The sequence below is a fragment of the Akebia trifoliata genome, chromosome 15 (genome assembly GCF_017979445.1).
Source record: "Akebia trifoliata isolate Shusen 1 chromosome 15, ASM1797944v1, whole genome shotgun sequence".
NCBI lineage: Eukaryota > Viridiplantae > Streptophyta > Magnoliopsida > Ranunculales > Lardizabalaceae > Akebia > Akebia trifoliata.
Window position 1 is genome coordinate 11,503,836 of NC_141389.1, and position 72,089 is coordinate 11,575,924.

At 35.3% G+C, this 72,089-nt stretch overlaps 1 long non-coding RNA gene and 2 pseudogenes across 1 annotated transcript; all 3 read left to right on the top strand.

Annotated features, from left to right (window-relative positions):
- Window positions 1-24,337: 24,337 nt before the first annotated feature.
- On the top strand, window positions 24,338-25,615 carry LOC147384345 (cytosolic sulfotransferase 15 pseudogene; annotated as a pseudogene).
- Window positions 25,616-34,979: 9,364 nt separating this feature from the next.
- On the top strand, window positions 34,980-36,199 carry LOC147384346 (cytosolic sulfotransferase 15 pseudogene; annotated as a pseudogene).
- Window positions 36,200-44,708: 8,509 nt separating this feature from the next.
- LOC147384347 (uncharacterized) lies at window positions 44,709-48,115 on the top strand. The gene is made up of 3 exons (XR_015172891.1): window positions 44,709-45,160; window positions 45,487-45,552; window positions 47,695-48,115. It is a non-coding gene; the product is annotated as an uncharacterized LOC147384347 (long non-coding RNA).
- The last annotated feature ends 23,974 nt before the right edge of the window (window positions 48,116-72,089 follow it).

Consider the following 72,089-nt stretch of genomic DNA (forward strand, 5'->3'; position numbering starts at 1 on the left):
AAGATTTGAAGGAACATCTACAATTCTGAGATGATAACATAGCCACATATAGAGTAAGTGGGGACTTCCTTTGAAGTTTTCCCTCTTACCATTCTTTATGGTATTTAGACCTGAGAAAGTTTTAACTAGGATAAGAGGTACTGGGTTGGCTTTCTTTGAAAGTTGAGAGGCTATATCTATGAAGGACTCAGGGATAATTTGACCATCACTTTTGGAGGTTAGCATGTATTGGGCTAGGATTCTTAGGCACAATTGATAGTCTCTAGTGACTCGTCAGACTTCGGGTTTTGCATTGACGGGATGACCGCGGGAGCGATACGGGCCTAGTAAAGATACTAAGTCCAATCTCCCGTTATGGATTAGAGCTTTGGCTTATTCTTTTGAAATGTTCAGCCCTGTGGCGAGATCACCAGAATATCCTGTCTTCAATGAGGGCCTGACTAGAGGTCCTGAAGTAGATATTCCCATAATGCCACAATAATCCTTGTGAGTGGGGCATAAGTGCATATGCCCAATATGGATTATGTGCAGGTAGGGGTTCCAACGCTTAGCCATAGCGCGTAAGATGTCCAGTCTATTTCAAACTCGTGGAAGTAAAGAGCACTCCTCAACATGAATCTCCCAAAATTGATCTTCTCTACAGGGTGCATCCCTATGACAGTTGTTTTGACTAACTGGTCGATCGGGTTATTGTCTGTGGCTAGCATCTTGATTTGACACGAAAAAGTATTTTAGTACACTTCCAAGGTCCATGTAAAATATCAATTTCTTTTTCTTTTGAAAAATCATTTTTTGGAAAATACTTTATTTGAAAAATATTTTTTTTAGAGAATACTTCTTTTGAAAAATACTTTTTTCGAAAATACTTTTCTATTGTAAATCATTTTTCCTATTTGAAAATGGGTTGAAACCCGAATTTAAAAAAGAATTTGATTTCCATTTTGATTTAAATGGCTCGGCCCATCATGATTGTTGGGTCGAGATGGACTGGGTCATTATGAATTATTGTAACAAATGGATTCTTTATTGAGTCGGTGCACCCATTTTAATCAGGTAAAACAAAACTTTAATCCTTGAGGAAAATCATACATTCTGATCTCATCATTCACATACATTCATCAATCATAAGGTCTGTGACGCCCCGCCAAACGCTAACACGAATCCCCATATCAGATCTCAAGGTAATAGATGGCACCTCAAAATTTCGGTATAGTCTCCTTTGTTTATGTTAGCATTCCAAGGCGATTCAACCTGCACCTAATAAACGATATACAATCCTGTATATATATATATATATATATATACAAAATATAACAATAGCGGAAGTTTACATACATCTAATAACGAACAATAGATCAGAGTACGGAAGGATAACCAAACACATAATTATACAAACATCCTCACTCTAACAGAAGTCCTAACTCTCAAGACAAAATTCATAATAGTCCTGGACAAATTGACACCACTAGGGGCTATAACCCCAATACTCATCAAGTGATGAACTCTGACTATCTATCTGACCCACCAGATGATTCTCACTCGTGCTCTATACCTGTCTCGCCAAGCTTCAGATCTGAAACTAAAAAGTAGAGAAGGAAAGTGTGAGTAACAATGGTTACCCAATAGGGAAGTAAGCAATTTCTGTCAATAACCTCTCCTAACATGAACGAATAACATACGGAATCATTTTAAAATATACAAAATTTTATAGAAAAAATTACGATGAACTAGTACATATAGTCAAAGATGAGCAACTAAATATTTTAAAACTGATATTACATCAATTAACCGTACTTAGTATACAAATCTAACTAATCAAATGAGAACATTAAACTTGCATTTCATTTTATATATTAAAATAAGGTAACATATACATAATACACATGGTGGAGTAGTGAAATTAGAGAGTTGGGATTCACGACTGAATCGTTCCCAGTCGGGATATAATGTTACAATTCTTTACTGCCTTTTAGTTTCTGATTTTGTGGTCGGTCACTGCATTTACCACGTTTGGTTGACCATTTATCTAGCTCAGGCTGGCCGTTTGACGTGACCGTAAGCAATGGGTCTCTTTTCGATGTGTCAGAACGTTCGATTACTATAGATTGTTAGTGATCACTAACTAGTCATCTTCGTTTATGCCTATCAGGCATACATGTGATTCCCAAATATACAAATCATTCGTATACGACCACCTTTACATTACAAGTTCACTGGTAAAGATAGAGAGGAATATCCTAGATTCCAGTTGTAACTCCACTCTTATACACGTCCCATACCACGTATGAGCTTGGTGGTCCCTACCGTACATCCTAGGATAGTACACTATTCTGGATGATATGATGTACTATCCCTTCAAGCATTCACAGACTCTTTAACAACTCACAAAATAGTAACATATATATATATATATATATATATATATATATATATATATATATATATATATATATATATATATATATATATATATATATATATATTACTTTCTTTTGAAAATAAACGAGAAATTAACAATACAAGGTTGAGAATGGATATCCAGTTTCCTACCATACAAGTGTGGCCAATCTGTCGAAAATAAATAACAGAACGGAAAAATAAACAATACCTCGCGCTAACAGAAAGTAAATAAACATGCAACCAGTGACATTATCCCTGGATATCCGTTCACCAACTTACACACAACACAACAATATAAAATGTAGACATCACCCCTCGGGTGTGACTCTGACATTTTACCGTTTCCATACCATTTTTTTCCTTTTTTTTTTTTATTTTAAATTTTACAATTTTCAAATTTTCAAATAAAATATTCACTTTCTGATATTTATCAACTCAATATGAGTTAATTGAATAATAAATCATTTTTCTAACAATGAAGCTCATTTTTATCAAAATTTTTGAAAAAGTACAAAACTTATATTAAAACGGGGTCCGAGCGGTGCATAGGACCCAACTGACAGAAATAACCCGATAAAACATCCTACCCACATGTAATTTGTTATAAAATACAATTAAACATATCAAATATGCAAGTTCTGACGTGAATTTGAAATAACTAATTGAATTCTATATTTTTGGAAACTCATCACAAATTTTTAATAAAATTCTAAATGCAATTTTCACAATCTACGATTACTAATAGAAATTGAGAGATCCTTACTATCTCTATGCGAAAGAATTGAAACACGTGCGCGAAAATCAAGGTAACTCGTACTTCCAGATGGTTGATTTTCGAAACTGGCCCAGTGGTTTCGAAGATCTCGATGTCGTCGTCCTTTCTCCTTTCTGCGAACGGTTTGACCCCGAAATGGATAAAATCCGAGGTCAGAGTTTCGAAATTCTCGTATATACGTACGACTGATTTTTGACGATACGGGATGAAAAAGATGAGAAAATGGAAGGAATTTGGGTGGGTTTTGTAGATGTCAAGGCTGCGGACGTTTCTCATTTCTTCATCGATCGTTAATGACGAGCCTTTTACGAGGAATTTGAGGTGAAGATCGAAGAAAAAAAAATCTTTAAAAAAAAATGGGTTGATGTTGGACGGGTTGGAGAAGATAAAGTGAAAAGAAAAAAAAATTAAAATTTTATTTATATAAAATTTGGGATGAAATCGGTATTTCGCCTATTGTTTTGATCGACGATAATTTGACCATCCGGACTTCAAAATTAACAAATGAATACTCTATTTAATCTAATTTTTTATTCCGAATCTAATGGTACAGTCAATTTGTACAAATTATGTCTTTATCAAAATTTTATATTTTTGGCCTGAGGTGACCCCTAAAATTGACGTCATTTTCGTTTTTGACGATAATTCGACTTTCTGTACTCCAAAATGATAATTAAATAGTCCATGTTCAATAATTTTTCGTTACGAATCCAATAGTGTAATCGAATCTTAATAATTATTACTCTAGCAAAAAGTCACTATTTTAGCCTGATCCGACTCGGTAATCGAGGATTTTATAATTTTTATATTCGGACTCGCATTTGAGCGTGCTTATAGGTTAAAGTATGTTTTTCGATCATTTTGAATTCAATGGTGATGTCAGATTCTATTAAAAATGATCAGAAACATCTTAAAGTTTTACCCCTAAGTCCTACTTTCAAGATTTTCTTAAAATTTCACTATTTATTTTTTTCTCGAGATACGAATTGAAAATTCGGGGTTTTACATTCTCCCCCCCTTAATAAAAATTTTATCCTCGAAATTGAAATCATACCTTATTGAAATTTGTCGTGATTCCACTAACACGACATATATAGTAAATAACACCTATTTTCGATTATCATCTATTCTTAGTCCCAAGTCAATCTCATTTATAACTCGTAAACTTATGTCTCCAATATTCCGTCAACCCAACACATTCATTAATTAATCACTATAATTCAAACTCATACTTCAACCAATCTATTATTTGTATAACCCTAAAATAACAATCAATTCACCTTGTATTACTTCCTTGCTAATATCTATCAACAACAATTCCTTCAAATCTTCTTTATTCTTTATATTTACTTCTCTCACCAATTACACCGACTATTATGTTTTACTCATACTTACCCTGATTATTACTCCTTATTGCATAGATTTACTGCAAAGATATCATTACTAATTACACACCATTTAATACTCTTTAATAAAATAATATACAACCTTCACACTTATTATATCCCTACTATAATACAAATATCTACTAATACTAAATTCGCAAACTGCATTAAAATCTCTATTCCCAATACACCAATATATTTATATTCAATTCAGTATTCCATTTCTACTTACCGTGACATCTCCTCATAATTTTTATGATTTAAAACCTTAATCAAGAGGGTAAATCTTACATCAAATAAATTGTTTCGCAACTAACCACGTGTGAAGGGCCTGGAAAATACTTCTTCAATATGGACACGTAGAATATCCGGCAAACTTACTCAAAATCTGTTCAACTACTTTAAACGATCCCATAAGCTGCAAGTCACACGCTTTCTTTCTCTACTCCCAAAATTACAGTATTGACTAGTTATTATTTAAATATCATTGTAATATCAATTAATCCTTATTCATGTAACTTTATATTTTGTTTAAATCATACATATTTTCACTTATCATCTAATATTGACAGTACCACAATTAACCTTTACAAATCTCACAACTATCTCTCCTGACTTTCAATTCATAAGCGATATTGCTAACTTACCTTCTTCATTTATTTCTCACAATTCCATTAAGTCACCATTAATGCAACCTTATCACAAAATCATTCATTCTCGCATTTTATATTGACCTACCTTGCTTTCAAAATTACATTTTTCTATCTAACTCTTCCCTACTATAATTCTAATCCTTTTAACGCTACTTTTAACTTATTCAATTGCCAAATCCAACATTTTTCACTATTCATAAATCTACCCCTTACCTTTTCTAATGAAATTCATCATTCACACGTCGAGTTTACCTCCAAATACTCATTCATTTTGATCGCCTACCAAATTTCAGTTTTAGATTGCACACCTATACTCTGTAGGTTCTTATCTAATCTTTCTAAAAAATCTCCTTTTTTCACAAGGTATCATCCTAAAAATCACTTACCAACAAATATTTTTAGCTTTTACGCACACAAACCCAACACCATATTATTACCATGTTATAAATGTACTCATCCCCACAAAACATATTTCACCGTATAATGTTCTTTTCTACCCTACTCTACTGTGCATATCTCGTCAGCATTCTTTGTCTCCTAGTACTGAACAACCTTTTGTCAATCATAGTCTTCTGGTGGCGTAGACAGTTTTATTACTTGGCTTATCTCGATAATTTCTAACTTTAATAAGTGTGCATAATCTTATTAAAAACATATGATCTAAAGGAAACATCATTGAATAGAAGTCCAAATTTCTAACATCATAATTAGAAATCGTACTTTCCAAAATTTTGTTAGAGAGAAGTACTTTCTCCTGGGTCACAACCTTGCTCGCGACTGTGATAGAGGGTACTCTCTCCTAATATGTCCCACCTGGCCACATGCGTAGCATGTCAATGATCTTGTCTTCGTAGATCTCTGTAAAGCGGGCAGTTGGTGGATTGAGATCTGTAGGCTCTGAACCTACCTTGTTGGTTCCTTTGGCCCTATTGGCATCATTGGAGTCTCAATTGTTATATGACTCGGTGATAAAGAAACCCTGTAACTCGATAGTAGAGTAGGAGCTCGGTATTGCAGATATGCGGGTTCAGAGGCACTCGATCTTGAATACACCGGTCTCTTGGCTGGATCTGATCTGGAAGGAAGAGACGTCTGGGATTGACTAATATGTCCCTGGGATATCTGTAATTCCATTCCTTCTCGCTTTCGACTGCTAGTTCGGTTTGATTGCGATGGCATAAGTTTTTCATCAATCTTGTTAAAATCTAGTGGCCTTATTGTTCCTTGAGTTAGCCCATCTAACATTTTTCTTAGCCACTAATCTTTAATCGGTTGACATCGACCGAAACATTGCTCCCCTTTATGTCCTAACTTACCACATTCATAACATACCACTACTCTTTCTTTTGATTAATTTAATATTATATGTTATTTCTTGTAAAACTCTTCCATCTTTTAAGCAGATATTTTTATAGTCTCGCGTCTTATGCATGGTTGTTTTTCCCGTGACTTTTTTAGTTTCATAATTATTTGCCTCTTATTAGATTATAACTGTCTTTCTTCAAATAGGCTCTGAGGTGATGATTGTAATATCCTTACTTCTTCTTGTAGTCCTCCTAGTGTTGGGATGTTTACCCTCGAATCCTTTTGGGATTTATTGTTAAGATGATGGTCGAGCTTTTCTTTTATTCTCTTTGATCTCTTTGTCAGTTGACCCACCATAATCATTTGAGCCTCAAACATCTCCGATTGTCTCATTTCCATACGAGCTTGCCTTTGGGATAACTCCGAGACTGCTTCTATCAACTGTTCTAACTTGGTGAGTTTACTCGACCCAGGTAGGTTTTCCCCACCAGTTTGACTCCTTGTCACGGGTCCAGTTGCACCAATATTTCTTTGCATCTTTCCTAACCTGTAAGTTCAGAAATCTTTACTTTATCAGAAGTAAGGCACTTCTCCGAACCACACCAACATCATTTTCATAGAAGCATTAACTACTAGTACAATAAGGAATCTAGTAATGAATACAATTTTCATTTCTAACAGAATGAACCTATAGTCTTATCCTACGCTTGTTAAGCTCTAAGGATTTCCAGACACAGAAGAGCTCACAATCCCAATACAGAACTACTAATGAGCTTGAATATCAGACTCCGAATGACACTCTATGATTATCGCTAATGTTTGTGGTATCAGTTAACTTCTCAAAACACAATAGATCAGTATCCCACATGGATCTAATACTATGTTCTGATACCATTTGTGACACCCCGCCAAACGTTAACACAAATCCCCATGTCAGATCTCGAGGTACTAGGTGGCACCTCAAAATTTCAACATGGACTCCTTTGTTTATGTTAGCATTACAAGGCGATTCAACCTGCACCTAATAAACGACATATAATCCTGCATATATATATATATATATATATATATATACAAAATATAACGATAGTGGAAGCCTACATACATCTAATAACGAACAATAGATCAGAGTCTGGAAGGATAACAAAACACATAATTATACAAACATCCTCACTCTAACAGAAGTCCTAACACTCAAGACAAAATTCTTAATAATCCTGGACAAATTGACACTAGTAGGGGCTATAACCCCAATACTCACCAAGTGATGAACTCTGGCTGTCTATCTGACCCACCAAATAATTCTTACTCGTGCTCTATACCTGCTTCACCAAGCTTTGGATCTGAAACTAAAAAATAGAGAAGGAAATAATGAGTAACAATGGTTACCCAATAGGGAAGCAAGCAATTTTTGTCAATAACCTCTCCTAACATGAACAAATATACAAAATTTTACAAAAGAAATTACGATGAACTGGTACATATAGTCAAAGATGAGCAATTAAATATTTTAAAACTGATATTATATCAACCAACAGTACTCAGTATAACATTTTCTTTTTATACACATCTAATTAATCAAATGGGAACATTAAACTTGCATTTCATTTTATATATTAAAATAAGGCAACATATACATAATACACATGGTGGAGTAGTGGAATTAGAAAGTTGGGATTCATGACTAGATCACTCCCAGTCGGGACACGATGTTACAATTCTTTACTGACTTTTAGTTCCTGATTTTGTAGTCGGTTGCTGCATTTACCACGTTTGGTTGACCATTTATCTGGCTCAGGCTGGCCGTTTGACTTGACCGTAAGCAATGAGTCTCTTTTCGATGTGTCAGAATGTACTATAGATTGTTAGTGATCACTGACTAATCATCTTCGTCTATGCTTATCAGGCGTACATGTGATTCCTAAATATACAAACCATTCGTATACGACCACCTTTACATTACAAATTCACTGGTAAAGATAGAGAGGAATATCCCGGATTCCAGTTGTAACTTAACTCTTATACGCGTCCCATACCAAGTATGAGCTTGGTGGTCCCTACCGTACATCCCAGGATAATACACCACTCTGGATGATATGACACACTATCCCTTCAAGCATTCACAAACTCTTTAACAGCTCACAAAATAGCAACATATATATATATATATATATATATATATATATATATATATATATATATATATATATATATATATATATATATATATATATATATATATTTGAAAATAAAAGAGAAATTAACAATACAAGGTTGACAATGGATATCCAATTTCCTACCATGCAAATGTGGCTAATCGGCCTAAAATAAATAACAAAACGGAAAAATAAACAGTGCCTCGCACTAACATAAAGTAAATAAACATGCAATCAGTAACATTATTTCTGGATATCCGTTTACCAACTTACACACAACACAACAATGTAAAATGTAGACATCACCCCCCGGGTGTGACTCTGATATTTTACCCTTTTCATACCCTTTTTTCCTTTTTTTTTGTTTTGAATTTTACAGTTTTCAATTTCTCAAATAAAATATCCACTTTCTGATATTCATCAACTCAATATGAGTTAATTAAATAATAAATCATTTTTCTAACTATAAAGTTTATTTTTATCAAAAACCTTAAAAAATACAAAACTTATATTAAAACGGGGTCTGAGCGGTGCACAAGACTTAACTGACAGAAATAACTCGATGAAACATCTTACCAACGTGTAATTTGTTATAAAATATAATTAAACATATCAAATATGCAAGTTCTGACGTAAATTTGAAATAACTATTTGAATTCTACATTGGAAACTCACCACAAATTTTTAATAAAATTCTAAATGCAATTATCACAATCTACGATTACTAATAGAAATTGAGAGTTCCTTACTATCTCTATGCGAAGGAATTGAAACACGTACACGAAAATCGAGGCGAACGATGGATAAATCGAGGTAACTTATACTTTGAGATGGTTGATTTTCCAAATCGGCCCAGTGATTTCGAAGATCTCGATGTCGTCGTCTTTTCTCCCTTCTACGACGGAGGACGATTTGACTCCGAAACGGATGAAATTCGAGGTTTAAGTTTTGAAATCGCCGTATATATGTACGGCTGATTTTTGATGATACGAGGTGAAAAAAAATGAGAAAACGAAAGGAATTTGGGTGGATTTTGTAGATGTCGAGGCTGCAGACGTTTCTTCCTTCTACGTCGGTCGTCAACGGCGAGCCGTTTGGGAGAAATCTAAGGTGGAAGATCGAAGAAAAAAATAAATTAAAAAAAATGGGTTGCTGTTGGACGGATTGGAAAAGACAAAGTGAAAAGAAAAAAAAATTAAAATTTTATTTATATAAAATTTGGGATGAAATCGGTATTTCGCCTATTGTTTTAATTGATGATAATTTGACCATCCGGACTCCAAAACTAACAAATGAATACTCTATTTCATCTAATTTTTCATTCCGAATCTAATGGTGTAGTCAATTTCTACAAATTATGTTTTTATCAAAAGTTTATATTTTTGGCCTGAGGTGATCATAAAATTGACGTCATTTTCATTTTTGACGATAATTCGACTTTTTGTGGACCAAAAATGACAATTAAATAGTCCATGTTCAATAATTTTTCATTACAAATCCAATTTCATAATCGAATCTTAATAATTCTTGCTCTAACAAAAAGTCACTACTTTAGCTTGGTCCGACTCGATAATAGAGGATTTTGCAACTTTTACATTCGGACTCGCATTTGAGCGTGCTTACAGGCTAAAGTATGTTTTTTGATCATTTTGAATCCAATGGTGAGGTCAGATTTCATTAAAAATGATCAGAAATATCCTAAAATTTTATCCCTAAGTACCACTTTTAAGATTTTCTTAAAATTTCACTATTTATTTTTTTCTCGAGATATGAATTGAAAATTCGAGATTTTACAAGGTCTCATTCAATAAACAACCCGGGAACACCCACGATAAGTTCGAGTCATGACCTACAAGGGAGGTTTCTTAACTTTAAGCTTACTACGTGCAATGCATTTTTATCTGGCCACCCTTGTCCAAGTACACCTATATACCTCTCGAGTGTACTCAATCAGATGGTACGTGGTGACTTTTTTTGATATACCGTAGAGGGGATAATCTAAAACTTCAACTCACTTCTCTAAAGCCAAAAACAACCAATTTAATCCCTAGATCAGAGGTGGCGTGCGATGCTTGAGCAAAGGCACTCTTAAATCACCTCTTTTCTGGAATAGACGTAGTCTATCCTCCTAGTATCGTAGTACATCGGAACATGATCTTGCGTAGGCATTGGTTTTGACCAAGAAGTGCAACTGATGTACTTGGATCATCTTTGATATACCTATGAGTACGAGTCAAGAGTTGTAGCTTTCATAAATGGTTTGGCATCCCACGAGGGGATCGACCACGTACTAGTACTACGTTGGTAAATGGGACATGTGACTGTGCGGATTATCATAGGTCAAAGGCTCAGGTCGCTGCAGCCTGGGTGTATAGATATACCTTTCAGAGTCACCTGATCAAACAGTACTGATGCCCCAATTTTATATACCTTAAGGTACGTGATTGGAGTTTTGATTTTCATGAATGACGTCGCATCTCCGAAGAGACCAGGCCACGCACTAGTGCTACGTTGACTATATTGGGACATGTAAGCGTGCAAAACAGTAAATGTGCATGTGGTGTGTGCAACACAGGGTGGGGTGTGCCTGGGGCCTTTTGCAAATACATAGGCCCATGGGCTTGATCATATCATCATATATTGGATTTCACATAAATATTAGCCAAAAATAAATACCAGTTCAATTAAAATCATAAATAAACACATCAACTATATATCTAATCAAGATCAATGGCAAATTAACGAACATGGCATAAAATAATTGACCAAACCCAAACATTATAATAGACATAATTTTTATAATTTTTTAAGGTCCAATCGAAGGTTATTTTGAGTGGTCCTAACCAAATTGAGATTCCCAAGAATATTGAACTAAGTATGGAATGATAATTGTTGGAGTGATGATCTTTTTTTGTTTTGAATTTATTTAGAAAAACAAACTAGTTTTTATTTTGCCAAGCAATGAACAAAGAAAAAAAAATCTCTTTTATTTAAAGAAATTGATTTTAAAGGAAAAGAAATCCCTTTAAAAAAAAAAAAATAAAATCCTAACAAAAATTTAGCCGACAAGTGGATTGTTATTAACATACCATCTTTTACTAGTGTCACCTCAATTTCTATGTAAGTCATTAAATAATCACTATAATTAAGGTGACATTAGAACCATTGGTGTGCCAATAACAACTAACAAAGAATTCAAAATTGTTCTCTATTTAGTCATAGAGAGGGCTGTGCTTGCCAAACATCCATGTTTTCGTATTATAGAAAAAAAAAATCGGTTGCCCCATAATTATCAATCTCATCGAGATGGATTAAATCAATTGGATCAAAACTCAACTCCAAGCAGGTTCCCCTTAGGAGCGCGGACTGTACCATCACAATTAAACAAAGATTTAAAGAACTGATCTAAGAGATTCAATTCTATCATAATTCCTAATTTTATCCCAATCTTTCACATCAAACCGTCTGAAATCTTGAAAGACTGCTTAGATAAACAGATTAAAACTCAAGCTCGTGTTTTACCAAATCAAACGGCCCTTAAAACTGAAGAACTACAACCGAACCTTGCCAAAACCCAAAGTGCAGCGGTGAATTTCGGCTGCAACTTGCGATTTCAAGAAAAATTTAACTATTGGAAGAGGGAAAATGAGAGAAAACTCAATTGCATCTGCTGGGGTATCCTTCTCTCATGATTTCAAAAATGGATTAAACCGCTGCCATTAACGATCTGTTAAAGCTCGAGATTGAAGTGGAAACAGTCTCCACAAATTCTACGAGCCACCACTTCATCCATAGTTGATTTAATGATCATGAGGTCTCCTATGTTAGAGGTTCGATTAAAAATGAAACAGAATAGCTCTTGATTCAAGTTCGAAACAAAAAAAAAAAAACAAATTTTGCTTGTTACCGAAACGAGTTTCTAAAGAAAACTTTTCTTTGATCAAAATCTTGATATTTTGCTCCAAATCTTAAATCGATCAGATTTATGGATCGAGACTAATCAGATTGAGTTGTCTCTCTAGCTTGTTGAAGACGATAAACTCGAGTATAAATAGTTTGGGGAAGATGGTGTGGAAATAAAAGAATTTTTTTTTTATTCATCACACACCATTCACATGTTGCTGTTAAGATGGTGTGAAAACTGAAAAGTATGATATTATTTATGGCACACCGACCCAACCAGCATGTTGTTGCTGCTAACAGGATGTTAAAATCTCTTCTTTTTTTCTCTGCCGTCAAAGGACAACACCCTTTGCTTAAAAAAATGAACACATAAGAAAGACAAGATTAAATAAATAAATAAATAAATAAGCAATAAAAATAAAATAAATGAATAAAAAATTTATATATATATATATATATATATAAAACCACGTCAAACGATAGATCTAACACATACCTAAAAAATATATATATACATACATCTATATACGTAACAATTATAATTCATCAATCATTATCTCATCCTCAATAAAACCATCCCCTTGATCTCGCATTATTTAGAGTCACCCTAAGCGACTCTCGATTGAGCCATAGGAAAAAAAATATGCTAAAGTAGAATATCCATAGTCCAAACACATGATCAATAATTGAACTACAAAAATAAATAAATAAATAAATAAATAAACAAATAAAATAAATCGAACTAAAAATAATAAAAAAACTAGGTCATCCTGGCAATGCTCCCATACTTGGGATTTTTCAAGTATGATCCTCAAAGGTCCCCAGTGGAGTCGTTACTGAAAGCGCCCTCGATCCGCGGAGTGCGCGGATCCGCTTTTGACCTTTGAAGTTTGGGAGTCTCCACCTAGTTATTGCGGTCTAGGAATCGAAAATCGACTCGAAACGGATATAAAAAAAACTAATCTACTACAAAAAAAATACTGAGTTTGGGGATCACATTACGGGGGCAAGGTGTTAGACACCAACCTTGCCCGACAAACGCCGATCTCTACTAATTCTCAAATAAGACTACATTACTAAAATGATCTAACCGTTAAAAAAATAAATAAGAAATATATACCTTTATGAAGAGAACGGTCTTGTTCCCTCAAATCTAGTAGAATAGTTTTTCATACAACACTCCTTGTTTCATTCTATCACAGGATTTGCTTCAGATCTCCAAGACAAGGTACTTTCTTCTTAGATCTGAATCTTCTAACTTTTTTTTTAGATTTTTTGATATTTTTGAAGAGTTTTTAGGTATTTTTTGAGCTAAAGTTGGGGTATGGATGTTAGGTAAGGAGTTGGAACTTCAAAATTAGGATTTATGGGAGGCTAGGGAAGCTTTTTGACCTATTTTTTTTAGGGTTTATTTTTTGATACGAAAATAGGTTGTAGGGACCATTATTTATAGATTTTTTAAAGTACTTTTTAGATAGAATTAGTATTTAATTAGAATTATTTTAAATAGAGTTGGTGTTTAATTAGAATTATTTTAAATAGAGTTATAATTTAATTAGAATTATTTTAGGTATAGTTATAGTTTAATTAGAATTGTTTTAAGTAGAGTTATAGTTTAATTAGAATTCTATTAGGATTTTAACTTCTGATCTCACTTAATTGACTTTAAGATTTTGACTTGAGTCTTACTTGATTTACTTTAATTAGAATTTCACTTTACATCAATTAATGTTTTAATTATTAATTTCAGAATTTTTAATTATTAAACTTATAAAATTACCGTTTTGCCTTCGAAGATGATTTTTTAAGTTTTAAGTCATTTTTCAATGTTCCAGGATGTTTTGGAATCGATTTTTCGTAAGGAATTATATTGGTTTGTGTCATTTATGAAATTTTTTGCATGAAATAGTCGTGAACTTTATGAGGGGCATTTTTGTAATTTGTCAAATTTTGTGAAAATTGGCGAAATGATTTATTTGATTTCAATTTGTTGTTTTATGTATTTAAAAGGATTTTTTTAAGTGTAATGTGGGCTCTAGGGATGTTTTGAGGTTAGGGGTATTTTGATAATTTGATCATTTTTTAGTGATTTTTATCGTGAAGCTTCTTTTTGTCTAAAAAATGATGATTTCTATGTTTTTGGAGTTATATTTTCTTAACGTAGCGTGGTTTCTAATGTTTTGTTACTTGAGATACCTCATTCGAATTTCTGAAACACATCTGATAACAAATAAAGCATTGAAATAATCATTCATCATTGGGAACCGTCGCAATCAGGTTGACGAGCTGATTAATTTGACAAATGCAAAAATGGGGTGTCTATAGTTATAACTACCTCTGGGTCTGCTGAGACAAGAAGGGCAATTTCTCCCATTAGAGAGGTTAGAATTTTATTGAATCTGAAGACGGTGGTCTATGATGATTCAAGGTTTGATGATACTCCCATTTTTTCTTGTCTTGAGGAACAAGAAGTCCATTACACTTCTCGCATTAGTTAGAATCATTATTAAATCTACATTTTCAATCGAGAACGTTACAACTAAAGTGTTGTAATGAGTTGTGGCTACTCCTCGAAGATATTCCTATGTAAACATTGTGGCATTGTCTCTCAAGATTGACTCTGAAACCTTAGCAACATTCACTTCCATTGAGACATCATATACTCTAATCTCATGTCTTATTTTTTTTTTACTTTCATCTAAGTATCGTTTCCTATTTGTTTCTCGGCATTGTGCTCTTCATAGATTATATGCACTACCCTGCGTCTCTCTTTTCCCCGTTGTCGGTATTTTAAACGCGGAGGGTGAGGTGTATGTTCATCTTGCCGTCTTCGTCGCTCCCTTCCTTTAGTGGTAGTTGTGACGTATCTTCTGAGTTTCCCATCCTCAATCATATCTTGGATGATGTTTTTGAGTTTATAGCAATCATCCATTGGGTGGTCCTTGGCTTTATGGTATTCCCAGTAAGGCTTTCCTGGCTTTTCTCGGTGGTAGGATAAAATTCGAATAATCCCAAATGTACCTCAAAATCTCTTATATTTTGGTGTTCAATGTGGTGTAATTTTGGCTTGTCTTTTATGTTGATCCTCCTCTTTCATCTCGACTCCTCGTCCTTCCTACCTTTGGTCCCATAGGTTTTTCAGCTTTTTTAATAGGTTCTACTGAATTCATCGTTTTTACTGTCGAGGTATGCCCTCTATTCTTCATCGTCTCTTCCACCATGATGTACTTTTCCACCTTTAGGTATAAGTCTTCCAACTGTGTAGGGTTGACTTTGATCAATGACTCATGTAATGGAGTGCTTCGTGTAACTGTCATCGTATAAGTCGCGCAAATGGTTGCTTCATCTGGATTATCCATTGTCAATAACTTTGTTCTAAACCTAGAAATGAAAGCTCAGATTGTCTCGCTTGTTTCTTGTCATAAGTGACATAAGGCATTCACCCTGACTTTCTTTTTCCAATTATGGATGAACTACGTCACGATGGTTTCTTTAAGCTTGGAGAAATTGTTGATCAACCTTGGAGGTAAACCTTGAAACCAAGCTACCCTTTGCCTGAGTGTTGATGGAAAAAGTTTGCAAAATAGCGCATCGTTTCCTTAATAAAGAATCATTTGGTTTTGATAATGCATAATATGATTCAAGGGGTCTTTTGTCCCATCAAATTCCTCGAACTTCGGAGGATGGAAGTTTATCGATGGTTTGGATGCCAAAATCACCAGAGAAAACGGTGTTCCTTGAAGCTCCCTAATAATGCCCCGTTCTAGCTAATTTGCATCTCTTCCCCGATTATTCTCGTCATCCCTCCTTTGGAGCAATTTCTTGACTTCTTCCCTTGTGATTGAATTTCGAGCTTCTAAATTCCCTTGTGATTGGATTTCGTTCAGATTGAATTGATAGTTTACTCGAGTTCTGTGCACTCAGTTCTATGATTCCGAGGTTCACTTTACTGTTTTTCTCTGTTCTCTAGCTCCTCACTCATTTTGGATCTTTTGGACAACATCTGTCTCAACTGCTCATTCTCCCTTCTGATTACTTGAATCTCATCTCTTTGTTCCTTTCTTATTTATAGAGGTTTTCTTCATAATCTTTTTGGATTTTCTATAATGTTATCTTCCCTAAAATTAGGTGTATTAGTTAGAATGTATTTCCTCTTTTTTTAGGTCTAGATTCATGGAACTATATTTAGTAACAACTTCCTTAAATCTAGGAAAATCCTTAGTTTTCTGTCCTATGTATATTCGGGGTTCGATTTTATGTTCCACTTCTTGAATTCTATGTTCCAATCCAAGACTCGTCTTTTAACTCTCTCCAACTCGTTGTATAATATTCTTTGGACTCGGATGCTCATGATGTCTTTCCTGTGTTCTTGGGACTTGATTCGTATTCATGCCACGTGTCATGATCTCGAGTTATTGCTAGAATTATTATCCACATGTCTCAAAGTTATTGGATAGAGGCCTTCAATATTTTTCTTATTTATTAATCGTATAGCCCATTAATGCTTAATAAAGGAGGCTAAAAGTCTGACAACAAACAACTCACCAACCCATTGGGGGTTAGTTGAGATGGTAATGAGCGATTGGATTTTTTCCCCAGGTCATGTCTTCAAATATCTACAAGCCCCTCCACAGAAATGTGCAACTTAAATACCGTAACACATGACATGATGTTGGATGGTGCTTGCGGCCCCAGGTAATTCACTAGTGTGCATGCACATTAACAACATTTTAGTTTGGTTTAAAAAATGTGGGATAAACGTTGATGGCTCAGTTACCCAATTCCCCAAACATTGGAAAAATTCACCAGAGTACAAACTCTCTTGTCAGTGTACACCAACCACAACTAGTATCAATAGTTGGTGTTGACATAACATATCTAGAGAAAAACATTATGACATTGGTAGTACTAGTGGAAGATACGTGAGTGTTTAATAGCATAAGAACAACATCCAACGGTTGGGATTTTATGTGTATCCTGATAATATATATCTTGATGATAATTATCTCATGAATATATATTCGAGAAATTCTCCAAAACACGATCAACTTTTGATGAAATTCCCTTTTTGGCTAAATTTTTATTTTAGAAAAAATTATTAATATAGTAATTATTAAAAAAATACTACTTTTCTCAAATTTATCAAAAATAATAATAAACTGATAGTTGAATCGCTGATTTTCAACTTGATGAAAATACCCTCATGAAAGCCGGCGATCCAACCGTCGATTTTCATAGATTATTGTTCTACAAATTATAAATTAAGATTTTTTTTATAAAATAACTTTTTGATAAATTCTTGTAATTATTTTTTAATAATATTAATATTATTCCTAAAAATTATTATTATCAATTTTTTGATAAATTCAATGTATTATTCCAAATGATTTACTATATTAATTTTTTTTAATAATTTTGCAAAAATTATTTATTTTATAGTCATGATTAATAAGGAAAAATATATTATTTTCTAACAGTATTACAAAATAAAAATTTGAAAAATTATTTGTTAGATTTTATAATTACATTTTTATAATTTCGAATAATTATAAATTAATATATTATTTTTTAAATAATTTTCTCTACTTATAAATATGTACTTATTTATTTTTTATTATATTTATTTATAATGTAATCCTAAAATTATTTTTATTTGTAATCATAGAAATTATTATTTTTTAATAATTATAACTATTATATTAAAATAAATTGTAATTAATAATTACGAATAATATTGAAAAAAATAATATTGATAATTACATATATTATCAATATTTTTTGTTACATTAGTAATTGTTATTTTTAGTATTATACTTACAAATAATATTGATAATTATATTTATTGTTTTTTATATTTTATTATTTGTAACTATTATTATATTAATAATTATAAATATTATATTAAAACAATTGTAATCAATACTTACAAATAATATTGAGAATTACATTTGTTATTGACACTTTTCCCTATTTTTAATAATTATAACTATTATATTATTTTTTATTTATTTTTATAATTTTCCTTAAAAATAAAGAAAAGCTTATGACAAAAATAATAATGTATTTTATAATTATTAAATAATTAATAATTTAATTGAATTTTTAACAGTATAACAAAATTAAAAAAATTAAAAACATATTTCTTACCAGATGTTGTCGAAATAAGAGTGAGAATAGGGATTTTTTGACAAAATGAGAGTGAGTGAATGGCGGGACCACGGGGTATAGAATGAAAACCAACCTTCCAACCTCCAGTTTTCATTAAAATTATATAGCTGGGATCGAGTTGGGGAGCATGTTAGTATGAAAACCGATAGTCAAACCGTTGGTCTATTGATTTTCTTAGTCAAACGAGTATTTTCAATTTAAACATTTAACATTGAAAACCGGCAATCGGATCACTGATTTATTAATTTTTTGCTATTTTTGAAATAGCAGTTATTTTTTAAATAATTATTAGTTAATATATTATTCATTTTAATAGTTTTCCCTTTATTTTAATTCTTGAAACATAAAGATCGAGATCGCAAAATTTGCAAAGTGGCAATCTTGTTGATATAAAATAGCAAGATCGTTGATATTTATTTGAAAATTGACAATCTTGTTGTCTTGCAAGTTCTCTACTTTTTAGGGAGATCATCACTTTATAAAGGAGCCAACTTGTCACTTTTGAAATAAATATTTGAGATCTCGCTAGCTTATATAAGCAAGATCATGTAATTATATGTGGGGCATGCCCCCATTTTGCTCCCAAAATCTTTGTATCATATTTTTCTTTTTTTTTTTTATGATACTCCACTTGCTTAGTAAAAAAAAACATAGACTAATGAATTTTGAACTCAGCCTGACAGCTGGACTCAAAACTCACCGATATGTCATGTGCAAAGAATCATAGGTTTTTTAGCTCGGGATACACAACTATAGATGGTAGGTCAGTTAGTTCGGTTGTGTATCCCAAGATGGAGAATCTACAATTCTTTGCCCATGCCACGTCAACGAGTTTTTGAATTTACCTGTCAAATTGAGTTCAAAAATCAGCACTCGAAAACGAATGTTATGGGAATTAAAATGAATAGTGAGCAAAAATTGGAATTTTGTCAAATTCAACCAATGAAATGGTGATTTACCTTAAGTAATTTCTAATTGTTGTGTTTTGCGCCTACCGAGGCAAGATGTGCATTATCATCGTAAACAAATGAACAAATTAAAATTGTTTGTTTTGTTTTGCTAATTTTTATTATTATTATAAATTATCCTAATTTTATTTCTTTTTTCCTTTTTAGATCCATAATCGATAAAGAGATCAACAAGCCTTTGAAGTTTAAAAAATGGAGGAAAATAAAATTTTCACTTGGGTCCCATGTAAACTTTCTCCTACCTAAGAAATTAAGAATCGATTCATTGGTTTTCATCAGTAATTACTGTTGACAGCAACAAGAACCTAACACATTTATTAATGAAAACCACATTCCTTCCTATGATTTGAAATCTTACAATGGGTAGTTAGTCCATAGTTTATTTTAAATCTTGTCGGTGATCTCGAGTTATTGCTAAAATTATTATTCGCATGTCCCAAAGTTACTGGCTAGAAGCCTTCAAAATTTTTCTTATTTATTAATGGTACACCCATTAATGCTTCATAATGGAGGCTAAAAGTTTAACAACAAACAACTCACCAATCCATTGGGGGTCAGTTGAGATGATAACAAGCGGCTGGACTTGTTCCCCAGCTTGTGTCTTCAAATATCTACATGCCCCTCCACAGAAATGTGACTACTTAAATACCGTAACACAATTGACAGGGTGTTGGATGGTACTTGCGGCCCTAGGTAATTCACTAGTGTGCATGCACGTTAACAACGTTTTAGTTTAATTTAAAAAACATGAGATAAATGTTAATGCCTTAGTTACTCAACTACCCAAATATTGAAAAAATTCACCACAGTAGGAACTCTCTTGTCAATGTACACCAACCACAATTAGTATCAATAGTTGATGCTGATAGGGCATAACATATCTAGATAAAAACATTATGACATTGGTAGTACTGGTGGAAGATACGTGAGTGTTTAATAGCATAAGAACAACATCCAACAGTTGGGATTTTATGTGTATCTTGATAATATATATCTTTTTGATAATTATCTCATGAATATATAATTGAGAAATTCTCCAAAACGTGATCAACTTTTGATAAAAATCCCTTTTCGTCTTATTGTTTATTTTAGGAAAAATTATTAATATAATAATATATTAATTAATAATTATTAAAAATAATAATTTTTTCAAATTTATCAAAAAAGATAATAAACCGCTAGTTGAATCGTCGATTTTCAACTTGACGAAAATACCCTCATGAAAACTGGAAATCCAACTGTTGATTTTCATATATTACTTTTTTACTAATTATAAATTAATGTTTATTTTTAAATAAATTTGATAAATTATTATAATTATTTTTTTAATAATATAATAATTATTCCTAAAATTATTATTATTTATTGTTTGATAAATTCAATATATTATTCTGAATAATTTACTATATTATTTTTTTTAAATAATTTTTCGAAATTATTTATTTATAATTATTAAAATAAGAAAAATGTATTCTTTTCTAACAATATTAAAAAAATAAAAATTGAAAACTATTTGTTAGATTTTATAATTATATTTTTATAATTTCTACTAATTATAAATTAATATATAATTTTTTAATAATTTTCCCTACTTCAAAATATTTAATTATTATTTTTATTATATTTATTTATAATGTAATCCTAAAATTATTTTTATTTGTAATCATAGAAATTATTATTTTTAATAATTATAACTATTATATTAAAATAAATTGTAATTAATAATTACAAATAATATTGAAAAAAAATATTGATAATTACATATATTATTAATATTTTTGTTACATTAGTAATTATTATTTTAAGTATTCTACTTAAAGTAATATTGTAATTATATTGCTTGTTTTTTATATCTTTATTAGTGTAACTTTATTATACTAATAATTATAAATATTATATTAGAAAAAATGGTAATCAATACTTACAAATAATATTGAGAATTACATATGTTATTGATACTTTTCCCTATTTTTATAATAACAACTATACATATATAATTTTCCTTAAAATAAAGAAAACTTATAACAAAATAATAATGTTTTTTATATGTATTAAATAATTAATAATTTTAATCAAAATTTTTACACTATAACAAAATAAAAAAATATAAAACATATTTCTTACCTGATGTGTCAAAATAAGAGTGAGAGTGGGTGAATGGGGGGACCATGGCTCACTTTGTATAGAATGAAAACTGACATTCTAACCGCCAATTATCATTAAAAATATGTGGTTGGGATCGAGTTAGGGAGCATGTTAGTATGAAAACCGATGGTCAAACTGTTAGTCTATTGATATTCGTAGTCAAACAGGTATTTTCAATATAAACATTTAACATTGAAAACTGACGATCGGACCACTGATTTATTACTTTTTTTTTTTTTTGCTATATTTGAAAAAGTTGTTATATTTTTAATAATTATTAATTGATATATCATTCATTTAATAGTTTTCCCTTTATTGTAATTTCTGAACATGAAGATCAAGATCGCAAATATTTCAAAGTGGCGATCTCGCTGATATGAAGTTGTAAGATCACTGGATATTTATTGAAAATTGACAATCTGATTGTCTTGCAGGTTCTCTACATTTTAGGGAGATCGTCACTTTATAAAGGAGCCAACTTGTCACTTTTCAAATAAATATTAGAGATCTCGCCCATTTTGCTCAAAAAATCTTTGTATCATATTTTTTTTATATATAATACTTCACTTACTTAGTAAAAAAAAGACTAATGATTTTTTTATCTCAACCTGACAGCTGGATTCAAAATTCACCGACGTGTCATGCACAAAGAATTGTAGATTCTTTCACTCGAGATACACAATTTTACCCTCAGGATACACAATTGCAGATAGTCGGTTGTGTATCCTGAGAGAAAGAGAATATATGATTCTATGCCCATGTGACGTCAATGAGTTTTTTAGTTTACCTGTGAGATTGAATTAAAAAATCAGCACTAAAAAAAATGTTTTGGGAATTAAAATGAATAGTGAGCCAAAATCGGAATTTTGTCAAATTCAACCAATGAAATGGAGATTTACCTTATGTAACTTCGAATTGTTATATTTTGCTTCTACCCAGGCAAGATTGTGTATTATTTCGTTAATCATATTTTACATGACATGTGGCTATATATTAAGACTGAATGCATGCTCCTCTACATTTTTCTGAATATTTGGGATGGCTTTATATTTTTTTTTTCTAAATTGATGATAAGCCACCTTTGACCTTAGTCTTCTCTTATGATCTAATGAAAATATGCTCTCATCATCATCATCATCATAAACAAATGAACTAATTCAAATTTCGTTTGTTTTGTTTAACTTTTTTTTATTTTTATTTTCAATTATCCAAATTTTATTTCTTTTTTCCTTTTTAGATCCATAATTGATAAAGAGATCAACAAGCCTTTGCAGTCAAAAAAAAAAATGGAGGAAAATCAAATTTTCACGTGGGTCCCTTGTAAATTTTCTCCTACCTAAGAAATCAAGAATCCAGTCATTGCTTTTCATCAGTAATTACTATTGACAGCAACAGGTACCTAACTCATTTATTAATGAAAACCACATTCCTTACTAAGAATTGAAATCTTACAAGGGGTAGTTAGTGCATGGTTAATTTTAAATCTCGTCGGCGACGGAGATGAATCGCTCGACTCATTTTGATAATAGTCAGGAACTATATGGAATTCCAACATGAATCATTCCACAGGTTTCTCGTGTGAACTGGTTTGATTCGAATGATATTTTTAATATCTCAATCAAATTGGTAAAATTCTACTAAGTCAACTTGAATTTTTTAATTTTATAATTAAATAATTTTTAAAAAAATTTAATCTAAAAAATATATGATCTCTTTATTAAACATTTATAATCTGTCTTATTTTATAAAAAAATTATAATAATTTGTATATAAATATAGAGCTGTGATGAATGCAAACGGTTTTGGTATGCGACTGAAGTGGCAAGAGCACAGAACCATAGATCTTTTTCATCGGGATACATAGGAAAAAAGATGTGAGGTTCTGTGCCCTTGCCACATTGGCCGCATACCAAAATGGTGTGGATTCATATTATTCATAACTGACTCATTATAATATGACTCGCTAGGTGACATACTCAAATGACTCCATGACATGACAAGTTCGACTATCCTAGATTTGTACACCTTGAAATACTGGATTGCACTTTCCTATAAAAAAATGTATCCTGAGGGAATCATGTTTCCCGAGATATACGATTCACCGAATTAGTCCACATCATGAAATCATTTGAATATGTCACTTGGCGAGTCATATTGTCTAGGACTCTTCTTAAATATATATTATTAAAGAGTCACGGTGAATGCAGGCAGTCTTGGTACATGCCTGATAGAGCAATGGTACAAAACCGTATATCATTTTCATTAGGATAAACAAGGAAAAGTTGTGCAGTTATGTGCCCTTCCCATGTCAAAGGCGTACCCAACCTACCAAGACCACGTGCATACATCATAATTCATTATTAAATAAATAATTGTTAGCTGAGTTAATGGTTTATCTCATCTGTTGACATGATGAGTCGTTGTCTCGTGTGTGTGTGTGACAAGTCACAACACGCTAGCCTCACTATTTATTAATAGATCTAACGTTCATCTAAGATCTAAGAAAATCCCTTGGTTTTGAAAGAAACTAAAATTCTCACTAGCTCATTCATGGCTTCCTTCCAAGGAGAAGAAGAACTAAACCATGAATTCAAGGAACTACTTGTAACCCTTCCTAGAGAGAGAGGATGGAGAACTGAATATATCTACCAGTACCAAGGCTTTTGGTATCCAGCTGATGTACTAAAATCTTTAAAGGCATTTCAACAACACTTCCAAGCATGCGATACCGATATACTACTAGTCACCATACCTAAATCTGGTACAACTTGGTTGAAATCCCTTGTGTTCACTGTCATGAACCGTTCTCGTTACACAGTTACTTCTAAGAACCACCCCCTACTTACTTCCAATCCTCATGATCTCATCCCTCACTTGGAAGTTAATGTCTATCCTAGTAACCAATGTCCTACTAATCTCTCCAAGATTCCTTCTCCAAGGTTATTAGCCACACACATTCCTTACATTTCATTACCAGGATCCATCAAGAACTCGAATTGTCGAATTGTCTATCTATGTCGGAATCCCAAAGACACTTTGATCTCCCTTTGGTACTTCATGAATAAGATGAGACCACAATGTCTCGGGAAACTTTCATTGGAAGAAGCTTTGGAATTGTTTTGTATGGGAGCTTCAGGGAATGGACCATTTTGGGATCATGTGTTAGGATATTGGGAAGAAAGCTTAGAGAGGCCTCAGAAAGTGTTGTTTTTGAAGTATGAAGAATTGAAGAAAGACATCACCTCTCAGTTGAAGAAGTTGGCAGAGTACTTGGGCTGCCCTTTCTCTATGGAAGAAGAAAGGGGAGGAGTGATAGACCAAATAGCAAGGCTTTGTAGTTTTGAGAATTTGTCGAATTTGGAGGTGAACAAGAATGGAAAAACTTTTCCTATGATTGGAAATAATGCTTTTTTTAGGAGAGGAGAGGTGGGAGACTGGGTGAATCATTTGACGCCTTCCATGGTTGAACGGTTAGACCAGGTCATGGAACAAAAGCTATGTGGTTCTGGTTTGACATTCAAAGATATCGATGATGGAGTGGGTTTGTAATGTTACATTACTAAGTGATGGTGTACTGTAATAAGGTGTATTTTGATACACCATGCCATTCCTTTTCATAAAAGATTGGTTGGAAAGATAAGATTAGATTTCTTTAAGTAGAGTTTAATCCATGTAGGATTATTCTTTGTTTTCTATATATATTAAATGTATTTGGGATCATAGTATTGTATTCCAATTATAAATAAAAGCTCCTCCTCTTTCTGTATCAAAGCTTTTTTTTTGTTGTTGTTATTCTTTTAGCATGCATTGCAAATTATCAAAATCCTATAATATATTAATTAAATTGAATTTCAACTTACTCAATCTGTATAATTATGTATGAATTTCATTAAATATAAAGCACACAACAATCTAAGATTTTGATCAAATCTCAACCCAACATGAATCCTTCATATAAAAATCCTTTGAAAGTCGTATGAATTGAGTATGATTCATGATTGGAATTAGCTGATTTGTCAAATATGAAATTTTAATAAACGTCTTGAGGTGCAATTTCCAGTGAAATAATGACAACTATATTTTCTTTATCCAATCGGATCAAAAAGAATTTCTTGGGATTGTTGAATCACAAAGAAGAGAAATACATAAAGCACTAGGATCATCATAGTATTTTTTTACTTCCTCAAAAGGAAGGGTGGTAAATGGATCACTTAACGATTCTTGTTTATAAATACAATATAACAATACAAAATAATAAAAAAATCAATGTGTGTTTACTAATATATATATACATTAATAGATTTATTCTTAGACATATGACAAGAAGTACATATCCATCTATGCAATTTGAAAGATTGAGGATTGGGACCAATGATGATAAATAGGGAGTTACTTAATTTAATGATGAAATAAGTTATCAATATAAAACAATGAAATAAACTAAAACAAGAATCACACCAGATGAGTTTTCTTTTTTCCTTGCTAGATTGCTTAATTGATGAGACATCGTTGACTTTTGTTTTTTGAACTTTTCTTTATATAATTATGATTTTAGAACAATATCTCATAAAGTATTTCAAGATTGTTAAATAGATTATTTCATCATTAGTTTTAAGTGTTCGTATTAAAGGAAAGCGTCCTTAGTATTGAGTAGTGTGTCAATACGTACCCATTTACCCGAAACCAAATCAGAATCGAAACCAAAATCGAAATAAAAAACTCCGGTTTTGGTTTGCTTTTTATTGAAACCGATTATAGCCCAGTTTAATATGGAACTGGTGGCTCTCCCAAGTTCTTCTTCAAATTTTGGAAAGCTTGCTCGCATTCCTCTGTCCATTCAAACTTCTTAACTTTCTTTAGCAATCTGAATAGCGGTCTGCATTTGTTTGAGACTTGGGAGATGAATCTATTTAAGGCAGCAATTCTTCCCGTCAAAATTTGCACTTGCTTGACTATTTTCAGGCTCGGCATATTTGTTAAACCTTTGATTTGTTTAGAATTCACCTTTACCGCCTTTCTTGTGATCATATATCCGAGGAATTTCCCTAATGAGATCCGAAAGGCACACTTCTTTGGATTAAACCTCATTTCATATTCTTTGAGCCTCATGAACGCTCTTTTGAGATAACCTAGATAATTTCCTATGCTTTTGCTTTTGACAAGCTTATTCTCAATGTAAACTTCCATCGCTTCTTTTAACATTTTTGTGACTAATCCCTGATACGTAGCTCTTGCATTCTTCAATCCAAAAGGCATAACTCGGTAGTAGAATAATCTTTGCTTTGTCGCAAAAGAAGTTTTCTCCTAGTCTTCAACAGCCAGTAGTATCTGATTGTATATCAAGTATCAATCCATGAAGGACAGTCTCTCGTGCCCCAATGTCCCGTCTACTAGCCTGTCGATTCTCGACAATTGGAAGCTATCCTTCAAATAAGATTTATTGAGATTTGTAAAATCGATACATACCCTGACTCTTTCATCTTTCTTTAGAACTGCTACTATATTTGCGATCCACTCCCTATATTCCACCTCACTAATGAATTCCCTTCAACAACTTATTGATATTATCGTTTACCTCTTTTCTAAGATGGGTGGATAATCTTCTCGGTCTTTGTTTATATGATTTGGAAGTCGGGTCCATATTTAATCTATGGCAGACGACATTTGGATCTATCCAAAACATATCCTTTAACGACCATGCAAATATGTCTTTATTATCTCTTAAGAACCGAATTAATTCTTCCCATTCCTCTTTTGTCAACACCATCCCAATGCTAGTAGTCTGCTTCTGCTTTCTCCTGAGATTGACCTCTTCTACTTCCTTTATTGCAGCCACCTGCAAAGGGGGTAGCATTTCCTATAATTGCTATTAGTCAGTTTCAAGCGTGAGGCACTTTTTATTCTTCCTCTCGCCATCTTCCTTCCCACTTTTTATTATTGTGATGAAGCACCTGTAGGCCATCTCCTGATCTTCTTGAATTTCCATAGGACATCATTTACTTGAAAACCTTAGTATTTGGTGATAGGTTGATGGTACCACCCTCATTGAGTGTATCCACCTCTTTCCTAAAAATGCATTATAAGTCGAGTCGGAATTTATCACAATGAATTTTTTCATAACCACCTCTAGGCTTGCTGAGATGGGAAATGAAATTTCTCCTATTAGAGAGGTCGACATTCCTTCGAATCCGAAGACGGTGGTTTGTGGCGATTCAAGGCTTGATGATACTCCCATTTTCTCTTCTACCCTGAGGAACAAGATGTCTACTTCACTTCCTGCATTAATTAGAATCCTTTTCATATCTATATTTCTAACCAAGAGCGTTACAACTAAAGTGTCGTAACGAGGTGTGGCCACTCTTCGAAGATCTTCTTGCATAAGCATGGTGGCCTTGTCTCTCAAGATTGAATTTGGAATGTTTGCAACATTCACTTCCATTAAGACAAGATATACATTGATTTCATGTCTTATTTCCTTTACTTTCGTCTGAGTATCGTTCCTTATTTATTTCTCGGCATTGTGCTCTCTGTAGATTGTATGTACCACCTTATGTCCCTCTTCTCCTGGTTGTCAATCTTCTAGAGGTAGAGGGTAAGGTGCCTATTCATCTTGTTGTCTTCGCTGCTCCCTTCCTTTAGTGGTAGCTCTCACATATCTTTTGAGCTTCCCGTCCTCAATCATATCGTAGATGATTCTTCAGAGTCTTTAGCAATATTTGGTGGTCTTTGGTCTTATAATATTCCCAATAAGGCTTTCTTGGCTTTCCTCGGTGGTAGGATAAATTTCGGATCATCCCGAATGTACCTCAAAATCTTTGACATTTTGGTGTTTAACATGGTGTAATTTCGTCTCGTCCTCCACATTGATCTTTCTTTTTCACATCGGCTCATCTTCTTTTCAACCTTTGGTGTTGTAGGTTTTTCAACTTCTATAATAGGTTCTACTGAATTCACCATTTTTACCATTGAGGTATGCTCTATATTCATCATCATCTCTTCTACTATGATGTATTTTGCCACCTTCAGGTATAAGTCTTCCAATCATGTGAGGTCGGCTTTGATCAATAACTCATGTAACCGAGTGCCTAGTGTAATTGTTGTTGTATAAGTTGTGTAAACAGTTGCTTCGTCTGGATTAGCTACTGTTAATAACTTTGTTCTGAACTTAGAAATGACGCTTGAATTGTGTCACTTGTTCTTTGTCATAAGTGAAACAAGGTGTTCATATCGACTTTTTTTTTTTTTGATTGTGGATGAACTGCGTCATGAAGGTTTCTTCAAGCTCAGAGAAATTGTTGATGGACCTCAAAGGTAAACCCTAGAACCAAGCGATAACCCCTTGCCTGAACGTTGATGGAAAAAGTTTGCAAAGTAGCACATCATGTCCTTGATAAAGAATGATCTAGTTTCGATAATGCATAATGTTATCCAAGGGGTCCTTTGTCCAATCATATTCCTCGAACTTCGGAGGATGAAAGTTTCTTAATAGTTCGGATGCCAAAATCTTCAGAGAAAATGGTATTCCTTGAAGCTCCCTGATAACGCCCTATGCTAGTCGATTTGCATTTTTTCCTTTATTGTTATTGTCGCCCTCCTTTGGAGCAACTCCCCAAATTCTTCCTTATTTATTGGATTTTGAGCTTTCGAATTCAATTTCAGTACATGCATTCTAATTGAGTTCATAGTTCCCTTGAGTTCCATGCGCTCAGTTTTATCGTTTCAGGATTCACTTTACTGTATTTCTCTGTTCTCTAGTTCCTCATTCGTTTCAGATCTTTTCGACAACATCTGTCTCAACTACTCATTCTCTCTTTTGATAGCTTGAATCTCATCTCTTTGTTGTTGAAGCCCCTATTGCATCTTTGTTATCATCTTAGTAAGTATGTGCTAAAGAGCCAACATTGGGTATATTGGACCCAAGGGAGGTTTCAATGGCTGAGGGTCTATTGGTGGAAGGTTTGCTGGTGGAGGGTTTATTGGTGGAAGGTTTGTTAATGTAGTGTTTTCTAGTAGAAGGTTTATTGGTAGGGGATTGACTGGTGCCCCAGCCTTTTCTCACCTTGGCATTTCCATGTTGGTCGTTTATCCTTGTTTCAATTTTCACGAACGACACCAAATTGTAAATGCAATTTTTTCACTACCTCAAAATCTCCAACTCCTGCCTTGGTTTTTTTTTATCTTCTTGAACTATTGGGTTTGCCTCCAACACAGCCTCTCCGACAATCTTGTCAGAAATAAATATTAAAATGTGCAGAGTTTCTCCTATGTCCCAGAAAAGGAAAAAAAAAAACGTACATTTTGTGTGCTATTCCTATCTTATTTATAGAGGTTTTCTTCATGATCTTTTTGGATTTTCTATGATATTATCTTCCCTTATTAGTTAGAATGTATTTTATCCTTTTTTAGGTCTAGATTCACGGAACTATATTTAGTAACAACTTTATTAAATTTAGGAAAATCCCAAGTTTTTCGCCCCATTGACCTTATATATTTCAAGGTTCGATTTTATGTTCCACTTCTCTAATTTCGTATTCCGACCCAAGACTCATCTATTTAAACCTCTCAGACTCGTTGGATTATATTCTTTAGACTCGGACGCGCACGACATCTTTCTTTGTTCCTAGGACTCGATTCGTATTCATGCAATGTGTTGTGATCTTGAGTTATTGCTAAAATGATTATCCACATTTCCCAAACTTATTGGTTAGAGGCCTTCAATATTTTTCTTATTTATTAATCTTATAGCCCATTAATGCTCAATAATGGAGGCTAAAAATTTGACAGCAAATAACTTACCAACCCACAAGGGGTTAGTTGAGATGGTAATGAGCGACTGGCTTTGTTCCCCAGGAAGTGTCTTCACATATCTACATGCCCCTTCACAGAAATGTGGCCACTTAAATACCATCGTAACTCATGACATGGTGTTGGATGGTGCATGCGGCCCTAGGTAATTCTCCAGTGGGCATGCACGTTAATAATGTTTTAGTTTGGTTTAAGAAATGTGGGATAAACATTGATGTCATAGTTACCCAATTACCCAAACATTGTACAAATTCACCGGAGTACGAACTCTCTTGTTAGTGTACACCAACCACAATTAGTATCAGTAGTTGGAGTTGATTAGTATAACATATTTGGAGAAAAACATTATGACATTGGTATTATTGGTGGAAGATACTTGAGTGTTTAATAGCATAAGAACAACATCCAACGGTTGGGATTTTATGTGTATCTTGATAATATATATCTTGATGATAATTATCTCATGAATATATAATTGAGAAATTCTCCTAAATATGATCAATTTTTGATGAAATTCTCTTTTCGATTCATTGTTTATTTTAGGGAAAATTATTCATAATGTAAATAGTTACCCAATTTTATTTAATATAACATACATCTACCTATATATATATATAGGGAATGGATCAAGGGACATATGAAAAAACATATGTAAAAACAATGTAACATTAATAAATTTTAAAAATATGGGTTAGAAGTCTGGGATTGAGCTGATTTTTTGTGAGAATGATCTGTATGATGGGAAGATGATCCGAAAAAAAATCAGTCCAATTTGAAACTTTTAACCCCATTAAAAGTGATTTAGAATGTGGATTGTTGATTTTTTGCCAATTTTTACCAATAATTTGTAATTCACTTTTGATGGATTTAAAAGTTTCAGATTGAGCTGATTTTTTGTGAGGATGATCTTCTCATCATAGTGACCGTCCTCGCAAAAATCAGCTCAATCCAAAACCTCTAACCCATATTTTAAAAAATTATTGTTTGATATATATATGTGTCAGGTTCAAGGGACATATGAGAAAACATATGTAAAAACAATGTAACATTAATAAATTTTCAAAATATGGGTTAGAAATTTCGGATTGAGCTGATTTTTTGTGAGGATGATCTCTATGATGGGAAGATCATCTGGAAAAAAAAAAAAAATCAGTCCAATCTGAAACTTCTAACCCCTTTAAAAGTGATTTAGAATGTGGATCATCGATTTTTTGCTAATTTTTGTCAATAATTTCTAAATGACTTTTGATGGATTTAGAAGTTTTTGATTGAGTTGATTTTTTATGAGGATGATCTTCTCATCATAGTTACCATCCTTACAAAAAATCAGCTCAATCCAAAACCTCTAACCCATATTTTGAAAAACCATTGTTTTTTCATATGTTTTTACATATGGCCCTTGAACCGCCCCTTATATATATATAGGGTCCCGTTCAACAACAAACATTTTGGCAAAACATTTTTCAAAACATGGGTTAGAGGTTTTGGAATGAGCTGATTTTTGGTGAGGATGATCTCTACGGTGAGGAGATCATCCTCACCAAAAATCAGCCCATTCCAAAACTTCTAGCCTTAGTTTACAAGTTGAAAAATCGTGGACTGTCCATTTTTTGTAAACCATATTTTATGGGGTTAGAAGTTTTGGAATGGGCTGATTTTTTGTGATGATGATCTCCTCACCGTAGAGATGATCCTCACCAAAAATCAGCCCATTCCAAAACCTCTAACCCATGTTTTGAAAAATGTTTTGCCAAAATGTTTGTTGCTGAACATTTCCCATATATATATATATAGGGTCAGGTTCAAGGGCCATATGAGAAAACATATAAGAAAACTTTCGACGGTAAATAAAATTTTAAAATATGGGTTAGAAATTTTGGATTGAGCTGATTTTTTGTGAGGATGATCTCTATGATGGGAAGATCATCCAAAAAAAAAAAAAAAAATCAGCCCAATCTGAAACTTCTAACCCCATTAAAAGTGATTTAGAATGTCGACCGTCGATTTTTTACCAATTTTATCACTAATTTGTAAATCACTTTTGATGGATTTAGAAGTTTCTGATTGAGCTGATTTTTTGTGCGGATGATCTTCTCATCATAGTGATTAATACTTACAAATACTATTGAAAAACAAATAATATTGATAATTACAAATGTTATTGATACTTTTCCCTATTTTAAGTAATTATAACTATTATACTTAAAAAAATAGTTAATATTTAAAAATAATTACAATTATTATTTTTAATAATCATAACTATTGTATTATTTTTCAAAATTTTCCTTAAAAATAAGGAGAAGGTATACTAAAAATAATAATGTATTTATAATTATTAAATAATTAATAATTTTTAATTTTTTTTAATAATATAATAAAATAAAAAAATATTAAAAAGATATTTCTTACCCGATGTTGTCAGAAAGAGAGGGAGAGTAGGGAATTTAGGGAATTTTTTATAGTGATTGAGAGTGAGAGTTGGGAATTTTTGCCAAAATGATTGGGAGTTGAGAAGCATGTTAGTATGAAAATTGACAATCAAACCGTCGATTTATTACTTTTTGCTAAATTTGAAAACAATGTTATATTGATAATTTTCCCTTTATTTTAATTCCCAAAATATGAAGAACGAGATCCGAGATTTCAAAGTGGTAATCTTGCTGATATAAAGTAGTAAGATCGTTAATATTTATTTGAAAATTGACAATCTCGTTGGTTATAAAAGTGAGCATCTTGCAGGTTCTCCAATTTTTAGTGAGATCTTTACCTTGTGAACTAGTAAGATTGTTACTTTTCAAATAAATCTCAGAGATCTTACTACATTATTTCAACAAGATCTTACTACATTATTTCAACAAGATCTACCGATGTAATTATGTGGCGGTGTGCCCCCATTTTCCTCCCTAAATCTTTGTATCATATTTTCCTCTTTTATAATAAACTTGTTTAGCGAAAATAAAATAAAATACGTTTTTTGTGAATATTTGAGATGCCTTTGTATTTTTTCTAAATTGATGATAAGCCACCATGGACCTTGGTCTTCTCTTATGAACTAATGAAAATATACTCTCATCTCCATCACCATCACTTCATCAATCGTCATCATCATCATAAACTAATGAACTAATTCAAATTTTTTTTATTTTTATTTTTAAATTATCGCAATTTATTTCTTTTTTCTTTTTAGATCCATAATTGAGAAAGAGATCAACAAGCCTTTGAAGATAAAGATTTAAAAAAAAAAAAGAAGGGAAAATCAAATTTTCACATGGGTCCCTTCAAAACTTTCTCCCACCAAAGAAATCAAGAATCGTTGCATTAGTTTTCATTAGAAATTACAACTGAATAGGAACCTAACTCATTTATTAGTGGAAACCACATTCCTTACTAAGTTATGAACTCTTACAAGGGGTAGTTAGCTTGAGCACGCTTCAATTCTACAGCCATTACTCCAGATGGAGATCCAGAAACAATCTTTATCTTAGCATTTATCTGTACAACAAGGATTGAAAATAAAACATTCAAGTTGACTCATATTCCAGCATGAATTATTCCGCATGGTGTCTTGTGTGAACCGATTTGATTCGAATGATATTTTTAATATCTCAACAAAATTAGTAAAATTCCGCTGAGTCAACTTGAATTTTTTAATTCATAATCTGCCTTATTTTATAAAAATTTAGAATAACTTGTATATAAATATAGAGTTGTGATGAACACAAACGGTTTTGGTATGCAGTTGATGAGGCAAGGGCACAAAACCATAATCTTTTTCATCAGGATTCACAAGAAAAAGATGTGAGGTTTTGTGCCCTTGTCACATTAGCCACGTACCAAAACGGCGTGGATTCATACTATTCATAAATGAGTCGTAATTAATAATATGACTCACCAAGTGACATACTCAAATGACTCCATGACATGACAAGTATGGGTATCATAGATCTGTACACAACTTAAAAATATATATCTCGAGGCATACAAATCTATGGTTCACCAAACTAGTCCACATCATGAAGTCATTTGAATATGCCACCTGGTGAGTCATATTGTTAGGACTCTTCATAAACATATATTATCATAGTCGTAATGAATGCACATGGTCTTGGTACGTGGTTGATGTGGCAAGGGCACAAAACCATATATAATTTTCATTGAGATACACAAGAAAAGATGTGTGATTTTGTTCCCTTGCCATGTTAGCAGCGTACCCAACCTACCAAGACCTTGTGCATTCATCATAATTCGTTATTAAATAAATAATTGTTAACCGAGTTAAATGGTTTATCTCATTTGTTGACAAGATGACTCGTTTTCTCATGTGTGTGTGACGAGTGACAACACGCTAGCCTCACTCTTTATTAATAGATCTAACGTTCATCTAAGATCTAAGAAAATCCCTTGGTTTTGAAAGAAACTAAAATTCTCACTAGCTCATTCATGGCTTCCTTCCAAGGAGAAGAAGAACTAAACCATGAGTTCAAGGAACTACTTGTAACCCTTCCTAGAGAGAGAGGATGGAGAACTGAATATATCTACCAGTACCAAGGCTTTTGGTATCCAGCTGATGTACTAAAATCTTTAATGGCATTTCAACAACACTTCCAAGCATGCGATACCGATACACTATTAGTCACCATACCTAAATCTGGTACAACTTGGTTGAAATCCCTTGTGTTCACTGTCATGAACCGTTCTCGTTACACAGTTACTTCTAAGAACCACCCCTTACTTCCAATCCTCATGATCTCATCCCTCACTTGGAAGTTAATGTCTATCCTAGTAACCAATGTCCTACTAATCTCTCCAAGATTCCTTCTCCAAGGTTATTTGCCACACACATTCCTTACATTTCATTACCAGGATCCATCAAGAACTCGAATTATCGAATTGTCTATCTATGTCGGAATCCCAAAGACACTTTGATCTCCCTTTGGTACTTCATGAGTAAGATGAGACCACAATGTCTCGGGAAACTTTCATTGGAAGAAGCTTTGGAATTGTTTTGTATGGGAGCTTCAGGGAATGGACCATTTTGGGATCATGTGTTAGGATATTGGGAAGAAAGCTTACAGAGGCCTCAGAAAGTGTTGTTTTTGAAGTATGAAGAATTGAAGAAAGACATCACCTCTCAGTTGAAGAAGTTGGCAGAGTACTTGGGCTGCCCTTTCTCTATGGAAGAAGAAAGGGGAGGAGTGATAGACCAAATAACAAGGCTTTGTAGTTTTGAGAATTTGTCGAATTTGGAGGTGAACAAGAATGGAAAAACTTTTCCTATAATTGGAAATAATGCTTTTTTTAGGAGAGGAGAGGTGGGAGACTGGGTGAATCATTTGACGCGTTCCATGGTTGAACAGGTAGACCAGGCATGGAACAAAAGCTATGTGGTTCTGGTTTGACATTCAAAGATATCGATGACGGAGTGGGTTTGTAATGTTACATTACTAAGTGATGGTGTACTGTAATAAGGTGTATTGTGATACACCATGCCATTCCTTTTCATAAAGATTGGAAAGATAAGATTAGATTTCTTTACGTAGAGTTTAATCCATGTAGGATTGTTCTTTGTTTTCTATATATATTAAACATATTTGGGATCATAGTATTGTATTCCAATTATAAATAAAAGCTTCACCTCTTTCTTTATCAAAGCTTTTTTGTTGTTGTTATTCTTTCAGTATGCATTACAAATACTCAAAATCTTATAATATATTAATTAAATTGAATTTCAACATACTCGATTTGTATAATTATATATGAATTTATTTAAATATAATGCACACAACAATCTAAGATTTGAATCAAATCTCAACACAACATGAATCCATCGTATGCATTGCAAAATCAAAATCTCAACACAACATGAATCCATCATATAAAAATCCTTTGATATTTGTGTAAGTCATATGAATTGAGTATGTTTCACGATTGGAATTAGATGATTTGTCAAATATTAAATTTTAATAAACATCATGAGGTACAATTTCAAGTGAAATGATGACAACTGTATTTTCTTTATCCAATCGGATCAAAAAGAAATTTTTTGGGATTGTTGAATCACAAAGAAGATAAATACATAAAGCACTGGAATCATCATAGTTTATTTTTTAACTTCTCCGAAAGGAAGGGTGGTAAATGGATCACTTAACGATTCTTGTTTATAAACACAATGTAACACTACAAAATAATAAAAAAATCAATGTGTTTTTACTAATATATATACGTTAATAGATTTATTCTTAGACATAAGACAAGAAATTCATGTCCATCCATGCAATTTGAAAGATTGAGGATTGGGACTGATGATGATAAATAGAGAGTTTCTTAATTCAACAATAAAATAAATTATCGATAAAAAACAATGTAATAAACTAAACGAGAATCACACCAGATGAATTTTCTTTTTTTCTTGCTAGATTGCTTAATTGATGAGACATTGTTTACTTTCTTTTATGAACTTTTCTTTATATAATTATGATTTTAGAATAATATCTCGTAAAGTATATCAAGATTGCTAAATAGATTCTTTCATCATTATTTTTAAGTGTTTGTATTAAAGGAAATCGTCCTTATGTGATAAGTATTGACTAGTGTGTCAACGGGTACCCATTTACCCAAAACCAAATCAGAATCGGAACCAAAACTGAAATAAAAAACCTTGGTTTTGGTTTGCTTTTTATTGGAACCGATTAGAGCTAGGTCTAATATGGAATTGGTGGCTCCCCCAAGTACTTCTTCAAATTCTGGAAAGCTTGCTCACATTCCTTTGTCCAATCAAATTTCTTAACTTTCTTTAGAAATCTGAATGACGGTCTGCATCTGTTTGAGACTTGGGAGATGAATCTATTTAAGGCGATGATTCTTCCCATCAAAGTTTGCACTTGCTTGACTGTCTTTGGGCTCGGCATATTTGTCAAACCTCTAATCTATTCTGGATTCACCTTTACTTTCTCATGACCATGTATCCGGGGAATTTCCCTGATGAGACTCGGAAGGTACACTTATTTGGATTTAACCTCATTTCATATTCTCGAAGCCTTGCGAATGTCCTTCTAAGATCGCCTAGATGATTTCCTGTGCTTTTACTTTTGACAAGCTTATCCTCAATGTAAACTTCCATCGTTTCTTCGAATATTTTTGTGACTAATCTCTAGTATGTTGTTCTTGCATTCTTCAACCCAAAGGGCATAACTCAGTAGTAGAACAATCTCTGCTCCATCGTAAAAGAAGTTTTCTCTTGGTCCTCAACAACCAGTAGCATTAGATTGTATATCGAGTATCAATCCATGAAGGACAGTCTCTCGTGCATCGATGTCACGTCTACTAGCCTGTCGATTCTCGACAATTGGAAACTATCCTTTAGATAGGATTTATTGAGATTTGTAAAGTTGATGCATACCCTGACTCTTTAGTCATTCTTTAGAACCGCTACTATGTTTGCAATCCACTCCCTATATTCCACCTCGTTGATGAATTCGACCTTCAACAACTAATTGATCTCATCATTTACCCCTCTCTGAGATGGGTGGATAATCTTCTCGATCTTTGTTTATATGATTTGGAAGTCGGATCCACATTTAATCTATGGCAGGCGACATTTGGATTTATCTCAAACATATCCTATAACAACCATGCAATATGTCTTTATTATTTCTTAAGAACCGAATTAAGTCTTCTCGTTCCTCTTTTGTCAATAGCATCCCAATGCTAGTAGTTTGCCTCTACTCTTTCCCGAAATCGACCTCTTCTACTTCCTCTATTGCAACCACCCGTGGATGGGGTAGCATTTCTTGTAATTGCTATTGGTCAGTTTCAAACGTAGACACTCTTTTTTTCTTTCTCTCGCCATCTTCCCTAATCTTCCTTCCCACTTTTATTATCATGATGAAGCACCTCTAGGCCATCTTCGGATCTTGTAGAATTTCCATGAGACATCATTTACTCGAAAACCTTAGTACTGGGTGATAGGTTGATGGTACCGCCCTCATTGAGTGTATCCACATCTTTCCAAGAAATGCATTATATGTCGAATTAGAATCTATCACGACGAATTTCGTCATAACCACCTCTAGGTCCGTCGAGACAGGAAAATAAATTTCTATTATCGGAGAGGTCGACATTTTGTTAAATCTGAATACGATGGACTGTGGTGATTCTAGGCTTGACGATACTCCATTTTCTCTGCTACCTTGAGGAACAAGATGTCCACTTCACTTCCTGTGTTAATTAGAATCCTTATCAAATTTATATTTTTGACCGAGAGTGTTACAACTAAAGTGTCGTAATGAGGTGTGGCCACTCCTCGAAGATCTTCATGCGTAAACATTGTGGCCTTGTCTCTTGAGATTGACTTTGGAATCTTTGCAACATTCACTTCCGTTGAAACATGATATACTTCTTATTTCCTTTACTTTCATCTGAGTAACGTTCCCTATTTGTTTCTCGGCATTGTGCTCTCCGTAGATTGTATGCACCATCCTACGTCCCTCTTTTTCCCATTGTCAATCTTTTTGAGGCAGAGGATGAGGTGCCTATTCATCTTGTCATCTTCGCCACTCCTTTCCTTTAGTGGTAACTCTCACATAACTTTCGAGCTTCCCATCCTCAATCATATCTTAGATGATGTTTCTGAGTCTTTAGCAATCATCCATTGGGTGGTCCTCGGTCTTATAGTATTCCTAATAAGGCTTTCTTGGCTTTCCTTGGTGGTAGGATAAAATTTGGATCATCCCTAATGTACCTCAGAATCTCTGACATTTTGGTGCTCAACGTGGTGTAATTTCGTCTCGTCCTCCATGCTGATCTTCTTCTTTCATCTTAGCTCCTATTCCTTCTGACCTTTGGTTCTGTAGGTTTTTCAGCTTCTTTAATAGGTTCTACTGAATTCACCATTTTTACCATCGACGTATGTCCTTATATTCTTCATCGTCTCTTCCACTATGATGTATTTTTCCACCTTCAGGTATAAGTCTTCTAGTCGTGTGGGGTCGGCTTTGATCAATGACTCATGTAACGGAGTGCCTAGTGTAACTGTCATCATTTAAGTCGTGCAAACAGTTGCTTTGTCTAGATTTTCTAGTATTAATAACTTTGTTCTAAACCTAGAAATGAAGCTCGAATTGTGTCACTTATTTCTTGTCATAAGTGAAACAAGGCGTTCACGTCGACTTTCTTTTTTTGATTGTGGATGAACTGCGTCACGAAGTTTTCTTCAAGCTCGGAGAAATTGTTGATGGAACCAAGAGACAACCTCTTGCCTGCACATTGATGGAAAGAGTTTGCAAAGTAGCGCATCATGTCCTTAATAAAGAATCATCTAGTTTTGATAATGCATAATGTGATCCAAGGGGTCTTTTGTCCCATCAAATTCCTTGAACTTCAAAGGATGAAAGTTTCTCGATGGTTCGGATACCAAAATCATCAGAGAAAATGGTATTCCACCAAGTTCATTGATAAGGCCTCGTGCTAGTCGATTTGCATATTTTCCTCTATTGTTATCGACGTCCCTCCTTTGGAGCAACTCCCCAAATTCTTCCTTATTGACTAGATTCCGAGCTTTCGAAATTTCATTTAAGTACATACGTTCTGATTGAGTTCACAATTCTCTCGAATTCTTTGCACTCAGTTTTATCGTTCCGAGGTTCACTTTCTTGTATTTCTCTACTCTCTGGCTCCTCCCTCGTTTAAGATCTTTTCAACAACATCTATCTCAACTGCTCATTCTCTCTTTTGATAGCTTGAATCTCATATCTTTCTTGTTGAAACCCCTATTGCATCTTTGTTCTCATATTAGTAAATATATGTTTCAGGAGGGTTCAATGGCTGAGGGTCAACCGGTGGAAGGTTTGATGGTAGAGGGTTTGTTGGTGGAGTGTTTGCTAGTAGAAGGTTTGTTGGTAGGGGATTCATTGGTTTCCTAGTCATTTCTCACCTTGGCCTTTCCATGTTGGTCGTTTCTCCTTGTTTCAATTTTCACGAACGACGTGAAATTGTAAATGCAATTTTTTTCACTACCTCGAAATCTCCAACTCATGCCTTGATTTCTGAGCTTCCTGAACTATTAGATGTGCCTCCAACACAACCTCTTCGGTGATCTTGTCAGAAATAAGTATTAAAATGTGCAGAGTTTCCCCTATGTCCTAGAAAAAATATGTATATTTTGTGTGTTATTCTTCTCTTATTTATAAATGTTTTTTTCATGATCTTTTTGGATTTTCTATGATATTATCTTCCCTAAAATTAAGTCTAGTAGTTAGAATGTATTTTCTCCCTTTTGAAGTCTAAATTCACAGAACTATATTTAGTAACAACTTTATTAAATTTAGGAAAATCCCTAGTTTTTCGTCCGATTGACAATGTATATTTTGGGGTTCGATTTTACGTTCCACTTCCCTAGTTTCGTGTTTCGACCCAAGACTCATCTATTTAAATCTCTCATACTCGTCGAATTATATTCCTCGGACTCGGACGCTCGCGACGTCTTTCTATGTTCTTGGGACTCGATTCGTATTCATGCTCCGTATTGTGATCTCGAGTTATTGCTAAAATGATTATCCACATTTCCCAAACTTATTGGCTAGAGGCCTTCAATATTTTTCTTATTTATTAATCTTATAGCCCATTAATGCTCAATGATGGAGGCTAAAAATTTGACAACAAACAACTTACCAACCCACTGATGGTAATAACAAATTGGATTTGTTTCCCAGGAAATGTCTTCGAATATCTACATGCCCCTTCACAGAAATGTGGTCACTTAAATACCATAACACATGACATGGTGTTGAATGGTGCATGCGGCCCTAGGTAATTCACCAGTGGGCATGCACGTTAACAACGTTTTAGTTTAGTTTAAGAAATGTGGGATAAACGTTGATGCCATAGTTACCTAATTACCCAAACATTGTACAAATTCACCAGAGTACGAAGTCTCTTGTCAGTGTACACCAACCACAATTAGTATTAGTAGTTGGTGCTGATGGAGCATAACATATCTGGAGAAAAACATTATGACATTTGTAGTATTGGTGGAAGATACGTGAGTGTTTAATAGCATAAGAACAATATCCAACGGTTGGGATTTTATGTGTATCCTGATAATATATATCTTGACGATAATTATCTAATGAATATATAATTGAGAAATTCTCCAAAATGTGATCAACTTTTGATGAAATTCCCTTTTCAGCTCATTGTTTATTTTAGGGAAAATTATTCATAATGTAAATAGCTACCTAATTTTATTTAATATAAGTACTGTAGCTATGTGGTTTTCGTCGTTAGGACAGCCACAACTACTAAATATTGGAGTCGCCACCATTCAAGTTGGAAGTGGGTGTGAATGGTCACCCGAGGTACATTTTTCAAAAATGGCATTTTAGTGACTCATGATGGATAAGGGGTGATCAATCCTCGAGATTTGGGTAAGCGGCTCGATTGGAGAAAAGGGAAGGTGTTAGGCACCCTTTTCTCCCCACCACGTGGCGGTAACCTCTAATAACTCGGTCATTTTGATTTTTAAAAGAAAGTAAAAGATGTGCCACGTACATGCATTTGTTCCCTAAGTAGGGATTTAATTTTGGCTTGATCATAGGGTCATTTCATTAGTGGAAATGACCCTTATGAATCTTAGCCTTGGGGTCCATTCATTTTACATCATAAAAATAAATGAAAGGGGAAAGGGGGTAGTAGGAGAGGGAGAGAGAGAGGGTAGAGAGGAGAAGGGGGGAAGTTGATCCTTGACCCACCTTGAAGCTTCAAGTTAACCCTTCTTTCTTCATTTTTTCTTCTTCTATGCTTCTTAAGTCCTTAGTGAAGTAGGAGAGTGTGATTTCTTTTTTGAAGGTGGTATGAGAGAGTAGTAGAGTAGAAGAGGGGTGAGTAGGTTTTTTTTTTTTTAAGGAGACTTGGATAACTTGATGATATTTTTGTAACCCCTTTTGGAAGGAAGGAGGAGGGTATTTATAGGGGTTGAGGGAAGGCTTGGGGGCATAATGGGTTTAAAATGTGAGAGGAGGGGTAATGGCATAAGATTTAGGAGTGAAAGGTGTGAAATTTAAGGTGAAATGGAGGGTAAATGTGTAATAAGTGAAAATGGGTGAGGTTTAGACCCAAATGGGTTGGATCCTACCCAAATCCATTTGGGTAAAGTGTTTGATGGGTTGACATGAGTGATGGTTGGTGATGGAGTAGGAGTGTAAGGGAGTGGTTTAGAGAATGAGTGTTAGGTTGGTTGATGAGGTGAGGTGTGTAGATTTAGGAGAATGGGTTGTGTAAGAGATTGTAATGTTGATTTTTGGGAGGAAAAAGGAGATGATGCCATGTGGCAATCATTATGAAGGGGTGAGGTGATGAGATTGGTTGATTGGTTGATGGGGGTTGTTTGATTAGAGAGAGAGAAATGGGTTAGTTGATTGATGATGAATGAAGTATGGGTTGAGTTGATTTTATTGGAGTGTTTTAAGGAAGATGATGGGTAGAGGTATGGGTGGTGATGTAGGTGGTTGATGATGTTAGATAATGGTGATGGATTAGGGTATAGGTGGAGGTGTGGGTGGTTGATGATGTTAGAGGATAGGAATAGGTTAGGTTAGGGTAGAGTATGGGTTGAGCTGATTTTGGAGAGAGGTGAGATGGGTTAGATGAGTTGTTTAGAGAATGGTGATGGGAGTGGGTGATTGGATGAGGGAGCTGAAGGATGGTGATGACAAGTGTCATCTTTTGAAGTTGAAGGGTTGATTGGTTGATGTGGGTAAGGGTTGATGGGTTGGGTTGTGGGTTGGATAGTGAATGGGGTATGGATAGTGGTTAGAGGGCTTTTTGATGGGTTGGGCTTGGGCTTATAGGGGGTGTAGGTTGTTTTGGATTGGATAAGGCTCATTTTGGATTGGATTTTGATAAGGTAGGTTGGTTTTAGGGTTTAAATGATGTAGGATTGATTTTTTGCTTAGGTGAAAAAATTCTAAAAATGAGTTAATGGTTTGTGGGCCTTGAGTGGGTTTAAGGTGTTTGTGGATTTGGAGATGGAACGATGAAGGTTGGATGAAGGGGTAGGCATCCCAAGTCCCACATTTTTATTTTTTTGATTTTTTTTTGATTTTTTGAAATCATTGATTTAATCAAAATGCCACGTGTTGGCGAATCGGGCTTTCGGGCCCGTTGGGGAATTTATCGATTCTTTGTACGTGAGCGCGAAGCGACGATGTTGAACAGCTGTGGGATGGGTCACTACCCTTTTTGCGGGTCCTCGAGACCACGGGGTGGTCTTAGGAGCATTGATTTAACCGAAGTTACCACTTTTGATGTTTTGGGCCTTAGGGGCCCGTTGGCCCCTTTTATTGGGAAATCGGTATTTTGCATGGAGCAGGGTAGATGGGAGTGTGCCGAACCCTTTTGGTGGACCTACTAACCCATTGAGAGGTGTTAGCGGCTTGGGTTTCGGTAAAAATATCATTTTTTGATGATTCGGGCCATTGAGGCCCGTTGATCAATTTTATTGAAACATTATTTTTTTTGGGCCCTTTCGAGTGAGGGCCCGTTCAAATTGAGGTGTCTACAAGTACATCTACCTATATATATATATATATATATATATATATGGGTCAGGTTCAAGGGCCATATGAGAAAACATATGTAAAAACTTTCGTTTTTAATAAAATTTTAAAATATGGGTTAGAAATTTTGAATTGAGCTGATTTTTTTTGTGAGGATGATCTCTATGATGGGACGATCATCCAAAAAAAAAAAAAAAATCAGCCCAATCTGAAACTTCTAACCCCATTAAAAGTGATTTAGAATGTGGACCGTCGATTTTTTACCAATTTTTATCACTAATTTGTAAATCACTTTTGATGGATTTAGAAGTTTCTGATTGAGCTGATTTTTTGTGAGGATGATCTTTTCATCATAGTGACCATCCTTGCAAAAAATCAGCTCAATCCAAAACCTCTAACTCTTATTTGAAAAACGAAAGTTTTTTCATATGTTTTCTCATATGGCCCTTGAACCGCCCCCTACATATATATATATATATATATGGGTCGCGTTCCTAAGACTCATATTGCGACTCACATCGCGACTCACGAAGACAGTCGTTCGATATTCGGAAGATCCACGGTCCAGATCGCGTCTTGATTTTAAACAAATAAATTTTCAGATTTTACAATTACCTCCCCGTAAATCATAAATCAGAACTGAAGAAAACTTCGTCTTCTTCGTTTCTCCCCTCTCTTCGATCTCGACTTCCTCTTTGCGTTCGATGACATACAGACTAATATCGTTTGCGACGGCACCGACAAATCATTCTTCTTCGTCTTCTTCGTCTTCTTCTCACTTCGATCTCGACTTCCTCTCTGCGTTCGTCACATACCAACAGATCTGATTTCCTCTCTTCTCTTTCTCTTTACAACGCTTCTTCCTCATCTCTATTCCCTCTCTCTCTCTCTCTCTAGAATAGACGACAACTCACAGAAACGAAGAGCTCGATGGAAACCCTAAGGTAACAAATCACAAACCCTTGTTTTTTTAATTTTTTTGCACTTTTATTTGTTTAATAAATTTTTATTATTATCGGTCTTTGCTGTGTTTTTATTATGGAGAGAAAAATGGGTTATGGTGTGGATATTCAAACTTATTTTTTTCTCCCTTGACAATTATCTATAATCTATGGATTTGCAGAAATTGTCACAATGAAGTTACTAAGTTTCCTTGTTAAAACTTTTTGATTCAGCATTAGGTTTTCTGTAAGTTCTTGTTTCTAAGTCAATATTCTTTGTTGGTGATCTTTATCTCTTACATGTTTTTTTCGATGCTTGAAAATCGCAGAGAAAAGTCACAATAGAAGACGCTCCATGACGACCAAAAGCTCCTTCAAGCTGGAACATCCCCTTGGTTTGTTCTCTCTCTCATTTAGATTTTTTTTCCTGATTTTATTTATGGAATTGGGATCGTTCTTGAGGAAACCCCCTTTAGTTCTGTATTTGAGAATTAAAAGGGTTATCTATAAATTGGTTTTACTATAATTCAATTATGTCAGATGAGCACGTATTTTGTGAAAAAATTTCCCTCACTGTATTTGAGGTTGTCGATCTGAAAAAATCTAGTTGTTTTGCTACCTTGGGCTTTCCTGTTAGTTTAGTTTAGCCCCATGGCCATCTGCCAATTGCTGCCACATGTAAGAACTCACATCAATGGATTTTATTGGGTCCATCCAAGATGGCATTTTTATTCATGGCAATTGACGTGGTGCAATGAGCAGATCCATCTGCTCTGCCTCCACATTGTAATTTTCATCCCAGGGACCCAAACAGACTCTTCTTCTAGAAATTCGTAGGAAGGTCTAATACACATGAGGGTTATGGATTTGATATTGCTTAGGGCATTGTCTATGTTTCCCTGTCAAGTGAAGTTTGTGAGGGTTGATTCTGCATAATTGGACTCAAAACCATCTTCATCATCTAACATGCTTGCCTAACAACAAAATCATTTCTTTTTTTGTAAACGTGTTGGAAGATCGTGTAGTTATCCTCTAGGAGAAATGCAACGTGGGAGTACTTTTTTTTTTTTCCTTTTTCAAGGCGAAACATGAAATCCATATGGAGATTCTGTGTATTATTCATACACTTTAAAGCTTGTATAGCTACTGTTTTTGAGATTTTATGAGTGCTAGATTGAAAATTGAGTGATATTACATTGGCAATTGATCATTATAAAAGAACTTTTTTTTTTTTGTGTGTGTGTGTGTGTGTGTGTGGTATTTATGACTCATTAAAATATAATTGTTTGATTGCATTTGTTATTGTCATTCTCGAATAAGCTCTAAGTATTTCTTTACTAGAGAATTTTGAGCTATTGAAGTCCATGAAAGCAGGTATTTAACAAAATGGCCTTTATTCTCTCACATAAACTCAACTTGTGTTATGTATACAAAAAGAAATAGCCGAATCAAAACTGATCTCACTGAAATAATGAAAAAACCAGCCAGCTAAATGATTGATTTTATTACGAGATACCAAATATTTTTAGTTCTCTTAAACTTTTTGATTTGCAAGTTTTGAATTCGATTCCTGATACGTGTTGTATTTAGACTGCATCTGCTGGTCTATTTAGACTGCATAGATCATTCAAATAAGGTGGTTGTTAATTTTATCTGAATACCCAATTCTTTATGGTTTATGGTTTATAGGACCACCGTTGGTTCTCCAGATTGAAATGGTATCTTGAACCAAAGATAAGCTGGCCCCATCTTGTGAAATGAGCAATTAAGCTGGACATGGACCTTAAGTTTTTGGCCCATCGGTGCAATAACCATGACAACAAGTTGTGTGTTAGCTACAATTGAGAACCACTTCTAGATAAACAATTCCACAGCATCCTACTTTTCGATGCTAGCTGGAATAATCTATCGTGTTGTAGCTTCTGCTATCAGCACCAACACACCTATTGTCAGCCCTCCGACTATGGTCATAGGTGTGCATGACCGGGGGGCGTGGATGGATAGTGACCTAAGAAAGTTCCATTAAGAAAAAGCTAACTAGCTTCTTTTAAGTATATTTTGAAAAGGAAAAAAAAAAAACACTCCTACCAAGAAACTAATTTGACATTTGTACTATTACATGTGTTAAAAAGATGCAAAGTTGCTATTTACTACGACTTTCTCACTTTATTGTTCATTTTTTCCTCCCTAAAGTTTGTGTTCTTCTACATGTCAGAGAGAAGAGGCAAGTTGAATCTGCTCGGATCTGGGAGAAGTATCCAGACAGAATTCCACCTTAATTTATTTTTTTTAACTTTAACATAAAATTACTATCTCTTTTCTTGTATAAACTATGCATTCATTCAATGTCATTGCTCGCCCCAGTGTGATTTTATAGGTAATTGTGGAGAAGGCTGAAAGTAGTGACATACTAGACGTCGATAAGAAGTTAGTCAGATCTATACTTCTGTTATAACTTCTTAAAGATCTATATATTAAAATATAGTGTGGATTTCTTGTTATTTAAACATATAGTAACTTCCTTATGATTGTTGTAGAATGGAGTTGCGGATCTGATTCGGTGTGGCGTCCTTCCTACTTGATCGACTTTGTTTTAGCAACTTTTGTGTTTGAATCAGCTCGAATGCCGAGTTGGGCTGATCAATGGGGTGAGGGATGTTTTGGTGCCACGATGATGAAGATAAGGATAAGGCCAAGGGCAAGAAGGGAAGTGGCGGTGGCAAGAAGATGGAAGGGACAAGGCCAAGGCAGCAACCATAGTTGGAGCACAAAAGGTGAAGAGTGGGTCATCAGTCGGCATCACATGGATCGAGACCCAATACCAGAAAAGAAGCTCTTCTAAGTGAATCAATCAATTTTCTTTTTTAAGGAATGGAGGATTGGAATGTGCTATTGAATTGAAATGTTAAAGGAACACTTTACTTTCAACTTATATACCAAATTGAATGGAATTTTGGTTTGATTAAAGTCATTTGGCAATGTTTTATACCATTTTATTTATTTATTTTTTTATTTAAAATATTTGGTGCATTATTTTACTACAGAATCACTAGCAATGCAACCAATCACAAGTTTTGATGATGAAATTTGTAATACCAAATGGTTCATGTGATTCCTTAAGACTATTATTGCCAATGACCTATAATACCTCAGAGAATGGAGTGAGTGAACCAGAATGTTTAGGTTGCCAACTCTCTTATGGAATAAAATTTTGTTCCTCCATTGATGGACTTCCACACCAAAATTCAGTCTTATTGAGACAGACTAGCCATTTGGATTTGAGCAATGCTCATCAATGGGTTGAAGCTTTAATGTTCAATGTTTCTCCCCTGTAGTTTTTTCAGTTTATGATGAAAAATGCTCAAACCCAATGACAAAAAATCATCAATCAAGCTCATTCATTCATGTGAAGGGCAACCTAGTGGTGAAACCAAAATTTCATAGGCCAGCAGGAAAGAAAGCATGCAACCATGACTCTGGTGACAAATTATTCCATCTTCTTCGACTAATGAGGATTGAGGACCATTAGTCTTTTTATGTCCAAAGATCCTTCTTTTTCCCCCATAAGATGTTCATCGATATTTTTTTAAGCAACAGAGGGATAATTTTGATCTTTATAAGAAAAATAAAATAAAAACTCTTTAGAGAAGACAATGAAAACCATCATCATCTATCAATGCAAAGGAACGATAAGGGAATTCAAAGGAATTGAGAAATTAATTTAAATAATTCATACATTCATCCATCCACATCAAGTCTAATTCTAACAACATTCAAACTGCTTCATTTAATAGCAAAGAATACTAAGAATGTATGTCTTTGATCCATATTAACACTAAGAAATAAAAGGTTTGTGCAGAGTATGTCTAAGAATGTAACAAAGTAGGGGGGAATTCCTGAGAATGTACATCTCTTTTTATCATTTTTCTTCATTTTTATTTACATGATTTCTTAAAACACCCCGAATGTGTTCTCGCCATTGTAGGTCATGTAAAGGAAACCATCTGCGTCTTTGTTCTCCTCGTAAAGGAAACCATCTGCGTCTTTGTTCTCCTCGTAAATTGCAGCCATCATAGCAGCTGTCAATGACCAAACAAATAATGTGTTCTTTTAATTCAGTATATAACAAAAAAAATTAAATTAAATTAAATTGGAAATAATGTGGATATAAAACTAAAGTTAGAAAAAACATAAAAATGGATTCCTACTCACCAGTGGTGATAGGACATTCTTGAGAAAAAACATATTGCTTTCTCAACATAATTTTTATTCTTTTCCGGACAACATAAACAAATTGGCCAATAGTCAAATCAGCAGAAACCAAATATCTGCATTTGTCGCCAACAATTAAGATTAAAATGCAATAGTTTAGCAATAACTAAAGTAGACGAACAAAATTCATTGTAAATGGCTCTCATCTTAACTTTGGACAGTACTTCTCAGTCACGACCATGTTCAAATTCGCTGAGTTCTTAAAAAGGGTAATCAAAGCATGGATGCAAACTAATTAAAGACTAAATGAGCGATAAAGAAAATGGCTCTACTTTAATGAAAAAATGAGTCGAGTAGGCAGTTCCATGTGTTCCTCTCCAGTGAAACTCACTCACATTGTATGAACTAGCAAATTTATGTTGACATATGACCACAATTCTCATTTGATAATCTAGTATTCGTTACATCCACAGGATTTTCTGCCCCCATAAGAATTGACATGATCATCCACCTGACAGGGAAACATAGACAATGCCCTAAGCAATATCAAATCCATAACCCTCATGTGTATTAGACCTTCCTATGAATTTCTAGAAGATGAGTGTGTTTTGGGTCCCTGGGATGAAAATTACAATGTGGAGCAGAGTAGATGGATCTGCTCATTGCACCACGGTCAATTGCCATGAATAAAAATGCCATCTTGGATGGACCCAATAAAATCCATTGATGTGAGTTCTTACATGTGGCAGCAATTGGCAGATGGCCATGGGGCTACTAAAAAACTAACAGGAAAGCCCAAGGTAGCAAAACAACTAGATTTTTTTTCAGATCGACAACCTCAAATACAGTGAGGGAAATTTTTTCACAAAATACGAGCTCATCTGACAGAATTGAATTATAAACCCAATTTATAAATAACCCTTTTAATTCTCAAATACAGAACTAAAGGGGGTTCTCCTCAGAACGATCCCAAATCCATAAATAAAATCAGGAAAAAAAATCTAAATGAGAGAGAGAACAAACCAAGGGGATGTTCCAGCTTGAAGGAGCTTTTGGTCGTCATGGAGTCCTTCTTCTATTGTACTTTTCTCTGCGATGTTTCAAGCATTGAAAAAAACATATAAGAGATAAAGATCACCAACAAAGAATATTGACTCAGAAACAAGAACTTACAGAAACCTAATGCTGAATCAAAAAGTTTCAACAAGGAAACTTAGTAACTTCATTGTGACAATTTCTGCAAATCCATAGATTATAGATAATTGTCAAGGGAGAAAAAAATAAGTTTGAATATCCACACCCTAACCCATTTTTCTCTCCATAATAAAAACACAGCAAAGACCGATAATAATAAAAATTTATTAAACAAATAAAAGTGCAAAAAAATTAAAAAAACAAGGGTTTGTGATTTGTTACCTTAGGGTTTCCATCGAGCTCTTCGTTTCTGTGAGTTGTCGTCTATTCTAGAGAGAGAGAGAGAGAGGGAATAGAGATGAGGAAGAAGCGTTGTAAAGAGAAAGAGAAGAGAGGAAATCAGATCTGTTGGTATGTGACGAACGCAGAGAGGAAGTCGAGATCGAAGTGAGAAGAAGACGAAGAAGACGAAGAAGAATGATTCGTCGGTGCCGTCGCAAACAATGTTAGTATGTATGTCATCGAACGTAGAGAGGAAGTCGAGATCGAGATTCGTCGGTGCCGTCGCAAACAATGTTAGTATGTATGTCATCGAACGTAGAGAGGAAGCGAGATCGAAGAGAGGGGAGAAACGAAGAAGACGAAGAAGACGAAGTTTTCTTCAGTTCTGATTATGATTTACGGGGAGGTAATTGTAAAATCTGAAAATTTATTTGTTTTTTTAAAATCAAGACGCGATATGGACCGTGGATCTTCCGAATATCGAACGACTGTCTTCGTGAGTCGCGATGTGAGTCGCAATATGAGTCTTAGGAACGCGACCCTATATATATATATATATATATATATATATATATATATATATATATATATATATATGTAGCATTGAAGACGAAGAGAAAACTAAAATTAAATGACATAGAACTTAAATGAGAGATAATTAATAGTATATAACTATGGTGTGTGACAAAAATAACCAAAAGAAAACTTGAAAGTGGTTTTTATCATGTGTCTTATTACACACCATGTCATCATCATAGCTTTTTCTTTCATTTAAGAGTAATGCTGGGTTGACACAGGCTGGATACTGTGATTCTCACAATTCTCATGTGGATACTAAGTAATGTCACCTACTTAATGAGTCAGCTGCCACGTCATTAAGTGAAAGTTAAAAAACAAAAAAAAATAAAAAAATAAATAGCGTCTTCTTCTCTTCTCTCTCTGTTATGTCTTCTCTTCTTATCTCCCTGTTTCTTGTAAGATATGTATGCAATGGTTCTCTCCTCATAAACTCTCTCTTTCTCTCTGTATTTCTTCTTCATTTTCTCGATCTCACGATTTCGGGTAGGGGCAGGGACAAGTGGGTTCGGGTGAACCTACACAAATTCGAGTGGGAATCATTCGAGTTCAGGTGGATGGTATGGTTCTTCTTCTTCTTACAGATCTCCTCCTCACTATTAGATGATGTTCATATGAAGAAGAAGGATTAGAGGAATAGATGTTGTTGATTGCTTCTATTGTTATTTTTGATTTTTTCAATTTAAATTAAAAAAATGGGTACATTTTTAATTGTTTGTTTGGCATTAATCTGAACTCCATCTGTAGACACCCCATTTTTGCATCCGCCTGATTAATTAACTCGTCAATCCGATTGCAATGATTCCCAATGATGGATGTGTATTCCATTGCTTTACTTTGTTACCAGAAATGTTTCAGAAATCCGGATGAGGTATCTCGAACTGACAAAACCTTAGAAACCAAGCTACGCTAGGAAAATACGACCCCAGAAACATAGAAATCATCACCTGCAGACCAAAAAGAAGCTTCACGATGAAAATCACTAAAAATTACCAAATTACCAAAATACCCTAACCCAAAACAACCCTAGAGCCTACGTTACGTTTAGGAAAACCCATTCAAACACATAAAATGACAAATCGGAACCAAATAAATCATTTCACTAATTTTAACAGAATTTGACAAAATTACGAAAATACCCCTCATAAAGTTCATAACCATTTCACACAAAAATTTTTATAAATGACACAAACCAACATTCTCATTGAATTCCTTACGAAAAACCGATTCTAAAACATCTTAGAACATTAAAAACCGACTTGAAACGTGAAAAGTCCTCTCCGGGGCAAAACGGTAATTTTACAATTTTCATTATTAAAAAATTAAATTAAAATTTGAAATTAATAAATAAAATATTAAATAATTAAAGTGAAACATTAATGAAATTAATTTAAAAATTTTGAACCTAAAAAATCGATTAATCGGACTCTCAGGCAAAATTGTTGAGGGTTCGTGGGATATTTCTTTAAGGACCCCTCCATTTGGGGGTCCAAAGAATTAAAGAAATAATGGAGAGGGTTCTCCAAAAATCAAAAGTAAATCAAGCAAGACTAAGGTCAATGTATTAAAGTCAATCAAGTGAGACTAAAGTCAAAATTAAAGTCAATTAAGCAAGACTGAAGTCAAAATATTAAAAGTCAATCAATTAAGACTAAAGTCAAAACATTAAAAGTCAATCAAATAAGACCAAAAGTCATAATAGAGATCTAATTAAATAATAACTCTATCTAATAGAGTTCTAACTAAAAAACAATTCTACCTAAAACAATTTGAATTAAAACACAATTCTACCTAAAACAAGTCTAACTAAAACACAACTCTAATTAAAAGATCTCTAATTAAACACTAATCTATCCAATCCAATCAACCCTAAAAAACATCTATAAATAGAGGTGCTCACACCCTATTTTCGTATCAAATAATAAACCCTAAGAGAAGTAGGTCTAGAAGCTCCCCTAGCCCCCCATAAACCCTAGTTTTGGAGCCCCAACTCCTTAGCTAACATCCCTCCTTCAATTTTAGTCTAGAAAACACCCAAAAGTCCTTCTAAAAACATCCCCAAATCCGCAACGAACTTGAAGAGTTCAGATTAAAAACAAGGAGATACCTTGCCTCGGAGATCCGAAGTCAAATCCGGAACAGAACGAAGCAAGGGAGCACGGTACAAGGAGCTCTTTTTGTCAGATCTGAGGGAACCAAGTCCTTGCCATCGGAAAGGTAAATTTTTATTTTTATTTATTTTTTTATCTAGGTTTTAGCAATGTAATTTACTTGGGAATTTAGTAGAGACCGGCTTTGGCCGGGCGGGGTTGGTGCCTAACACCTTCCAACCCCGTAACTTGATCCCCGAATTCAGATTTTTTTATGGTAGATTAGTTCCTTTTATCCATGTTAGAGTCAGTTTGGTTCCTAGACCACAATAACTAGGTGGCGACTCCCAAACCTCAAGGGTCAAAAGCGGATCCGCGCACCCCGCGGATCGAGGGCGCTTTCAGTGGCGACTCCACTGGGGACATTGAGGATCAGACTTGAAAAGCCCCAAGTATGGGAGTATTACTAAAATTACCTAGAATGTTTTTAGTTATTTTGTTCGTTCATTGTTTATTTGTTAGCTTATTTGCATCTTTGATTTTTTTTTTATTTGATTATGAGTATGCGTTGGACTTCGAATGTTTGATATTTTGGGCATATTATTATCTTTGTGGTTCAATTGAGGATTGTTTAAGGTGACCTTAAATAAACAAAATTTGAAAGTGGGTGTTATTAAGAATGGATTAATGATTATTAAATAGGGAGATCATCGATTTTTATTTTTAGGCATACGTTGATCTACTCTTAGTTTTTTTTGAAAGGGAAACGATTTTTGATTTGTGGGTGTGTGGTCGATCTTTTGGTCCATAGTTTTTCTTATTTTAATTTTAATTTTTTATTTTTTATGATCGATTTGTTTTGATGAGGGTGCTGTGTCCGTTGACAGCAAGAGAGAAACAAATAGTCAAAAGAAAAAAAAGAAAATTTTTTTTTTTGAAGTTTCTGCCGCAGCAGCTCCTGTTGGTGTGCCCCAAGTATAAAATATTAATAAGTTTTTAAATTCAACGTTTTAAATGTGGGTGTTAATAGAGAAAAATGCTTTTAATTTTTTTTTAAAAAAAAATCAGTTTTTTGTTGAAGAACACATCGTCTTCTTCATTCTTCGGTTCTCAACTGATCAACAGAGACTCGAAAACCTTGCTCCTTTTTAAAGGTTTTAACCGCCTCTTTTTTTACAGCCAACCTTCATCTCCGCGAACAACACTTTAAACTATTCTCCCCGATTATCGATTGATCAAACGATGGATTAACGGACTGGTATGGGGCGCTGTTTCCTGAATTACCTCATATCTTTCTTCGCTCAAAAATCGTCCCCATGTCTCGACTTTAATGGCTGTCTTGCCCGATCAGCTGTTCTTGTAAGGAAGATACTTCTGATCTCGATTGAACATGAAGATCTCTGTGGAGATTGGTTGAAGCGTGGTTCTTCACCCTATTTCTTTTAAATAGAAGATTAAAATCGCCATTAAAGAAGTTCAGAAAGAGATTTCTTTCATCACAGCGCTGAAATGACGAACAATTCATCGAAAAATCCCATGTTACAGGCTGATCTCGACGCTGATATACTGTTATAGGCTGATCTCGACGATTAGCCTGCTGTTATGAGTTGACCTCGACGTTAAGCTTCTGCTGATCTCGACGGTAAGCTGCTGTTAAGGGTTGATCTCGACGTTAAGCTACCGTTGAGCTCGACGTTGAGCTGCTGTTGAGCTCGACGTTGAGCTGTTGTTGATCTCGACGATAATCTGCTGTTAAGGGTGATCTCGACGTTAAGCTGCCGTTGAGCTCGACGTTGAGCTGCTGTTGATCTCGACGTTATCCTGCTGTTTTAAAACAACAAGACCGATCTCGACATGTGCCGGATGAGTTCGATTATTGGCAGCGGCATATAATCTGTCTCACAAAATTATCTTGGTTTTTTTTAAGATCAATTTGTTTTCTAAAAAAAGGGGAAAATCAAAATAAAAAAATAAAGAGTAAAAGTTTTTTTTTAAAAAAGGGAAGTTTAAAAAATAATGAAATCAAATTTTTAAATGTTGCTAATGGCGACATATGCTCAAGTTGTTTTGTTTTTTGAATTTCCTTGATTGGGCTCAATTTATTTAAAAAAAAAAATAAAAAATAAAAAAAAATGATGAACAAAACCATCCTCTTTATTCATTGATCATTATTATACCCTTAATTCGAAATTCTTAGAAATTTGAATTATTTTAGGGTCGCTCCAAAATAACCTTGATTGAACTATAAAATTTGTTGGACTTGGAACTAGGGGCTTATTTCAATAACGGATTTAATTATTAATTTTCTAGTCGCCCTTTTAACATGCCATAATCTTGCTTAAATAATGTTTGTTGTGATCATAATTCGATTGTGATGTGGGATTGGAATGTTTGATGTTGTTTAAATGTCATGTGATTGGTAGTGCTTACATCGATTAAATTTCATATAATTCATGTTATAATGATTGGATTGATTGGGCCATGGGCCATTTGTTTGAAAAAAGGCCCCGGGCACACCCCACCCTTGCTTTGCACACACCACATGCACGTTTACTGCTTTACTCACTTACACGTCCCATTTAGCCAACGTGGCACTAGTGCGTGGCCCGGTCTCTTCGGAGATGCGACGTCATTCATGAAACCCACAACTCCAGTCACGTACCTTAGGGTATATCGAACTGGGGCATCAATACCGTCTGATCAGGTGATTCTGAGAGACATATTGATGCACCCATGCTGGGGTGACCTGAGCCTTTGTCCTATTGTAAGCCACACAGTCACATGTCCCGATTGCCAACGTAGTACTAGTACGTGGTCGGTCCCCTCGTGGGATGCCAAACCATTTATGAAAGCTACAACTCTTGACTCGTACCCGTAGGTATAAAAGGTAATCTAAGTATATCAATTGCACTTCTTGGTCAAAACCGGTGCCTAAGCAAGATCTTGCCCCGCTGTACCCTACTGTACGAGGGGGATAGACTACGTCTATTCTAGACGAGAGGTATTTAAGTGGGCCCTTGCTCAGCATTGTGCGCCACCTCTCAACTGGAGATCAAACTGGCTGTTTTTGGCTTCAGAGAAGTGAATTGAGGTTTTAGATTATCACCTATACGGTATATCAAACCAAGTCACCACGTTCGAAAGGTAATAGGGTGTGCTTGGGCAAGGGTGGCCAGATAAAAATGCATTGCACGTAGTAAGCCTAGAGTCTAGAAACCTTCCCCATAGGTCACGACTCGAACTTATCGTGGGTGTTCCCGGGTTGTTTATTGAATGAATGCCTGTTGTTGATGAATGTTTGTGAGTGATATGAATGTTGAGATCAAAGTGTATGATTGTCCTCAAGGATCAAAAATTTATTTTCGAAAATTAAAATAGGTGCACCGATCCAATAAAAAAAATTTATTCTTTTACAATAATGACCCAGTCCATCCCGATTCAACAATCATGATGGACCGGGCCAGTTAAATCAAAATGGAAATCGAATTTTCAAAGAAAAAAAGAAAATATTTTCAAAAAAAAAAAAAAGATTAATTTCCAAAAGAAGTGTCCTTTAGAAGAAATATTTTTCAGAAAATATATTTTCCAGAAAATATTTTCCATAAGAATAAGATTTCCAAAAGAAAATAAGTTGATCTTTTAAATGGACCATTGGAAGAGTACTAAAATACCCTTTGTGTCAAACCAGGATGTTAGCTGCCGGCGATAACCCAATCGATCAGTTAGTCAAAACAACCATCATAGGAATGCACCCTGTAGAGAAGATCAATTTTGGGAGATTCATGTTGAGGAGTGCTCTTTCTTCCATGAGTTTGAGATAGACTGGAACCTCTTACATGCTATGGCTAAGCGATGGAACCCTACTCCTCCACATATTCCATATGGGGTACATGCATTTATGCCCTACTCACGAGGATTATTGCGGCATCATGAGGATATCCACTTCAGGACCCCTAGTCAGGCCCTCATTGAAGACCGGATATTCTGGTGAACTCGCCACAGGGCTAAACATTTCCAAGGAAGAAGCCAAGGCCTTAGTCAATGACGGGAGATTGAACTTAGTACCTTTACTGGGCCCGTATCGCTCCCGCAGTCACCCTATCAATGTAAAACCCGAAGCTTGGCGAGCCACTAGAGACTATCGGTTGTGCTTAGGAATCCTAGCTCAATACATACTGACCTCCAATAGTGATGGCCAAACTATCCCTGAGTCCTTCATAGATATAGCCTCTCAGCTCTCAAGGAAAGCCAACCCAGTACCTCTCATCCTAGCTGAAACCTTCTCAGGGTTAGATGCCATAAAAAATGGTGAGCGGGAAAGCTTCAAGGAAGCCCCTACTACTCTATATGTGGCTTTGTGATCGTCTCAAATCGTAGAGGTTCCCTCAAACCTCGAATATGGCCCAGAACATTTTTCCAAAGAAACCTGTTAGTGCGTCACAATTCAGTCAAAGCTTGGAGCAAATGGTTAGACTCTCGCCTCGCCAGTCATATCGATTTTAGGTGCCCTTGGTGGATGACTGATCCCCCTGTTCTAGGAACCAAAGGATCATACTATGTCCGTCTGATTGGTTTAGAAGAAACATCTTTTTACCACCCTAACCTAATCCCAGAACAGTACGATGTACCTACAGAATTATCCTTACCTCAGCATAAAGCCTTCTTTTCCCCCGAGCCTTTGACTGAAAAGTTAGTACACCTCATTGAGAAAGCTTGGAACAAGCGCACCTTAGGGTATCCAGACGGACTAGCAGAATTCAAAGAGCTAGTTGTTAGAGCCAAGAGGGTCAAGCCTGATAGCAACCCTGATGACCATCAAGACAAAGCCAAGCGTCCATGTAAAAATAGTTCAAAACAAATTTGTTGAAAGATGTTTTTAATAAGAACGTATTGTTTATCATTTTCAATAAAACTATCTTTCTTTTCGAATGAATATTTATTTTCTTTTCAAATACTCATTGTGTGAATGGATTAATTAATGGATTGGTGCACAAACCTCAATAAAATGATTCTTAAAAATGTTATCAAGGGGGTAATACCGAAATTGACTAAATCTACCTTTGATGGGGTCATATAGGATTATCATTGCGCCTAAACTCAAGCGTCCACCTCCTAGTTGGAGTCGTAAGTCCAGTCGGTTAGAAAGAACCACAGTACCAAGTCAACAAGCAGAGATGGCGTCAGAATCTGAGCTCACAGAGATCCGTAAGATCTTGGCAGCCTTTGCCAATGATATCAGCAATATAAAAGGCAAGGTGGAAATGTTAGAACAGACCTCGGAATCAACGGGAATTCCCTTAGATGACCCAAAGGGAAAAAAGGTTGAAGAGAAACGTCCACGTGAAGTCTTCGAGCTCGACGGAGACGAAGAGTATGTTGATGAAAATCGGCATTATCTAATAGATGTCTCAATTGGAGTCAGCAATGAAGAGTATAAAGGGTATTGATGAAATTGCAGCAGGCATTGAAGCTTTGAATCGCATCCCTAGAATCCATTTGCCAGAAAAGTTTGTGATGCCTGAGATGGACAAGTTCTGTGGGACAGGGTGTGCAAAAACACATCTTAAGGTGTATGTTACCAACATGCGCACTATGGGGCTCAGCGACGAACAAATGACATTGTTGTTCCAAAGAACTCTATCGGGATCAGCACTACGATGGTTAATGTCTCAAGATCCAGTTACTGTGGGTACATGGGAAAACATGTCAAAGGCCTTCTGGCATCAGTATAAGTACAGTACCGAGATTGAGACTTCAAGAAGGGATTTGGAAGCAACTAAACAGAAAAATGGGGAGACATTCACTGATTTCATTGGTCGCTGGAGGGCCAAGGCTTCTCAAATGTGGGATAGACCTTCGGAGAAGGAACAAGTAGCAATTATCCTAAAGAACCTCTCTCAAGGATATGCTCAACACCTAGTGGCCCAATACCTCCCTACCTTTGAATCCTTGTTGCAAGCAGGAAGCCAACTTGAGGATGCGTTTGCCTCTGGAATCTTTCTAACCCCTCAGATAACAGGCCTAAGAAACCATATGTTCCCAAACCCAACATCAACCATACTTACATCGCCAATACCTCAGTTACCCCAGCTCAACCCCCAGCCCGGACTAATAACCAAGCTCACCCAAGTCAACCTCGGACTCCGCGTCAGTTCACCAATCTAGGGATGAGTCTCACTGTAGCGCTTCACAAATTGATAAAAAAGGGCTTCTTACCCCTATCCAACCCCGACCTTTACCTAATCCCTTGCCAGCTGGACACAATGCTAACGTGTTCTGCGAGTTCCATCAAAATCCTGGCCATCACACGGATCGTTGTATCACCTTGCGCCATGCCATTCAAAACCTTATTGACAACAAAAAGGTCACCATCCCTAGCCCACCAAATGTCACCACAAATCCACTACCTGCTTATCAACCTCCACCAACCCTGAATATGGTTTCTCACACCCCATTACCATTCGACCCTGTTTCTCTCATCCATCCAATCCAAGTTAAACCGCCCAGTTACCCCCTTGCCGGGATAGCCTTCACTGATGAGGTTTTTACCACAAACCATGAACCATTCGATTTAACCTCGGATGATACCTATTGTTTATCCCCACCTCGTTACGATAGTCCCGCGTTCACTAGTTACCTGTTGGCCCAAATGAATCTGAAAAATCCTGTACCTTTAACAGACGAAGATCCATACGTGTTGACTGAAGAAGATGAGTCCTTCTCCCTTTCCTGTGATGAAGTTAGACATATGACTCGAGGTGGAAGAGTTTTTAAGCCACAAGAACTCTGTGTTGATAATCCTGCAGCCCTGGCAAGAAAGGAAGGAGAAGATCCCACTAAGGAAAGCATCGAAGAGGATAACTCCGTGATCAAACAGTTGAAAAAATCAGGGGCCAATATCTCAGTATGGGGTTTACTCATGGCTTCCACAGCTCATAGGGAAGCTGTTCTCAAAGCACTAAACACAGCCCAAGTCTCCCTTGATACTTCTCCAGATCAGCTAGCCAGTATAGTAGGGGCAACTTACGTGGAGAATATCCTATCCTTCTCGGACTCAGATCTCCCAAAAGAAGGGGCAAGCCATACTAAGCCGCTGCACATTACAGTTGACTGTAACGGAATGAGGGTACCTTTAGTTTTGATTGATAACGGGAGTGCACTGAACGTTTGCCCTCTGAAAACTGCTACTTGTCTCGGATTTAAGGCTGAAGATCTCAAACCTACTAATCAAGGTGTTAGAGCTTATGATAACACCAAGAGAGATGTACTGGGAATTTTGCACCTTCGGCTGTCCACAGGCATAGCTGAATTTCCTGTGGAATTTCAGATTATCGACATCCAGTCTTCTTTCAATCTACTGTTAGGGAGACCATGGTTACACCAGATTAAAGCCATCTCTTCTACGCTACACCAGAAGGTCAAATTTATCAAGGATGGGATGGTAATTACTCTTCATGGAGATGCTGAAATTGTAGGGATCATAAATAATACTGAGGCTAAGGATAAGCCGTTGCTTGAGATTCAACCAGAACAACAGGGAGTAGAGCTCAGTGGGTTCGAATTTGAAAAGATATGCTCAGTCCAATGGGATCAAGCCATAAAAGAGTATTTTCCAATGGAAAATACCTATAATTGTTGCATGGCCAATATATTCAAGAAAATGAGATTCTTCCCTGGTATGGGCTTAGGTCGCAAGCAGCAAGGCATTAAAGAGGCACCAATGATTAAAGAGGCCATCGGCACATTCGGACTAGGATATAAGCCTACTAAAGAGGATTGGGCCCAATACTGGAAGATAAAACGGGATAAGGCCATCGCTAAAGGCAAAGGCGTACCGCAGATCTCATTAAAATGAAGCCCTATCGAAAGACTCTCAATGGTTACTTTGTGAAAGAAGGAAAAGACTTCCGCTACTGTGGGTTCCCAGAGCCGTTCATTGATCACATCACAGGTGCTCATCTGCTGGGGTTTGAAATCTTCTTTGGCATGGAATGGCCCGAAGAGAAAGCAAGCATAGAAGTTAAGGAGAAGAAAGTTGAAGACTGGCAGCTTGATCTGGACTCCCTCAACATCGATCAGCTATTCATTGAAGACCATAGTGTTTTAGTGTTGTCGATTGAGAAAGGGATTCCAAATCCTCAGTTTGTAATCAAACCCGCTGTTGGGGTTCTATCAAATTATCATGTAATCAGTCCTGTGTTGCATGTCAAGGCTGGGTCTGTCGGTCCCATTAGTCCTGTTCAGTCTGACGTGCCAGTTGAGTCATTTATTTCTGTTGAGTCGAGTAAGTTAGTTGTTTCTGCTGAGTCTGTTATTTCTAGGGAGTCTGTTTTTCCTGCTGAGTCGAGTGAGTCTGTCAAGTCTGCAATGAGTCCTGTTACCCCATCTCTTTTCAATGAAATGAAAGAAATTTTTGATTACCCCGAGCGCAATAATAATTCAACTAATAATCTGGCTTCGGAGGGAGAGTCTTCTGACGAAGAACCTCCCCCTGAAATAATCAAATTACTTAAACAAGAAGAGGAACGTCAAGCTCAACCTCTAATAGAGGAAGTAGAGGTTATCAACCTCGGAACAAAAGAAAGTCCTCAAGAAATTCGTATAGGGGTCACTTTATCTCCCGATGAACGCAAAGGGATAGTAGATTTACTCAGAAAGTTCAAAGACGTGTTCGCGTGGTCTTACGAGGATATGCCGGGAGTGAGCACAGATATTGTCCAACATCGGATTCCGTTATATCCTGATGCTCGACCAATCAAACAGAAACTTCGACGTATGAAGCCGGAATGGGCTTTGAAAATCAAAGAAGAAGTTACGAAGCAGATTAACGCTGGATTTTTGGAAGTGATAGAATACCCTGAGTGGATTGCCAATGTCGTCCTCGGTGCCGAAAAAGGATGGAAAAGTTAGAATGTGTGTGGATTTTAGAGACTTAAACAAAGCAAGCCCAAAGGATAGTTTCCTTTACCACACATAGATGTTCTAGTAGACAGTACAGCAGGACACGCGTTGTTGTCCTTCATGGATGGGTTTTCAGGGTACAATCAGATAAAGATGGATCCTCGAGATATGCAAAAGACGTCGTTCATCACACAGTGGGGGACCTTCTGTTACAAGGTCATGCCTTTTGGTTTGAAGAACGCTGGAGCTACCTATCAAAGAGCAGCCACGACTTTACTACATGACATGATACACAAAGAGGTCGAAGTCTATGTAGATGATATGATAGTCAAATCCAAAGAACGACTAGGGCATGTTACTGCGTTAGAAAAATTTCTCACAAGGATTCAAAAGTACCAACTCCGCCTCAACCCACAGAAATGTGTATTCGGAGTAACTTCTGGAAAGCTGTTGGGATTTGTAGTCAGTCAGAAGGAATCGAAGTAGACCCTGTAAAGATTAAAACTATCCAAGAGATGCCGCCTCCCGAGACTGAAAAACAGATTCGAGGTTTTCTGGGCAAAATCCAGTATGTTAGTAGGTTCATCGCTCAACTCACCAACGTCTGCGAACCTATTTTCAAGCTTCTTAAGAAGAATGAACCAACAGTTTGGAATGAGCAATGTCAAAAGGCTTTCGACCAAGTTAAGGAGTATCTCTTAAATCCACCTATTTTGGTTCCACCTACACCGGGTGAACCACTTCTTCTTTATCTGTCAGTCACAGAAGAAGCTATGGGATGCATACTTGCACAGTATGACAAAGATACTCGCAAAGAAAGGGCCATCTACTACATCAGTAAGAAAATGTTAGAATATGAACGAAAATATTCATCCTTGGAGAAAACCTGCTTAGCATTGGTATGGGCTACTCAGAGACTCCGACATTATATGCTGTCTCATTCAATTATCCTGTTATCTCGGATGGATCCTCTCAAGTATCTTTTTGAGAAACCGGCGTTAACAGGGAGAACCGCGCGATGGTTACTGTTGCTATCAGAGTTTGACATCACGCATGTTACACAGAAATCCATCAAGGGGAGAGCTGTAGCAGAATACTTGGCAGATCACCCTGTAGTAGAAGGAGTAAGGCCTGTCGATCAATTCCCAGATGAGAACATCTTGCACGTTAAGGAAGAACCGCAGAACCAAACATGGCAGTTATACTTTGATGGAGCGGCCAATCAAAATGGGTATGGAATAGGGGCAGTCTTGTTATCTCCAGAAGGGTGTCATATTCCTATCGCTATTAAGTTAGCTTTTTCAAACACTAATAACACGGCTGAATATGAGGCGTGCATCGCAGGGCTCGAAGCTGCTTTGAACCTGGGCATTACAGAAATTGAGGTTTTCGGGGATTCGGCCTTGGTCATACATCAGTCATTGGAAGAATGGAAGACTAGGGATGAAAAGTTGAAACCCTATCATGAGTATTTGCTAAACTTAGTCAGTAAGTTTAAAGCAATCCTATTCCAGCACTTGTCAAGGGAGGATAACAAATTTGCTGACTCCTTAGCAACTTTATCTTCAATGATCCATTTGCCCCCTGGCATGGAATTAAGGCCAATCACGTTGAAGTCAAAAATAAACCCGCGTACTGCCATCAGATCAACATTGCTACTCGACTACCCGATGGAAAGCCATGGTACACAGACATAAAGAAAGTGTTGGAAAAACAAGAATTCCCGGAAGAAGCATCGAGGAAAGAACGACAGACCCTACTAAGATTAGCGTCTCAATTTATCCTGTGCGCAGGAAGCTTATACAAAAGATCTTATGATGGGATTCACTTGTCATGTGTTGATGAAGATCAAGCTGAACAGATAATGATTGAACTACATTCAGGAGAATGTGGCCCTCATATGAGTGGGAAAATGTTAGCCAAGAAGATTATGAGACAAGGATACTACTGGCCCACGATGGAAACAGATTGTCATCACATGGTCAAAACCTGTCATAAATGCCAAATACATGCGAACTTAATACATGTACCACCATCTCAATTAGTGGGTCTGACCTCACCATGGCCTTTCTCAGTCTGGGGAATTGACATTATTGGTAAAATATCGCCTAAGGCATCAAACGGGCACGAATATATCCTGGTTGCCATCGATTATTTTACCAAATGGGTTGAAGCTGCCTCTTATGCTGTCCTCACTGCGTCTCGAGTTGCAAAGTTTATTCAAACGAACATCATCAGTCGATATGGGGTACCTTCAGAGTTGATCTCTGATAATGGGTCACACTTCAAAGCTGAGGTTATCAAATTGTGTTCAAAGTTTAAAATCTCACACCATAAATCATCTCCTTACCGACCTCAGACTAATGGAGCAGTCGAAGCAGCAAATAAGAATATTAAGACTATCCTTAGGAAAATGTGTCAATCACATCGAGATTGGTCAGAAAAACTGCCATTTGCATTATGGGCATATCGAACCTCAATTCGATCCTCCACCGGAGCTACTCCCTACTCCTTTGTGTATGGCATGGAAGCAGTCTTACCAGTTGAAATGGAGATTCCATCTCTCAGGATTTTGTTAGAAAGTCAGTTGTCAGAAGCAGACTGGGTTCGCCAACGGTATGAAGAGTTGAATTTGATCGAGGAAAAACGACTAAGAGCATTGTACCATGTGTAAGCTTATCAAAGAAGAGTCGCCCGTGCGTTTGACAAGAAAATCAAGGCCCGTCACTTACAAGTCGGGGATTTAGTACTCGAAGAGAACAGAGCACCTATTTTTGATCCCAGGGAAAAGTTCAAACCAAATTGGAGAGGTCCGTTCATCGTCAAAGAAATATTACCAGGAAAAGCTGTCAGACTTCAAGATCATGATGGAATCGAGTTACCAGAACCAACCAACCTTGACCAAATCAAACGGTATTACATTTAAGGAGGTCATCTTTGGCCGAATCAATTTCCTTGCTACCCAGTTCATTATCTCATTTCTCAGCCCTTTGCAGCCCTTTCAAAAAAAAAAATTTTGCCTTTTATTTCTTAGCCTGATCACCTAACCTAGGGGAGGGAAAATTCGAACTACGTTTTGGTCTGATCCCAAAATTCTGGGGTACGTAGGCAACCTGAGAAGTTACTTCAGGCCCGACCACATCAATAAAAAAGATCTATTTCCCCACACAAAAAATCAAAAAATCAAAAAAAAGAAAATTCAAAAGAAAAAGAAATTCAAAGTGGGAAAGAAAATTCAAAGAAAAAGAAATAACTTAAAAGGAAATGCCACACAAGGGGCATTTGGGTTTTTGAGCCTCAAAATCCTTTTCTTTTTATACCCAGTCCCAAGCCTACCTATGAAAGTCCTCCTAAGTACCGTGCGAGAGGTCAAGGAAGATAGCAAAGTATGATTAGACAGCAACTCCAGAAGTTCAGAAGAGAAGAAAAAGATAAAAAATGATGAAGCCTGCTAAGTTGAAAACCCGAAAAGGGCGACTTAGGCAAAAATTAAGGCAAGCTCGCAAGGTTAAAAATCTGAAAGGACAACTTTGACAACAATCAGAGCAAAGAAAAAAAAAGAGCTCGCTAGATCGAAAACCTGAAAAGGCGATCTAGGCAAAAACTAGAGCAAGCTCGCTAGATTGAAAACTTGAAAAGGCGATCTAGGCAAAAATTAGAGCAATAAAGGAAAACAGAAGAAAATCCTAAGCTGAGAGCAGTCCAAGCTGAAACATCAGAAGTCCGAATAATCAAGTTCAATATTTAGCTTAAACCAGGCATAGACTCAAAAGCCACAAGTATCTTGTCTACAATCGATCTGAAAATGTTTACTCCCCCAAGTGAACCAAGGGAGATGAGGGTGAATTCTATGATGAATTTTGAAAGGAAATAATTTTGTACTCTTGAGCCTGATTCAAAATTATTAATAAATTAATCAAAATTAAAAGTTGAGTCTTTATTGCGCTTGTGGTAATCAATTATTTCAAACCTTCATACAAGGGGCATTTTCTTTCTTTTTTTTTAATGTAACTTTTCCCCCTTATACTAGGGGCATTTTTTTATGATGTGTTCAATTATTTTCAAGGCCATGGTCATTGTCAAACTAGAGGCATTTTGTTTTTGAGCAGTGTTAATCCTAAGAGATAATGAGAACCCCAAATTTAAGGTAACCCTCTTGATAACAGTTTTTCAGAAAACTCTTGAGGTTCAAAAGAAATAAAAGCTCATGTTTTAAATTCATAAACTTTTTGATACATCCTTGAGGTTCAAACAAAAGCATTTTGGATCTCACATAGGAGATATGGCATTCTTTCGTTCTCCAGATTCTTTTTCAGATCCAATCATTCTTGGAATCGATCATTTCTCTTCCAGATTCAGTATCTTCCAGATTTATTCAATTCACTCTGATCAGTCTTTTCCAAATTCATTCATTCTTTCCCAAAAGTCCTTCGTTCCTTTGCCAATTTTGCTCAGTTGCCGCTAAGAGTTATCTTGGATTTTGCTCAGTTTCCGCCAAGGGTTAACTTGGATTTTGCTCAGTTGCCGCCAAGGGTTATCTTGGATTTTGATCAGTTTCCACCAAGGGTTATCTTGGATTTTGCTCAGTTTCCGCCAAGGGTTAACTTGGATTTTGCTCAGATACCGCCGAGGGTTTTCTCGGAATTTTACTCAGTTACCACCGAGGGTTTTCTCGGAACTATGCTCAGATACCGCCGAGGGTTTTCTCGGAACTATGCTTAGATACCGCCGAGGGTTTTCTCGAAATTATGCTCAGATACCGCCGAGGGTTTTCTCGGAACTATGCTCAGATACCGCCGAGGGTTTTCTCGGAATTATGCTCAGATACCGCCGAGGGTTTTCTCGGAACTATGCTCAGATACCGCCGAGGGCTTTCTCGGAATTATGCTCAGATATCGCCGAGGGTTTTCTCGGAACTATGCTCAGATACCGCCGAGGGTTTTCTTGGAATTATGCTCAGATACCGCCGAGGGTTTTCTCGGAACTATGCTTAGATACCGCCGAGGGTTTTCTCGGAACTATGCTCAGATACCGCCGAGGGTTTTCTTGGAACTATGCTCAGATGCCGCCAAGGGTTTTCTTGGAATTATGCTCAGATACCGCCGAGGGTTTTCTCGGAACTACGCTCAGATACCGCCGAGGGTTTTCTCGGAACTATGCTCAGTTACCGCCGAAGGTTTTCTCGGAACTATGCTCAGGAACTATGCTCAGTTTATGCTCAGTTTATATTCAAATTATGCTCAGTTTATACTCATATTTTACTCAGTTTCACACAGTGCACACACTTGCACATTTACACTTTTTAGTCAGGGAGAATTCTTTAAAATTCAAGGATCTGACACTGTCAGTGAGAGTTTGCGCTCAAGGACCTGACAATCTTTTAATTCGGGGAGAACTTTACCCTCAAGGATCCGAACACCCCGACGAATTGCTAAATCAGGCTGCAAAATGAACTGTCACTAGCTTTGGCATTCGGATATCGCACTATCTACCAAAATAGATTTGCTATCTAGTTTGCTTCAACCCTCTGCCAAAGAGGGGCATCTGTAGACACCCCATTTTTGCATCCGCCTGATTAATCAACTCGTCAATCCAATTGCAATGATTCCCAATGATGGATGTGTATTCCATTGCTTTACTTTGTTACCAGAAATGTTTCAGAAATCCGGATGAGGTATCTCGAACTGACAAAACCTTAGAAACCAAGCTACGCTAGGAAAATACGACCCCAGAAACATAGAAATCATCACCTTGCAGACCAAAAAGAAGCTTCACGATGAAAATCACTAAAAATTACCAAATTACCAAAATACCCCTAACCTCAAAACAACCCTAGAGCCTACGTTACGTTTAGGAAAACCCATTCGAACACATGAAATGACAAATCGGAACCAAATAAATCATTTCACCAATTTTAACAGAATTTGACAAAATTACGAAAATACCCCTCATAAAGTTCATAACCATTTCACACAAAATTTTTTATAAATGACACAAACCAACATTCTCATTGAATTCCTTACGAAAAACCGATTCTAAAACATCTTAGAACATTAAAAACCGACTTGAAACGTGAAAAGTCCTCTCCGGGGGCAAAACGGTAATTTCACAATTTTCATAATTAAAAAATTTGAAATTAATAAATAAAAAATTAAATAATTAAAGTGAAACATTAATGAAATTAATTTAAAAATTTGAACCTAAAAAATCGATTAATCGGACTCTCAGCCAAAATTGTTGAGGGTTCGTGGGATATTTCTTTAAGGACCCCTCCATTTGGGGGTCCAAAGAATTAAAGAAATAATGGAGAGGGTTTTCCAAAAATCAAAGTAAATCAAGCAAGACTAAGGTCAATGCATTAAAGTCAATCAAGTGAGACTAAAGTCAAAATTAAAGTCAATTAAGCAAGACTGAAGTCAAAATATTAAAAGTCAATCAATTAAGACTAAAGTCAAAACATTAAAAGTCAATCAAATAAGACCAAAAGTCATAATAGAGATCTAATTAAATAATAACTCTATCTAATAGAGTTCTAACTAAAAAATAATTCTACCTAAAACAATTTGAATTAAAACACAATTCTACCTAAAACAAGTCTAACTAAAACACAACTCTAATTAAAAGATCTCTAATTAAACACTAACTCTATCCAAATCAACCCTAAAAAATATCTATAAATAGAGGTGCTTACACCCTATTTTCGTATCAGATAATAAACCCTAAGAGAAGTAGGTCTAGAAGCTCCCCTAGCCCCCCCATAAACCCTAGTTTTGGAGCCCCAACTCCTTAGCTAACATCCCTCCTTCAATTTTAGTCTAGAAAACACCCAAAAGCCTTCTCAAAACATCCCCAAATCCTCAACGAACTTGAAGAGTTCAGATTCAAAAACAAGGAGATACCTTGCCTCGGAGATCCGAAGTCAAATCCGGAAATAGAACGAAGCAAGGGAGCACGGTACAAGGAGCTCTTTTTGTCAGATCTGAGGGAACCAAGTCCTTGCCATCGGAAAGGTAAATTTTATTTTTATTTATTTTTTTATCTAGGTTTTAGCAATGTAATTTACTTGAGAATTTAGTAGAGACCGGCTTTGGCCGGGCGGGGTTGGTGCCTAACACCTTCCAACCCCGTAACTTGATCCCCGAATTCAGATTTTTTACGGTAGATTAGTTCCTTTTATCCATGTTAGAGTCAGTTTGGTTCCTAGACCACAATAACTAGGTGGCGACTCCCAAACCTCAAGGGTCAAAAGCGGGTCCGTGCACCCCGCGGATCGAGGGCGCTTTCACCATCATGTTTTTGTTTTGCTTCTTAATTCACTTTTGATCCATGTTCTTGATTCAATTACATTTGATTAAAGGAAGTTATCCAATCTATGATGGTTGTGTAGGTAATTTTAAGACAAAATGTTTTTCAAGATTTAATGACTCTTTTGTAATTTTTTTTAATTGTTTTGCTCTAGAATAATTAATCTTTTAATTAATTTGAGATACAAATCTCTTGATTGAGAGCTTCCACTCTTTTGCAACTCAGTAATTTAGCTATCAATGACACTGGTTGAAGATAGTTATCCAATCTCTGATAGTTTTGGAGGTAATTTTAACTTAAAGGTATTTTAAGTTCTAAAGGTATTTTATTTTTTATTGAACGATTTTATTTTCTTCTAATAGAAGATGAAAGGAAAAATTGAATCTTTATTACTCTTCTAAATGAAATTAGACAAAAATGCAACTTAAAAATGAGTTCTTTAGTACATTATATGAACTTCTTTGATTTTTTATTTTGGGTCAATCATAGATATACACTGTTTTGAATTAATTTTTTTTATTTAATGTTTTTTTGAAATATAGGATATGGAAGATCATATAGTCATTTGAGGGTTATCGTCAAAAGATAAGGGAAAAAGAAAAAGAATTGGGTGAGGTAGAAGAGAGTCCACTAAAGGAAGGAATGGATGGAGATGATATAACATCGAAAATCCGAATGAAGTTCAATTCTTTGGAAGATACTTATGTTTTTTATAATATCTATGCTCGAAAAATAGGATTTGGTATCAAAATTAGAAGCACTTGACGTGAAGAAGGAGCAGTGACAAAATGTCTCTTCCCATGTGTTAAGGAAGGTAAAGTTAATGTAAACGAGATGCAAATGATCATTGAGATTTGAAAGCTAATTCAACAAAAATGTCATCAAGAGTTAGATGTAAAGATAGAGTTAATGCAAGAAGAGATATAGATGGTATGTGGTATTTAACAAAGGTCTCGAACATAATCATATGGTTAGTCCAACAAAGTCAAGATTTTATAAGAGCAACAAAAAATTGAATGAGCGGGTAAATTTTTTTTTTAATTAAACGATAGTGTAGGGATACCTGTATGCAAATCATTTCTTTCATTTGCTACTCAAGTAGGGGGCATTGAAAATTTGTCATTTGGTGAAAAAGAAGCTAGAAATTATGTTGAAAGTGCAAAACGTTTGAGGCTTGATGAAGGTGATGCTGAAGCGATACGCCACTATTTTATGCGCATGCAAAGACATAATTCAAACTTTTACCATTTGATGAACATTGATGGTGAGGGGCATTTAAAGCATGTATTTTGGGTGGATGCAAGACCCAAAATGGACTGCTTTTTACATGTAAAGTAAGAGAAAGGATGACAATTGGGCGGATTAGTGAGTCCATCATGAAGAAGTTTGAAGTTTTTTTCAATGTAGAAAAAAGTAGAGGTGCAATGTATATGTCACTCATTTGAGTTTCGAGGTATTTTATGCAATCATGCAATATGTGTTCTTGATGATAATAATGTCACAAAGCTTTCGTCTCAATACATTGTAGAACGATAGAGAAAGGACTTCAAGTGTTTGCATGGCCTCAAGCGCTCTAATGAAGTTGGTAGGTTTATATGTGACCTAATGGATCGTTAATGTAATGACCTGAAAATCCTAAAATGTATCTCGAGGAAAGAATTTTAGATCCATGCATTGATTTAAAAGTATAAATTCTTAATTTTTAATATTTGAGACAAATTAACTTCACCAATAGATTTAAATGGATCGAGAAACATACTTTAGCCTGTAAGCATGTCTAAATCTGAAGTCGATTGAAAAAGTTATCAAATCCTCAAGTTTTACATTAGATATTTTTCCAATAGGTAAACGACACTTTAGAGATGTAATTTGAGAAAATCGATTATACCATTAGATTCATATCAAAAAATCACTCGAAACAGAGTATAAGTTTGTCAAATTCGACATTCGAAAAAAATAATTCCAAAAATGACAAGTTTGTCCCAAGTTAAGTTATATAAATATCTTAATTCTATTAGAAAAATCAAAAATTTTTTATTCTCCTCTCCAAACAAATCTCAATTTTTTTTCCTCGAAATTTGAAACTTAGATATACGCCAAACAAGAATGATCCGAGCTTAGCGGTAAGAAGGAAAGTTGTTCCTCTCCCGAGGGTTATGCGTGAACGCAAAGAAATTCGATTTTCGTCGGAAGAAAAATTTGGAGATTGGTCGGAAGCGATTTTAAACTTCGTTCAACCGTTGAATATAGCTTGAGGTAGGTTGTCTTCCCTTCTACCTTCTAGTTATGCGATAATTTCATAGAAAGTTCATGTGATCGTCGATAAATCGATTGTTTCATTAAGTTTATACATATTTGTACGATTTGAATCATGTTTGCATGCTTATTTATAATTGGTTTTAGTTCATTTGATGTAATATAAGTATTTTATA